The sequence below is a fragment of the Desmodus rotundus genome, chromosome X, assembly GCF_022682495.2.
Source record: "Desmodus rotundus isolate HL8 chromosome X, HLdesRot8A.1, whole genome shotgun sequence".
Taxonomy (NCBI): domain Eukaryota; kingdom Metazoa; phylum Chordata; class Mammalia; order Chiroptera; family Phyllostomidae; genus Desmodus; species Desmodus rotundus.
In genome coordinates this window covers 70,531,365-70,603,453 of record NC_071400.1, presented here as the reverse complement: position 1 = coordinate 70,603,453, position 72,089 = coordinate 70,531,365, and the positions used below count along the sequence as shown (strand labels likewise).

At 39.8% G+C, this 72,089-nt stretch overlaps 1 pseudogene; it reads left to right on the top strand.

Moving 5' to 3' along the window:
* Window positions 1-52,334: 52,334 nt before the first annotated feature.
* LOC112322517 (succinate dehydrogenase [ubiquinone] iron-sulfur subunit, mitochondrial-like) lies at window positions 52,335-53,472 on the top strand (annotated as a pseudogene).
* Window positions 53,473-72,089: the final 18,617 nt, after the last annotated feature.

Genomic DNA, 72,089 nt, shown 5'->3' with positions numbered 1-72,089 from the left:
TTCTAATTTCATACATGTTGTCAATGTCATTTCTTGAAACATTATGAAGAACAGTTCAATGAATGTTTAAAGAAGCTGAAGAGTAAATTTGTTTTTAATATATCAAGAGTTAACAATTTTGGCCACTCTTCATTTTATTACTACATTCTGTTATGCTCGATTCTTAGAACATAAAAATACAATTATTCCTTCTCATAAGATACTTTCTAAATAGGTACCCAAATCCTGCATAGAGTGTGAAATATTTCCATTTCCACATGTTCAAAACTTCATTACATTTTACTTGAATGAATTCAGTAATTTTCCTGACTTGTCCTTCTGCTACCAGTCCCCACTCCAATCCATTCTGCACAGTTCAGCCAGATTAATCTTTCTGAACAACATCTTCACTTATGCCGCACTTTTATGCAGATGGCATTTATTATTATTGTTCAAGTACAGTTCTCTCCATTCTCCCCCACCACTCCCCACACCCCACCTATGCCGACTGCCCAGACTCGATCCTAACTCCCTTTCACTTTATCCATGTGTCCTTTATACATGTTCATTGACGGCCCTTTCCCTTTTTTCTCACACTATTTCCCTACCCCCTACCCTCTGGTTACTGTTGGTTTGTTCTTAATTTCAATGTCACTGGTTGCACTTGGCTTTCTGGTTTGTTTTGTTAATTAGGTTCCACTTATAGGTGAGATCATATGCTATTTGCCTTTTACTTCCTGGCTTATTTCACTTAGCATAATGATCTCCAGATCCATCCATGCTGTCGCAAAGGGTAGGAGCTCCTTCTTTCTTTCTGCTGCATAGTATTCCATTGTGTAAATGTACTATAGTATTTTATCCACTCATTAACTGATTGGCACTTAGGTTGCTTTGAACACTTGGTTATTGTAAATTATGCTGCTATGAACATTGGGGTGCATAGGTTCTTTTGGATTGCTGTTTAAGGGTTCTTAGGATATAATCCCAGCACTGGAATTGCCAAGTCAAAAGGCAGTTCCATTTTCAGTTTTCTGAGGAAATTCTATGTGGTTTTCTACAGTGGATGCACAAGTCTGCATTCTCAACAACAATGTACTACGGTCACCTTTTCTCCTCAACCTTGCCAGCACTTGTTGCTTGTTGATTTGGTTATGATGACCATCTGACTGACGTGAAGAACTATCTCATTGGGGTTTCAATTTGCATCTCTCTGATGGCTAGTGATGCTGAGCATCCTGTCATATGTCTCTGGGTCCTCTGTATGCCCTCCTTGGAGAAGTGTCTGTTCAGGTCCTTTGTTCATTTTTAATTGGGTTGTTTGTCATCCTGGAGTGGAGTTGTATGAGTTCTTTATATATTTTGGAGATCAGACACTTGTCCAAGGTATCATTTGCAAATATATTTTCCCATACCTTTGGTTCCCTTTCCATTTTGCTGATGTTTTCTTTAGCCATGCAGAAGATTTTTATTTTGATGAAGTCCCATTTGTTTACTCTTTCCTTTATGTCCCTTGCTCTAGGGGACATATTGGTGAAAATATTGCTGTATGGAATATCTGAGATTTACCTCCCTATGTTCTCCTCTAGGATTTTTATGGTGTTGTTACTTATATTTAAGTCTTTTATCCATCTTGAGTTTATTTTTGTGTCATGGTGTAAGTTGGTGATCGAGTTTGAATTTTTGCGTGTAGCTGTCTAGATATCCCAACACCATTTGTTGAAGAGGCTATTTTTACTCCATTTTAGGTCCCTGCCCCCTTTGTCACATATTAATTGACCATAGAGACTTGGATTTATTTCTGGGCTCTCTATTCTCTTCCACTGATCTATGTGTCTGTTCTTATGCGAGTACCAGACTCTTTTGATTACCATGGCCTTGTAATACTATTGACATCAGGTATTGTCATCCCTCCTAGTTTGTTCTTCTTTCTCAAAATTCCAGCAATTCAGGGTCATTTATGGTTCCATATAAATTTTTGAAATGTTTGTTCTATATCTGTGAAATATGTCGTTGGTACTTTAATAGGGATTGTGTTGAATCTATAGATTGCTTTAGGTAGTATGGACATTTTGATGATACTAATTCTTCCAATCCATGAACACGGTACATGCTTCCATTTATTGGTGTCTTCCTTAATTTCTTTCTTCAGTGTTGTGCAGTATTCTGAGTATAGACCTTTTACGTCCTTGGTTAGGTTTATTCCTAGATGCTTTATTTTTCTTGTTGATATATCAAATGGGACTTTTCCCCTGATTTCTGTTTCTGATATTTCATTGTTGGCGTACAAAAATGTCTTCAATTTCTGGATATTGACTTTGTATCCCACTGTTTTGCCAAATTCACTTATTAGGTCAAGTAGTTTTTTGGTGGAGTCTATAGGATTTTTTACGCACACTATCATGTCATCTGCAAGCAATGACAGTTTTGCTTCCTCCTTTCTAATTTGGATGCCTTTTATTTCTTTTTCTTGTCTGGTTGCTGTGGCTAGGACTTCCAATACTATGTTGAATAGAAGTGGTGAAAGTGGACATCTTTGTCTTGTTCCTGATCTTAGTGGGAAAGCTTAGAGATATTGCCCATTGAGTATGATGTTGGCTATAGGTCTCTTGTATATGGCCTTTATTATGTTGAGGAATGCTCCCTTTATTCCCACTTTGCTTAGTGTTCTAATTATAAATGGGTGCTGTACCTTATCAAATGTTTTTCTGCATCTATTGATATGATCATGTGATTTTTGTCTTTGTTGTCATTTATGTGATGTATTATGTTATTGATTTGCAAATATTGTACCATCCTTGCATCCCTGGGATGAATCCTACTTGATCGTGGTGTATGATCTTTTTAATGTATTGCTGGATGTGGTTTGCCAATATTTTGTTGAGGATTTTGTATGCCAATAATGAACTAACAGAAAGGGAAATTAAGAAAACAATCCCATTCACAATTGCTACAAACAGAATAAACTACCTAGGAACAAACCTAACCAAGGGTGTAAAAGACTTGTACTCATAAAATTATAAGACACTGAAGAAATAAATAGAAGATACAATTAAGTGGAAGCACATTCCATGTTCATGGAAAGGAAGAAAATAATATCATTAAAATGTTCATACTACACACAGCAATCTATAGATTCAATGCAATTTTTATCAAGATTCCAATAACATACTTCACAGAACTAGAACAAATACTTCAAAAACATATGTGAAAACCACAGTAGGCTCTGCATAGCAACTATGATCCTGAGAAAGGAGAACAAAGTTGGAGGAATCACACTACCTAATATCAAACCATATTATAAGGTCATAGTAATCAAAACAGCATAACACTGGAATAAAAGCAGACACATAGCTGAATGGAATGGAATAGAGAACCCAGAAATGAACTCATACCTTTATAGTCAATTAATATTCAACGGAGGAAGCCATCACATACAATGAGCTAAAAGTACTCTATTCAATAAATGATGTTGGAAAAATTGGACCGATATGTGCAGAAAAATGAAATTAGACCACGTTCTTACACCACACACAAGAATAAATTCAAAATGGATCAAAAAAAATAAAATGTTAGGCCTGAACCCATGAAAATAATAATAGAAAATATAGGCAGCAAATTCTCAGACATTGCTTTTCACAACACTTAATCAGATATATCTCCCCAGGCAAGAACAACAAAAGAAAGAATATACAAACAGGATAATATCAAACTAAAATGTTTTTGCACAGCACAGGAAATTAACAAGATAAAAAGATGACCCACAAAATGGGAGAACATATTTACTGATTCATCTGATAAGGGGTTAATACCCAAAATTTATAATGAACTTACAAAACTCAACATCAAATATCCAAACAACCCAATTAAAATAATGAGCAAAGGACCTGAATAGATAATTTTCCAAACAGCACATACAGATGGCCGATAGATATATTAAAAGATGCTCAATATCACTAATCATCAGAGAAATGCAAATTAAAACCACAATGAGATATCATCTCACACCTGTCAGAATGGCTATCACCAATAAATCAACAAACAAGTGTGTTGAGGATGTGGAGAAAGGGGAACCCTTTTGCACTGTTAGTGGGAATCCAGATTGGTGCAGCCACTGTAGAATGCAGTATGGAGATAATTTAAAAAATTAAAAATGGATCTGCCTTTTGACCTAGCTATCCCACTTCTGGTAATGTATCCAAAGGAACCCAAAACACTAATTTGAAAGAACATAAGCACCCCTACATTCATTGCGGCATTATTTACAATCAACATTTCCATTCTTTTCTAGAAGCACTCAGCAATTGACATCAGGTAGATTTTATGGAGAAGGGAAATACATAGGTCATGAAAGGCTATTTACCATCTTGTCTCCCAGTAGAAAGCAATGTGATAGAATAAACAGAAATAAAGGTGGGAAGGTTGCAAGGATTCCTCTCAGTGCTGCAGTACAGGTCTGACAGAGATAGGGGCACAAGAGCTGTTACTGAACACTGCAGAAAAAGTATACTCAGACTCTGCAGTGAATTGCCCTTCAGAGTTGTTTTTCTTTGTAAATGGTATAGTATTTTATTTTTTGGCTAAAAATAGTATTTTGGCAGAAAATCAGAAAAATAAAGTGGATAAAGAAAGTTTGGATGCTTGCTACTAAAACTGAGGTCTGAGGACCCACAGTATCAGCATCATCTGGGAGCTGGTTATAAATGAAGAACTGGGGTGTCAGCCCAGGCAGACCGAATCAGAATATGCATATTAATCAAATCCCCAGGGGATTCAAATGAAGATAAAGATGGAGTAGTCCTAGTTAAGAGAAAAATGGTATGTTCTCATCTCAAGTATTTATTTATCGAAGGCATTTGTTATGTATGAGATCCATTGTGCCTACCTGGGTATGCCCTTATAACTTACATGTGCAACCTCCATCCCCATCTCTCAGCCAGGCAGACATTCCTAACTGATTAATCAATAGTGGACTTGTGAACTAAATCTCACTCAAAAATAAAAGGGGGAAAAAGTGATCAGATTTGGCAGCCAGGCTTAGCTTGTGGGTGTGAGTATGTGTGTGTAAAGAGAGTGGTTATCAATCTTTAGTATGCAACAGAATCACCTGAAGGACTTGCAAAAATGCATTGCTGAGCCATAGCCCCAGAGTTTCTGAATCAGTAAATCTGGAGTGGAGACTGAGAATTTACATTTCTAACTCACTATAAATGTGAATTCTTCTGGTCCAGGGAGCATACTTTGTGAACCACTGGTGTCTACCCTTCCCCTACCCTCTCTTTTATATAAAGACATTGTTTTCTATTCCCTCCCTTAGAACTTTGTTCTCTGCAAGGTTAGGTGTAGTTGTTTGATGTGGTAGCAGATATTAGCTGCTTACTCTGTTATACTTAAGAGAACAGAAGCTTTATGAATAATTTAATGGGTATTCATAAGAATATTGTCTTAAGGAGACTTCTGGCCAAGATGGAGTTATAGGTAGATACACTTTGCCACCTCACACAACCAAAAGAAAGACAACAACAAATTTTTAAAAAATTAACCAGAACTGCCAGAAAACTGAAATGTATGGAAGTCCAACAACCAAGGAGTTAAAGAAGAAACATTCATCCAGACTGGTAGGAGAGGCAGAGATGGGCAGCTGGTATGGAGAGGACACACAGCAAGGAGGCAGCTCGCAGACCAGGTGGACCCACATTTGCATGCACATAAACTGAGAGGAGCAACTGTGGAGTGAGACAGACTGTGCAACCCAGGGTTTCCAGTTCAGGAAAATAAAGCATCAAAGCCTCTGGCTGAAAAAAAACTGTGGGGGTTGAGGAGGCAGGAGAAACTCTTAGCCTCACAGGAGAGTTTGTTGGAGAGACCCACAGGGTCCTAGAACTTACACAAACCTACCCACCCAGGAATCAGCACCAGAAGGGCCCAATTTGGTTGTGGGTAGTGGGGAAGTAACTAAAAGCAGGCCAAGAGCTGAGCAAGCAGCATTGTTCCCTCTCAGACCCCTCTTCCACATACAGAGCCATAACGCAGCCATGTGGGTTGCCCTGCCCTAGTGAATAACTAAGGCTCTACCCCTTACTATGTAACAGAAAAACCCAAAGAATATGGCCCAAATGAAAGAACAGATCAAAGCTCCAGAAAAAAATACAACTAAGTGATGAAGAGATAGCCAACCTATCAGATGCAAAATTCAAAACACTGGTAATTAAGATGCTCTCAGAAATGGTTGAGTATGGTCACAAAACAGAGGAAAAAGTGAAGGCTATGAAAAGTGAAATAAAGGAAAATGTATAGGGAACCAACAGTGAGGGGAAGGAAACTGGGACTCAAATCAACAGTTTGGAGCAGAAGGAAGAAATAAACATTCAGTAAGAACAGAATGAAGGAACAAGAATTAAAAAAAATGAGAAGAGCCTTAGGAACCTCCAGGACAACTTTAAAAACTCCAATATCCGAATAATAGGGTTGCAGAAGGAGAAGTGGAAGAACAGGAAATTGAAAACTTATTTGAAAAAATAATGGGATTCCGTCGGAAGATGGTGGTGAGATAGGTGGGAGCGGAGTCCACTTCCCCTCAATGCCAGTGAAATACCTAGCTGATCTGAGGAGCAGAGCGAACAGCCAACAGTATTCCAGCATATATGAAGATCGGAGACCAAAGATAGAGGACATTGAAAGATCAGAGGGTAAGAAGAGTGCTTAAGGACAATAAGGTCCCTGGGACCCGCAGCGGGGACCAGGGCAGCTAAAGCCCCCGCCCAAGTGCAGGGGCTGCTGCAGGATTCTTGGGAGAGAGCCAGGCTGAGCTGTGAGTAGCCAGGTGCTTGTTTGGACCAGGGGGGCTTGAATAGGAAGAATTTGTCAAAAAGGAAAAGAAAATAGAGGCAGGTAGTAGCTGGTTAGAGAACTCTCCCCAGCAGCCTCTGCCTCTGGCGCCCCTCCACCCTAAGCCCCTGGACTGTGAACGCAGAAAAGCAGCCCCAGTGCTCACCTGAAGCCTAGCTGGCGTGCACTCAAATTAGCTGACTAGGGGCCCACAACTAAAACTCCGGGTGAGCGCGAGCCCTGATAAGCGGCAAAGTGCCCCAGTGGGTGCGTACCCCAAACAGTGGCCTGGGGACCACACCTGAAACCCTGGGTGGGCGGGCACCCTGATAAGCATCCGGCTGCCTTGGCGCACAGACAAAAAGCTCCTGGGTGGGCATGCAACCAGATCAGTGGCTGGCTGCCCCCGCACCCAGACCCAAAGCAGGGGATTGGCAACCAACCGAAGTCCAAAGCGGAGATACGCCACACAACCCCATCAACGGCCTGGCTGCCTGCAGGCCACCACAGCCAAAAGCACACAAGTTCTGAAAAGCTCCTACTTAGCCCCTGCACACAGAACTCTGCAGGACCTACTGGCTCTCTAGGAGGAAGGCAGAACGCCCACGAGAGGGGAGCTGCAGGGCTAGAGGAGACTGCATTCCCCAGAAAGACTCGACCCAGTAGGGGGCTGAACTACCCCATAGCAGCACCCAGAGCCCCTAGCATCTAAGACAGCAAAGAGCAAGAAGGTGGAATGTGATTTGCCCCTAATTGGTGCAACTCAAGGACAGCACAACTGGTGAACTAAAGGCCTAGTGGGGAGCAGAAGGACCCGGAGGAACTAGACTGAAGGCTGAACAACAGCAAAGAGTGTGGCTCAGGAAGGAAGAAAAGTGAAACCAATCCTTCCAACCACCCCCTCCCATTCAACAGACAGGACAACCAGCAGAACAAACCTGACCGCTTTAAAGACAGCAGAAGACCTTTTTGTTTTTCTTTTTCTTTTTTTTTCTTTCCTCCTTTCCCCCTGAATTCCTTCTTCCTTTCTGTCCTTCTTTTTTTTTATTCCTTCTTCCTTCCATCCTTTACCTTTTTTATTCCTTCTTCCCGCCTTCTTTTATTTATTCTGTTGTTTTAATTTTTGTTAAAATTCCTTCTTATATTGCCTCAGATCTTTCTTTATTCCTAATCCCTTCCTTCCTTTCCTTTGCTATTCCCTTTTCCCCTCCTTCCGTTCTTCTCTTTTTTTTTCCTTTTTTTGCCCCCATTCCTCTTTTTCCCACAGGTGAGACAACAAAACCTGGAGTGATGAAAAGACCAGAGTTAGACCCTGTTAGACCCATAAACGTCAGCTCAAGAACAGTGAGAAGAGGAGATTAAGGAGACGGCACCACTGAATCCCATTGGCATTCTACCATAGAAGTTCATACCATAAACCCAGGGAGTCAGAATAGATCAATTTAAGAAGCAGAGGCTAACAAGAAGAGTCTCACAAACAATGGGAAGACAAAGAAACAATCCCCAAATGAAAGGAAATGAGGAAGCCTCAGAAAGAATGCTAACCGAAAAAGAGGCAAGTCAACTATCAGATACTGAGTTCAAAGCAATGGTCATCAGGAAGCTCACTGAGCTCTCTGAGCTACCAGAAACAACAGGGAAACTACAATGAACTCACTGCAAACTATATCAACATGAAAAAGGAAATAGAAACTATCAACAAGGGCCAAGAAGAAATGAAGAATACAATTTCTCAAATGAAGAACACAGTAGAAGGAATAAAAAGCAGACTTGATGAAGCACAGGATTGGATCAGCGAGCTGGAGGACAAAGTAGAAAAAAACACCCAGAAAGAGCAAGAAAAGGAAAAGAGGCTCAGAAAGAATGAAGAGGCAATAAGGGCAATGCAGGAAAACATGAAACGTAACAATACCCATATAATAGGAATACCAGAAGGAGAAGGAGAAGAGCAAGGGATAGAAAACCTGTTTGAAAAAGTAATGATGGAAAATTTCCCTAATCTGAGGAGAGAAAAAGTCACCCAAATCCAGGAAACACAGAGAGTCCCAAGCAAGAGGAACCCAAAGAGACCCACTGGAACACACATCATAATTAAAATGGCAAATTTCCAAGACAAAGAGAGGATGTTAAAGGCAGCAAGAGAGAAACAGGAAGTAACATACACGGGAGCCCCAATAAGGTTAGCAACTGACTTCTCAAAGGAAACGCTCCAAGCCAGAGGAGAATGGCAAAAAATATTCCAAGTAATGAGAACCAGAGGCCTGCAACCAAGACTACTTTACCCAGCAAGGCTCTCAATCAAGAATGAAGGTTAAATAAGGAGTTTCCCAGACAAAAGAAGTCTAAAAGAATACACTTCCACCAAACCAGCTCTGCAAGAGATGCTAAAGGGACTGCTTTAAGAAGGGAAGGAAAAGAGAAAGGGAGAGGAACACAGGCAGGAAAAAATGGCAATGAATAAATACCTATTGATAATAACCTTAAAAGTAAATGGATTAAATGCTCCAATCAAAAGACAGAGAATAGCTGAATGGTTAAGAAAACATGACCCACACATATGCTGGCTACAAGAGACCCATCTCAGGACAAAAGACCTACACAGACTGAAAGTGAAGGGCTGGAAACAAATATTCCAAGCAAACGGACAGGACAAAAAAGCAGGGGTAGCAATACTCATATCAGACAAAATAGACTTCCAAAGAAGGGCCATAAAGAGAGACCCAGAAGGTCACTTCATAATACTCAAAGGAAGAATCCACCAAGAAGACATAAAATTGTAAATATATATGCACCCAACATAGGAGCACCCAAATACATAAAGAAAATCTTGGAGGACTTCAAGAAAGATATTGACAGCAACACAATTATAGTAGGGGATTTTAACACCCCACTATCAAAAATGGACAGGTCTTCCAGACAAAATATCAACAAGGACATTGTGTCACTTAACAATACCCTAGATGAAATGGACTTAACTGATATATATATAGAGCTTTTCATCCCAAAGAAGCAAAATACACATTCTTTTCAAGTGTACATGGAACTTTCGCAAAGTTAGACCACATGATAGGACACAAAGCAAACCTCAACAAAATCAAGAAAATTGAAATCATACCAAGCATTTTCTCTGACCACAAGGGACAGAAACTAGAAACCAACCCCAAAGGAAAAAACCCAAAACACTCAAAATCATGGAGACTGAATAGCATGCAATTAAACAATGAATGGGTCAAGAACAAGATTAGGGAAGAAATCAAAAACTTTCTGGAAACAAATAAAAATGAACTCACAAAAACCAAAAACCTATGGGACACAGCAAAGGCAGTCCTGAGAAGGAAGTTCATACCAATACAGGCCTACCTTAAGAAGATAGAAACAGTTCAAACAAACAACCTAAGCCTATGGCTACAAGAACTCGAGGAACAACAACAAAGACAGCCTAGAGCAAGCAGAAGGAAGGAAATAACCAAGATCAGAGCAGAGTTAAATGACATAGAGACTAAAAGCACAATTCTAAGGATCAATGAATCCAGGAGCTGGTTCTTTGAAAAGATAAACAAAATCGACAAGCCTTTAAGTAGGCTCATCAAGAAGAAAAGAGAGAGGATCCAAATAAACACAATTAAAAATGAAAGGGGAAAGATTACAACTGATACCATAGAAATACAAAGGATTGTAAGAAATTACTACGAAGAACTGTATGCTAAGAAAGTTGAAAACCTGGGAGAAATGGACACATTTCTAGAAAAATATAATCTTCCCAAACTGAATGAAGAAGAAGCAGAAAGCCTGAATAGACCACTAACAGCAGAGGAAATTGAAGCAGTCATCAGAAAACTCCCATCACACAAAAGCCCTGGACCAGATGGTTTCACAGGAGATTTCTACAAAGCATTTAAGGAAGAACTAACCCCTATCCTTCACAGACTATTTGAAAAAATCCAAACTGATGGAAGACCCCCAACCTCTTTTTATGAAGCCAGCATCATCCTAATCCCAAAACCAGATAAAGACACAACAAAGAAAGAAAACTTTAGGCCAATATCGCTGATGAACATAGACGCTAAAATTCTCACCAAAATATTGGCAAACCACATCCAGCAATACATTAAAAAGATCACACACCATGACCAAGTGGGATTCATCCCAGGGATGCAAGGATGGTACAATATTCACAAATCAATAAACATAATTCATCACATCAATAACTGCAAAGACAAAAATCACATGATCATATGAATAGATGCGGAAAAAGCATTTGATAAGTTATAGCACCCATTTCTGATAAAAACACTCAGCAAAGTGGGAATAAAGGGAGCCTTCCTCAACATAATAAAGGCCATATATGAGAGACCTACAGCCAACATCATACTCAACGGACAAAACTTAGAGCTTTCCCACTAAGATCAGGAACAAGACAAGGATGCCTTCTCTCACCACTCCTATTCAACATAGTACTGGAAGTCCTAGCCACAGCAATCAGACAAGAAAAAGCAATAAAAGATATCCAAATTGGAAAGGAAGAAATGAAACTGTCACTGTTTGCATATGACATGATAGTGCACATGGAAAATCCTATAGACTCCACCAAAAAACTACTCGACCTAATAAATGAATTTTGCAGAAAAGCTGGATACAAAGTCAATACTCAGAAATCAAAGGCATTACTGTACACCAACAATGGAACTGCAGGAATAGAAATTAGTAAAAAAATCCCATTTGATATAGCAACAAGAAAAATAAAGTACCTAGGAATCAACCTAACCAAGGAGGGAAAAGACCTGTACTCAGAAAACTACACAACACTGAAGAAAGAAATTAAGGAAGACACAAACAAATGGAAGCATGCTCATGGATTGGAAGAATGAACATCATGAAAATGGCCATACTACCCAAAGCAATTTATAGATTCAATGCAATCCCTATTAGAGTACCAATGACATACTTCACAGATATAGAACAAACACTTCAGAAATATATATGGAACCATAAACAACCCCGAATAGCTGCAGCAATTCTGAGAAAGAAGAACAAAGCAGGAGGGATCACAATACCTGATATCAAACTGTATTACAATGCCACTGTAATCAAAACAGCCTGGTACTGGCATAAAAACAGGCACATAGACCAATGGAACAGAGCAGAGAGCCCAGAAATAAACTCAAGTCCATACGCTCAATTAATATTTGACAAAGGAGGCAGAAGCATAAAATGGAGCAAAAACAGCCTCTTCAACATATGTTGTTGGGATATCTGGACAGCTAGGTGCAAAAATATGACACTCGATCACCAACTTACACCATACAGAAAAATAAACCCAAGATGGATAAAACACTTAAATTAAATTCGTAACACCATAAACGTTCTAGAGGAAAACATTGTCAGGAAATTCTCAGACATTCCACGCAGCAACAGCCTCACAGACATGTCCCCTAAAGCAAGGGACATAAAGGAAAGAATAAACAAATGGGACCTCATCAAAATAGAAAGCTTCTGCATGGCTAAAGAAAACATCACCAAATTACAAAGAGAAACAACAGTATGGGGAAGCATATTTGCTAATGATACCTCAGACAAGGGCCTGATCTCCAAAATATATAAAGAACTCACAGAACTCCCCTCTAGGAACACAAAAACCCAATTAAAAAATGGGGAAAAGACTTGAGCAGACAATTCTCCAAGGAAGACATATAGAGGGCCCAGAGACATATGAAAAGATGCTCTGCATCACTAGCCATCAGACAGATGCAAATTAAAACCACAATGAAGTACCATCTCACACCAATCAGAGTGGCCAACATAAACAAATCCACAAACAAATGTTGGAGAGGATGCGGAGAAAAGGGAACCCTAGTGCACTGTTGGTGGGAATGCAGACTGGTGAGGGCACTGTGGAAAACAGTATGGAATTTCCTCAGAAAACTGAAAATGGAACTGCCCTTTGACCCAGCAATTCCGCTGCTGAGATTATACCCTAAGAACCCTGAAACAGCAATCCAAAAGAACCTGTGCACCCCAATGTTCATAGCAGAACAATTTACAATAGCCAAGTACTGGAAACAACCTAATTGCCCATCAGCAAATGAGTGGATCAACAAATTATGGTACATTTACACAATGGAATTCTACGCAGCAGAGAGAAAGAAGGAGCTTATACCCTTTGCAACAGCACGGATGAAACTGGAGAGCATTATGCTAAGTGAAATAAGCCTGGCGGTGAGGGACAAATACCATATCATCTCACCTTTGACTGGAAAATAATCAATAGAATAAAAAAGGAAACAAAATATGACCAGAGACATTGAAGTTAAGAACAATCTAACAATACCCGGGGCGGGGGGGGACAGTGGGAAGAGGGGATTACAGGAACTACTATAAAGGACACATGGACAAAACCAAGGGGGAGGGTAGAGGTGGGGGAGGGAGGTGGGTTCAGCTCGGGTGGGGTGGAGGGATGGAGATAAAAGGCATACAACTGTAATTGAATAACAATAAAAATTTAAAAAATAAAATAACTCAAAAATAAAACAATCACACTTAACAAATAAAAAATAATAATAATGAAGGAAAACTTCCCTAATCTGACAAAAGAAATAGATCTCAAGGGCAAGATCAGGTGAATAGGGAGAGTGGGGCATGGGGGTCATGCCATTTTTAGTCAAAAACTGCTGAACACTCAGCACAGTGTGGGCAGGTGTGGTCATAAATCACCCATTATGAAATGGGTACATGCATTGAAGGAGTCTTCAAAAAAATTCACTGATGCTGAATGCAGCCTCTCACAACACCAGCTGGTACACTGATACAGATGGATTCCTAGAACATTCACCCAGTGGGGGAAGCCTGTACTACAAGGGGCTTACCCTCCAGAACATAATTCTGGGGTTTTTTGGGTCCCCCCTCACATATCCAAAGGAAACAAATTTATTCTGTCAAATAGATATTAGCACCCCATGTTCATGGCAGCATTATTTACAATATCCAAGAAATGGTAACAACCTAAGTGCCCATACAGATGAATGGATAAAGTTATGATACACACACACACACACACACCAGAATTTATTTTGCCATAAAAAAAGAAGGAAATCCTGCCATTTGTGATAACATAAATAGACATTGAGGTCATTATGCTAAATGCAAAAAGTAAGAGAAAGACAAATACTGTATGATTTTACTTAAATGTGGAATATAAAAAAAACTTAGAAAAAGAAATCAGATTTGTGGTTATCAGATGCAGGAGGTGGAGAGTTGGATGAAGGTGGTCAAAGGCTACAAACTCCTAGTTATAAGATAAATAAGTACTGGGGATGTAATGTACAGTATGATCACTAGAATTAACATTGCTGTATAGTATATTTGAAGTTGCTAAGTAAATCCTAAAAGTTGTCATAACAAGAAAAAATATTTTGTCATATCTAAATGAAATGATGGATATTAACTTATTTTGGTAATCATTTCACAATATATGTAAGTGAAGCTATCATGCCTTAAACTTATATACTGCTTTATTCAGTTATATCTTAATAAAACTGAAAAAAGAAATAATAAACACTTATCTCACAAAATATGGAGATAATTTATGTGGCAATACATACATAAAATATCACTATTCTAGTGCATGCCAACCCAACAGCTACCAACTGATGGAACTGGTAACCCCATGCCTAAAAACTTTTTCTGGCTGCTGAAACCCATTTCTCCAGTGTGTAGGGGCAGGCCAGATGTATAGAAAGTCCACATCCCCAGATGTAGCCCTCCTTCAATGACTGACAGAATTTGTTAGATAAGCATCTCAGTCTCCTTGCTCCTAAATATAGAACACCATCTTCCAGAGGTTCCCAATAGAACTGAAACCCAGCTACTCTCAGGTAAGTAACCTGCTCATTAATGTACACCTTGTTGGCTTCCAGGCCATCACCATTTTACTTTTCCACTCCCCTACCTTGACCACTGGAATCATCTCCCAAACAAATCCTTGCCTCACTGTCTGCTTCTGGAGTAAGCCAATCTAACATAGCAACAGATAATTGAGCCTCATCCTTTCTGTTAAAGAGGGGAGAAAAAAATATGTGTAGAAAGAAATTAAGGGAAATTTCCTTTTTTAAGACAATATGACTATTCTTAATCACATAATAGCTACTGGTCCAACTGTACCCCTCACCACCATAAATTCCACAGCTCATTGCTGAAGGTTAGAATGAAAAAAGAAAATAAAGATCAACGATGCAGAAGCTATGCACATTTCATCTTCAATCTGATATAGTGGAGATTTCTAGTTTGGGGGTGCTGACCTTGAAGGAAGTGGCTTTGAGTAAACCATTCTCTTGATAAAACTGCTCTAACCTCCCTCACTGTATCTGACTTGGGTAGAGATTGCTCTTAAAAAGAATTAAGAAAACACAACTCACTAGCAGTTCCATGATTCACATAAATACATCTTCCCAGCTTCACCAACAGAGAAATATGAGCCTTGATTTTTTTGCCTTGGAAAGAATGAAAGTCTGAGAAAATAAAGCTGAAACAAAGAAGCAGAGAAGGAAGGTGACGAGTGAGGGTCCTCTGGCATTTCAACCCCTGGTTCTAATTATTTCTGAATCCATTATTATCTCTGGCCTTACAGATTGCTTAAATAAGCCAATAAACTACTCTTGTGCATTATCTAATTTTTGGCTACAAGTGAAAGAAAGTCAATGTGCAAATACTTATCAAAACATCTTATTTTAATAACCCTGGAATAACCAGTCATTTCTCTTCTTGAACCACTGGCTTCCAAACTGGTATTAATCAGACTAATTGATCTTAATTTAAAGGTCAGCTTTCATCTAAAAAAGAGAAAGAGGATATGCTAAAAAATTATAGCAGGTGCTTTAAAATTTTTAAATGAAATTTAACCTTCACAATTATATTTCAATATAGATTTTTTCCATTTTGTTTATCAGGAAATCAAGGCTCAGAGAAGTTAAGAAACAACTTTTGAAAGGTTACCCAACTAGTAGTGGTGTAGCCATAGAGGATCCCAAAGCACTAGGCTTTCCCAAAGTGCCTTTTATCTCAATCCCTGACCTTAAGACTCTGTGAGGTCATAATTACCACCCTATCATTATTTTTGCATTAAGTATTTCCTGAGGTTAGGCAAAAAAAATCCATTTTGCACTCACACAAAGGTGATAATCCATGTAGGAATCATGGTGGTGCATCATTTAGATCTCCCTTTGATGCATGTCATTCATCTGTGAGAACTGCAGTTAGCTGACAGTACTTTTTTCTGAGCCAAGACCATACTTCCCAGGAAGCCCCAGCTGCTAAATGAGCATGGCAGGGGCACTAGAGCCTGGTCATTTCTATCCAATGTGAGACTCCTTTGCTATGGAGGTCCCCACTAGGTTGGCCAAGACTTTGCCATACATGCATCACTGTCTGAAACTCTTCTGCCCAGTCCTGATTCTCAGTCCCCAGAGAATCAGCTCAGCATCATGATCTGAAGTATTTGCCTACTCAATTCTGCTTCCTCTGTCTCACCTTCTATGGGCCTTTACTCCCCCAATAAACTAAAGTAAGTCCTCACTTAGCATCATCAATACAGTCTGTTACTTTAAGCTAAATAATGTACAATGAAATCAATTTTACCATAGGGTAGTTGATATAAAGTTAAGTTCCTACAGAATCTCATCAATGTTATAACGAAACAACATTGAACAAAACCATGTTATTCAGACTTGCACTTTTAACTCCATCTCAGTTGTGTCTTCTGCCTTCTGGAAGACACAACTGAAACACTAAATATTGAGGGAATAAGCAAGAGAAGTAGAAATCAAGGGAAAATCATTCTTTCCAAGACATATTTTCCTACAGGTAAGTCAGCTGTGGTAAAGCAATATAACTCTAGTTCAGTAAAGCAGATTGTGCTGAATCTGCCAAAAGACTTCTCTTAGCTAGCTAGAGGCAGTGCCACCCTGAGACCTGTCAGGCACTTGGATTTATGAGAACATTTCTGTCTTAGTGATCTAGTCCCTCTTTATGGAGATGATTGTTTTGCAGCCCTGCCATAGATATTTACCATCAGGGTTATTATAGCCCACTGAGTCATCCAGGAGAGAAATCTAAGTTGATAATTAACATCCTCAGGGAGGTAATTGTGGAACACTTAAACATGGGGCCATAACTTCTGCTTCAGTGTAAGTAAGGACGACCTGTAGGACATATCACACTTATCAAGTCAATGGCTAACTAAGATGATTATAAATAAACAAAGCATATTATTTTTATCACCATGTGAAGAAGCATCAGAATATCTCCTTTTGATCTATTTTGTGATCTCATTCCCAACTAAGTAATAATCATTCAGGAATGGATGACACAAATGATTCTTCTCATTATTAAGAAACATATGTCCACAGTAGGTTTTTTGAAATAGGAATCTTTAAAGCAGGCTCCTTTTGAAAAGGAGCTTTTCATCTTTATTCTCATGAGTTAATTTTCTGTTTTAATGATGGAAATGATTCTCCTTCTTACGTTGGGCTAGGGAAAAGTGCTGGACACCCATACAATACAGTCAACAGACAGAACAGGTATTCATAATTAATTGGATAGAGGTTGGGTTAGGTCTTTTTTTTTTCAATTTTGAAATTATTTAATTGTTGTTCAATTACAGTTGTCTGCATTTTCTCCCCACCCCTGTACCCCACCCCAGCCAAACCCACCTCCCTCCACCCCTCCACCCTCCCCCTTGATTTTGTCCCTGTGTCCTTTATAGTGATTCCTGTAATCCCCTCTCCTCACTGTCCCCTCCCCACTCCCCGCTGGCAATTGTTAAATTGTTCTTAACTTCAATGCCTCTGGTTATATTTTGTTTGCTTTTTTCTTCTATTGATTATGTTCCAGTTAAAGGTGAGATCATATGGTATTTGTCCCTCACCACCTGGCTTATTTCATTTAGCATAATGCTCTCCAATTCCATCCATGCTGTTGCAAAAGGTATAAGTTCCTTCTTTCTCTCTGCTGGTAGAATTCCATTGTGTCAATGTACCATTGTTTTTTGATCCACTCATTTGCCAATGGGCATTTAGGTTGCTTCCAGTACTTGGCTATTGTAAATTGTGCTGCTATGAACATTGGGGTGCACAGGTTCTTTTGGATTGGTGTTTCAGGGCTCTTAGGGTATAATCCCAGCAGCAAAATTGCTGGGTCAAAGGGCAGTTCCATTTTCAGTTTTCTGAGGAAATTCCATACTGTTTTCCACAGTGCCCTCACCAGTCTGCATTCCCACCAACAGTGCACTAGGGTTCCCTTTTCTCCGCATCCTCTCCAACATTTGTTTGTGGATTTGTTTATGTTGGCCACTCTGACTGGTGTGAGATGGTACCTCATTGTGGTTTTAACTTGCATCTCTCTGATGGCTAGTGATGCTGAGCATCTTTTCATATGTCTCTGGGCCCTCTGTATGTCTTCCTTGGAGAAGTGTCTGTTCAAGTCCTTTGCCCATTTTTTAATTGGGTTGTTTCTCTTCCTGGAGTGGAGTCCTGTGAGTTCTTTATATATTTTGGAGATCAGGCCCTTGTCTGAGGTATCATTAGCAAATATGTTTTCCCATACTGTTGGTTCTATTTGTAATTTGGTGATGTTTCCTTTAGCCATGCAGAAGATTTTTATTTTGATGAGGTCACATTTGTTTATTCTTTCCTTTATGTCCCTTGCTTTAGGGGAATGTGTCGGTAAGGATATTGTTATGTGGAATGTCTGAGATTTTCCTGCCAATGTTTTCCTCTAGGACTTTTATGGTTTACAACTTATATTTAATTCTTTTATCCACCATGAATTTATTTTTGTGTATGGTGTAAGTTAGTGATTGAGTTTCATTTTTTTGTGTGTAGCTGTCCAGATCTCCCAAAACCACTTATTGAAGAGGCTATTTTTGCTCCATTTTATGCTCCAGCTTCCTTTGTCAAATATTAATTGAGGGTGGAGACTTCGATTTACTTCTGGGCTCTCTGTTCTGTTCCATTGGTCTATGTGCCTGTTTTTATGCCAGTACCAGGCTGTTTTGATTACAGTGGCCTTGTAATACAGTTTGATATCAGGTATTGTGACCACTCCTGCTTTGTTCTTTCTCAAAATTGCTGCAGCTATTTGGGGTCGTTTATGGTTCTATGTAAATTTCTGAAATGTTTGTTCTATATCTGTGAAATATGTCATTGGTAGTTTAATAGGGATTGCATTAAATCTATAAATCACTTTGGGTAGTATGGCCATTTTCATGATGTTCATTCTTTCAATCCATGAGCATGGTACATGCTTCCATTTGTTTGTGTCTTCCTTAATTTCTTTCTTCAGTGTTGTGTAGTTTTCTGAGTACAGGTCTTTTACCTCCTTGGTTAGGTTTATTCCTAGGTACTTTATTTTTCTTGTTGCTATATCAAATGGGATTTTTTTACTAATTTCTATTCCTGCAGTTTCATTCTTGCTATACAGGAATGCCTTTGATTTCTAAGTATTGACTTTGTATCCGGCTATTTTGCCAAATTCATTTATTAGGTCGAGTAGTTTTTTGGTGGAGTCTATAGGATTTTCCATGTACACTATCATGTCAGCTGCAGATGGTGACAGTTTCATTTCCTTCTTTCCAATTTGGATGCCTTTTATTGCTTTTTCTTGTCTGATTGCTGTGGCTAGGACTTCCAATACTATGTTGAATAGGAGTGGTGAGAGAGGGCATCCTTGTCTTGTTCCTGATCTTAATGGGAAAGCTCTAATTTTTTGTCCATTTAGTATGATGTTGGCTGTAGGTCTCTCATATATGGCCTTTTTATGTTGAGGAATGCTCCCTTTATTCCCACTTTGATGAGTGTTTTTATCATAAATGGGTGCTCTACCTTATCAAATGCTTTTTCTGCATCTCTTGATATGATCATGTGATTTTTCTCTTTGCTGTTGTTGATGTGATGTATTATGTTTATTCATTTTTAAATATTGTACCATCCTTGAATCCCTGGGATGAATCCCACTTGGTCACGGTGTGTGATCTTTTTAATGTATTGCTGGATGCGGTTTGCCAATATTTTGGTGAGAATTTTAGCGTCTATGTTCATCAGCGATATTCGCCTGAAGTTTTCATTCTTTGTTGTGTCTTTATCTGGTTTTGGGATTAGGATGATGCTGGCTTCATAAAAAGAGTTTGGGAGTCATCCATCAGTTTGGATTTTTTCGAATAGTCTGTGAAGGATAGGGGTTAGCTCTTCCTTAAATGCTTTGTAGAATTCTCCTGTGAAACCATCTGCTCCAGGGCTTTTGTGTGTTGGGAGTTTTCTGATGAGTGCTTCAATTTCCTCTGCTGTTAGTGGTCTATTCAGGCTTTCTGCTTCTTCCTCATTCAGTTTTGGAAGATTATATTTTTCTAGAAATGTGTCCATTTCATCTAGGTTTTCAAATTTCTTAGCATACAGCTCTTCATAGTAATTTCTTACAATCCTTTGTATTTCTATGGTATCAGTTGTAATCTGTCCTCTTTCATTTCTAATTGTGTTTATTTGAATCCTCTCTCTTTTCTTCTTGATGAACCTACTTAAAGGCTTGTTGATTTTGTTTATCTTTTCAAAGAACCAGCTCCTGGATTCATTGATCCTTAGAATTGTGCTTTTAGTCTCTATGTCATTTAACTCTGCTCTGATCTTGGTTATTTCCTTCCTTCTGCTTGCTCTGGGCTCTCTTTTTTGTTGTTCCTCTAGTTCTTGTAGCCGTAGGGTTAGGTTGTTTGTTTTAAATGTTTTTATCTTTTTAAGGTAGGCCTGTATTGCTATGAACTTCCCCCTGAGGACTGCCTTTGCTGTGTCCCATAGGTTTTTTGGGTTTTGTGAGTGCATTTTCATTTGTTTCCACAAAATTTTTGATTTCTTCCACAATCTCATTCTTGACCCATTCACTGTTTACTAGCATGCTATTCAGTCTCCATGATTTTGAGTGTTTGGGTTTTTTTCCATTGGGGTTGGTTTCTAACTTCAGTCCCTTGTGGTCAGAGAAAATGCTTGGTATGATTTCAATTTTCTTGAACTTGTTGAGGTTTGCTTTGTGTCCTATCATGTGGTCTATCTTTGAAAAAGTTCCATGTACACTTGAAAAGAATGTGTATTTTGCTTCTTTGGGATGAAAAGCTCTATATATATCAGTTAAGTCCATGTCCTCTAGGGTATTGTTAAGTGACACAATATCCTTGTTGATATTTTGTTTGGAAGACCTCTCCCTTTTTGACAGTGGGGTGTTAAAGTCCCCTAGTATAATTGTGTTGCTGTCAATATCTTTCTTGAAGTCCTCCAAGATTTTCTTTATTTATTTGGGTGCCCCTATGTCGGGTGCATATATATTTCCAATGTTTATGTCTTCTTGGTGGATTCTTCCTTTGAGTATTATGAAGTGACCTTCTGGGTCTCTCTTTATGGCCCTTCTTTGGAAGTCTATTTTGTCTGATATGAGTATTGCTACCCCTGCTTTTTTTCCTGTGTTTTTGCATGGAAAATTTGTTTCCAGCCCTTCACTTTCAGTCTGTGTAAGTCCTTTGTCCTGAGATGGGTCTCTTGTAGCCAGCATATGTGTGGGTCATGCTTTCTTATCCATTCAGCTATTCTATGTCTTTTGATTGGAGTATTTAATCCACTTATGTTTAAGGTTATTATCAATAGGTATTTATTCATTGCCATTTTTTCCTGCCTGTGTTCCTCTCTCTTTCTCTTTTCCTTCCTTTCCTTAAAGCAGTCCCTTTAGCATCTCTTGCAGAGCTCGTTTGGTGGAAGTGTATTCTTTTAGGCTTCTTTGTCTGGGAAACTCTTTATTTGGCCTTCTATCTTGATTGAGAGCCTTGCTGGGTAAAGTAGTCTTGGTTGCAGGCCTCTGGTTCTCATTACTTGGAATATTTTTTGCCATTCTCCTCTGGCTTGGAGCATTTCCATTGAGAAGTCAGTTGCTAACCTTTTTGGGGCTCCCTTGTATGTTACTTCCTTTTTCTGCCTTGCTGTCTTTAAGATCCTCTCTTTGTCTTGGAATTTTGCTATTTTAATTATGATGTGTCTTGCAGTGGGCCTCTTTGGGTTCCTCTTGATTGGGACTCTCTGTGATTCCTGGATTTGGGTAACTTTTTCTCTCATCAGATTAGGGAAGTTTTCCATCATTTCTTTTTCAAACAGGTTTTCTATGCCTTGCTCTTCCTCTTCTCCTTCTGATATACCTATTATACAGATATTATTGTGTTTCATGTTTTCCTGCATTTCCCTTAACCCCTCTTCATTCTTTCTGAGCCTCTTTTCCTTTTCTTGCTCATTGTGTGTGTTTTTTTCTACTTTGTCCTCCAGGTTGCTGGTCTGATCCTCTCCTTCATCTAGCCTGCTTTTCCTTCCTTCTACTGTGTTTTCAATTTAGAAATTGTATTCTTCATTTCCTCTTGGCCCTTGTTGATAGTTTCTATTTCCTTTTTCATGTTAATATAGTTTGCAGTGAGTGCATTGTAGTTTCCCTGTAGTTTCTGGTAGTTCTCTGGTAGCTCAGAGAGCTCAGTGAACTTCCTGATAACCATTGCTTTGAAGTCAGTATCTGATAGTTGACTTGCCTCTTTTTCAGTTAGCATTCTTTCTGATGCTTCCTCCTTTCCTTTCATTTGGGGATTGTTTCTTTGTCTTCCCATTGTTTGTGAGACTCTTCGTATTAGCCTCTGCTTCTTTAATTGATCTATTTTGACTCCCTGGGTTTATGGTATGAACTTCTATGGCAGAATGCCAATGGGATTCAGTGGTGCTGTCTCCTTAATCTCCTGTGCTCACTGGTCTTGAGCTGACGTTTGTGGGTGTAACACGGTCTAACTCTGGTCTTTTCATCACTCCAGGTTTTGTTGTCTCACCTGTGGGAAAAAGAGAAAGGGGGGTGAATGAAAAAAAAAAAGAAGGGAAGGAGGGAAAAAGGGAATAGAAAAGGAAAGGAAGGAAGGAGGAAGGAATAAAGAAAGATCTGAGGCAAGATAAGATGGAATTTTAACAAAAATAAAGCAACAGAATAAATAAAAGAAGGCGGGAAGAAGGAATAAAAAAGGTAAAGGATGGAAGGAAGAAGGAATAAAAAAAAAGAAAGAAGGACAGAAAAGAAGAAGGAATTCAGGGTGAAAGGAGGAAAGGAAAAAAAAACAGTCTTCTTCTGTCTTTAAAGCGGTCAGGTTAGTTCTGCTGGTCTTCCTGTCTGTGGAATGGGAGGGGGTGGTTGGAAGGATTGGTTTCACTTTTCTCCCTTCCTGAGCCACACTCTTTGCTGTTGTTCAGCCTGCAGTCCAGTTCCTCAGGGTCCTTCTGCTCCCCACTAGGCCTTTAGTTCACCAGTTGTGCTGTCCTGGAGTTGTACCAATTAGGGGCAACTCACACTCCCCCTTCTTGCTCTTTGCTGTCTTAGATGCTAGGGGCTCTGGGTGCTGCTATGGGGTAGTTCAGCCCCCTACTGGGTCGAGTCTTTCTGGAGAATGCAGTCTCCCCTAGCCCTGCAGCTCCCCTCTGCGGGGTGTTCTGCCTTCCTCCTAGAGAGCCAGTAGGCCCTGCAGGGCTCTGTGTGCAGGGGCTAGGTAGGAGTTGTTCAGAATGGGTGCTTTTAGGTGTGGTCCCTGGCAGGCAGTCAGGCCATTGATCAGCGGATCTGTTGCTTTGGACCTGGTTCTCGCGTGGCCGGCTGGTTAGCCACCCTGGGCCTGAGTCGAGTGGCCAGCCCATCCGCCACTCTGGGCCTGACCGTTTCGCCGCTTTGGGACTGAGTATCACCGCCGGTCTGCCTGTCTTGGGCCTTTGTGTGGGGCAGCTAGCCTCTGCTCCTATTGCGCACCCACCCGAGGTTTCAGGTGTGGGCGGCCATCCGGGATTTCAGGTGTGGGCCCCCAGTCTGCTAATCTGAGTGCGTGCAACCTGGCTTCAGATGAGCGCTGGGGCTGCTTATCCCGCGTTTACAGTCCAGGGGCTGAGGGGGGGAGGGGTGCCAGAGGCCACAGCTGCTGCAGAGAGTTCTCTAACTAGCTGCTGAGTGCCTGTATTTTCTTTTTCTTTTTGAGAAATTCTTCTTATTCAAGCCCCCTGGTCCAAACAAGCACCTGGCTGCTCCCACAGCCCAGCCAGGCTCTCTCCCCAAAATCCTGAAGCTGCCCTTGCGCCCAGGCTTGGGCTTCAGCCGCCCTGGTCCCCGTGCAGGTCCCAGGGACGTTATTGTCCTTAAGCACTCTTCTTACTGTCTGATCTTTTGATGTCCTCTATCTTTGGTCTCCAATCTTCATATATGCTGGAATACTGTTGGCTGTTCGCTCTGCTCCTCAGATCAGCTAGGTGTTTCACTGTTGTTGAGGGCAAGTGGACTTCGCTCCCACCTATCTCGCTGCCATCTTCCCGACCAAACCAGAAAGCATGGATTTAAATCTGCACAACATCCTTACCCTTGTTTTACTGTGCTTTTCCTGGTCATATCCCTAGAACTGGCCTCTCCTCCACACCCTTCTTTCCTGTCTTTAGTGAAAGATGGTATTGAAACCTATATTCTAAGCCACCTTAAGGAGTTACTCATTTTTCCTGGGCATCTCCCATTTATGCCTGAGGTGTACATGTTAATAAACTTCTGTTTCCTTTTTTCTTATTAACTTGTCTTTTATTACAGAGGTCTTAGCCAAGAACTCAAACGGGTAGAGGGAATATTACTTTTCTCCCCTTACACTGCAGGACAAAATTTCTAAAGGAACCCCAGTCACTAGTGAAAATCATCAAAGATGATTGTAAGCTGAGCACCCACGTCCAGTGAAAGTGTTACAGAACAGATGGGGGGGGGTGTTCATAATATACTATTACAGAAAGGATCCCCCCTTTCTTTCTCTGGGGGTCCCCCCCCAAACACACATCTACTAGATTCTCAATGCCCACCACCAGAGGAAAGACATCAATGCCAGAGACTGGTGAAAAGGAAAAATATTATTTATTTAAAAGTTACACAGACTTAGAGTAACGACTTAATGTCTTCATTAAAATACTAAAGTCCTCTAGAATACCCACAGATGGACAGTCCTTCCCTCTCCCTCTGCCCAGTCGGGGGTACCGTATTTCAGGAAAAGAAGTAGAAGTCCGTGATTCAGGCTCCCGGCACCATTAGCTATGTGGCTGCTGCAATCTCCAGTTAATCCAAAGCCATGTGGCACCTTCTCGTGGCCCACCAGCAAGAGTCCTTTCTCCCCTTTTCTTCCCGGCAGTTTTTCCTGCTGCCTAAGCCACATGGCAAAAAAGGAGCACCCCAAAACCATGTGGTCCTCTCTCTTCTCCCCCAAAACTGCATGGTCCTCTCCTATTCACTCTGCCAAAGCTGCATGATCCTCTCCCTTCTCCTCCAAAACCACATGGTCCTCCTTCCTCTCCTTCAAAACCGCGTGATCGTCTCTCCCTATGGCTGCCACACCTAGGTTTAAATTCCAGCACCTGTCTTCCTCTGCAGTCCCATTTCCGACTCCTCCTATAATCAGTTACACCTGCCAGCATTCCCTATTCTTCCAGCTTTACTGGGCTGCCATAGTAAATCTGGGCATGTGTGGCCCCATGACATGGAGCCAATCTTCTCCAAGCTCTCACACAGGCGCTGAAACCAGGGGGAATTGCTTCCCAGTTACATCTTGGGTGGAAGTCACTCCCATCCCCATGGCTCAAAGCATGGCCACAGCTATTTAACATATCTATGAAACCAGTTAAAGGTTATAGACATGTGAAATGATCACACCAAGGGTTAGCTGCAAAGCTGTTGCCATACAAGATAGCTCTGAATGGCCCTACTCCATGTGTCCCTTCCCTCAGCTCAGGCTTGTGGGGGCAAGGGCATCCTACATATATTTTTCTAATATTTCTTGGATACCTTGAGTTCTGGACCCCATTACAAATCCCTATTTGGGGCCCTCCTCTTGGCTGCACCCTGTTTCAAAAGAACAGAAATGAAGACTTAGAGTCTTTTGGGAATTAGAGGCGAAGAGTTACTGAAAACTACACCAACACATGCAGCATTAGCAAACAAGTGTTTTCATTCTTGGATGTTGTAAAGTTTATAGAAAGTTTGCAAAAAGGCAGAGTGAAAGAAATTTGGGTTATTTTTTTTTCAGAAACTGATTTTGAAAGAAGGATTTTTTAAAGGCTTGTTACTAGAAGATACAGCTGACCTTAGAAATAAACAAATGTGTCTCTACCACAAGGAGACAGTTTTAGAACAGATTCCCCCTTGTTAACTCAAGTTTATTCTTATCCCGAAACACAAAGTGCCTGGGGATTTGGACATGGGTTGTTTGCAGAATTGCATATATAGAGATCCAGAGTAGCAAAATAGTAGAGAATACAAAATCTGGAACCAGTCTGCTCATTTTGAAAGACATGGCTGTGACATTTAACTAGCTGTGTACTAGCAAGCAATTTATTTAACCCCTTACACAACTGTGGTAAGAATTACATGGCAACATGTGACAAGTTCTCAGAATACTTTCTTGTACATAGTCACTCAAAAGATGTTTGCTTGTAATAGTTTATTATCAAATTTTAAGATTGGTGCAGTAGAAAACAAGTCTAATATTTACTTGGATATTTAGACTCAGCTTAAGTTGCTTTGGAATTTTGTTCTAAAGATAATAACATTTGCTTAAGTATATTTGATTTTTATACATTGTTTACATAAATGTCCAGAAATCCATAGTTATATTGTGATCAAACCCACCATCTTGAATCTTAAGTAAAATAAGTTCCAGCCAAAGCAGGTGTTTAAGACTGTGGTACAGTACTGGCATCTGGTGGCAGCAAGCCATGAAACACAGAATCATAGTGCTCTTCTTTAATGCTGCCGAAGTGAATAGGTCAACACCCACCACAAGCTTTCAGAGGTCAGCTATGTTTTAGAACCCTTTGATCTTCTAAAATATAAACCAGTTCTAGGAGTTTTTATAGAAAAGATACTCCAAATGATCAGTAAACATAGGAAAAGATGTTTATCTTCCCTAGAAATCATAGAAATGAAAACAATGAGGTAATATTTAATACCAAACAGATTGTCAAATATTAAAAAGTCTGACACCAGTTGGGGCAAGAGTGTGGAAAAATGGGAACTTTCAAACACTGTTCAAATCTGAAATGATATTTTGCTATACTAATAGCAATTTAGCAATATTTAGTAAATGTGATGATAAAAAGTTCATGGTCTGCAGCTCAGTGTAGGGACAATGGAATCAGTCAGGCTCCCTCATCTGGAGATCTAGGCAACTATGACTCAGCAGTGTTCATATATAACCTTGAGCAAGGGCCCACATGCACAGAATTAATCTCTGTTATATAACCACATTGTCATATGTTGGCACCCTGCCTGCTTTGTGTTAACTTAGTATATAAGGGAGTTGGGACTTTCCACTGGTGCATGCGGATCACCCCACCCTGGAATAAAGGCATGTCAGACATCCCCATGGCTCCGCATATTTTCTTCTGGCTGCCTGAATCCCACATTATCCTGTCTGGCCTTGAAACACTTGCAGGACACTCAGCAATTCTAATCCAGGGTGTATATACTAGACATGAAGAAATGTCTATGTTCAAGAAAACATGTTCCAAGGATGCTCATGGCAGCATTATTTGTAACAGCAACAAAAAAGTGCAAACATCTTAAATGTTCAGCAATAACAGGATTGTTAGTTTTTCATATGCATATGCTTAAATAGCATAAAGCAGTAAAACTAAATGAACAAGAGCTATATGCACTCACATGGAGGAATCTTGAAAAAAATGGAGTGAAAGAAGTAAACTTCAGAGTGACACATACAGTATACTATTTATCTGAACATAAAAGCACAATACTATATTATGTTTCTGGAAAACTAAGTATGTAATAAAATATAAAAATATAGAAGGTCTGTCCGGAAAAAAAAAACAACCATTGTTACTATAACGAGAATGGTTTGTGTCACATCGATGGAACCTGGCAGCCAAGGTGAATGGACTGGATGCACATGTGTGAACAATGATGACTTCACTGTTTTGGTCAGTGGGAGTGGTAGACACTGTTGAGTGAGCATGTGTACTGTGTGACCTTCACATTCAAAATGACTGAGCAAGTAGAGCAATGAATCTGCAACAAATTTTGCTTTAAGCATGAACGTTCCTCCATGGAAACTATCTCGAGGATTTAGAAGGTCTTAGCTATGGGCAACTAGTGACTAGCAGCTCCATCATGACAATGCACCTGGTCATGCATTACCTCTCAGGCAGAGTTTTTTGGTGAAACATCAATCACCCAGATGACTCAGGCCTGCCTACAGCCCAGATGTGGCACCCTCGACTTCTGGCTTTTCCCAAAACTAAAATCACCTTTGAAAGGGAACAGGTTTCAGACCATCACTGAGATTCAGGAAAATATGATGGGGCAGCTGATGGCGACTGGGTGAACTGTGTGAATTCCCAAGGTGCCTACTTTGAAGGGGACTGAGGAATCATTGTGGTATGTATAATACTTCTTGTATCTTGTATCTTCTTCAATAAATGTCTCTATTTTTCATATTACATGGCTGGATACTTTCTGGATATACCTTGTACAATGGAAGAAAATCCACCAAATTGAGCGCAGTGGTTGTCTTTGGGAAAGAAGAAAAGCGAGTGGGATTGGGGAGGGAAATAAAGGGAATTTAATTATATCTGTAGTGTTTCTTCCTAATATTGACAATTTTCTTGACATTTTTATATAAATAAAAATAATTTATTATGTTCTCTATTTTCTATACATTTATAAGCATGCAGTGGAATATTATCCAGCCACTAGAAGGAATAAGATTCTGACATGTGCTACCACATGCATGAAACTTGAGAGGTCAGAGCTAAGGGAAGGCTGCCCCAATGTGCTCCACAAAGGCATATTATTTTTAACTAAAATCACCAGAAGCAGCAAGAGCAGGAAGAATTCTCTGACTCTTTTCTGTTCCTCTAAAAGCAGAAGATAATTCTCCATGATAGGTGCCCTCCCCACTCCTGAAAGACAGACAACCTTCTTACAGGAGTTATAAAATCCAGAGTCAAAAACTATGTATAAACAAACCTCATAATACCTTTACTAATTTACAAACCAAGCCCACATTTTGCTTAGATACCTCAGTAATAAGTACCCAAACCTGCTTAGATTCCTTTCTAATAAGCAATAACTTTCTTTGTCCTGTCAACTTCTCACTAATTTGTTTCTTGGTGTAAAAAGGATTAAAAGGTGCCTAGTTCCATCACTTCTTAGAGCCTCTTTTATGATCTGAGCATCATGTTGTGATTCTTTTGTGCACACATATTAAATTGGTTTCTTCTCCTGTAAATATAGTCTTGTATCAACTTTTTAAAAGTAGTCTAGCCATAAGAACTAAAGGAGGGTAGAGTGGAGAATTCTTTCCTGCTCCCCAACAAGGACATTATGCTAAGTGAAATAAGGGAGACACAAAAGGATAAATATTGTATGATTCCACTTATGTGAGGTCTCTACAGTGGTCAGACTCATAGAGACAAAAGGTAGAATGGTGAGTGCTAGGGGCAGGGGGGAGGAGGGAATGAGCAATTGGTGTTTAATGGGAACAGAGTTTCTGTTTGGGAAGATAAAAAAGTTCTGTAGATGGAGTGATAGTTGCACAACAATGTTAATGTACTTAATGCCACTGAATCATACACTTAAAAAATGGTTAAGAAGGTATATTTTGTTGTGAATATTTTGCCACAATAAAAAAATAAAGAAACCCATAAGCTGTTCTTGCCCTTTGGGCAACCACTCAAGCATGGCAGAGAAGTACGGTGTATCTGTACTTGCAATCACAGAACAGTAAGGTGAAGAAATGGCTATAGCTAGCAGTTTAGTGTTTTATTAAAGCAACAGTAGCGGAGACACCTCCCCACTCCAGCCCCACCCAGCAGTGGCCAGTGCAACTACATTCAATTTCTTGATGACTCTTGCTTGTGGTGACAGGATACCAGAAGATGGCAGCAAAAGACCATCTAGTCCTTCTGCCAGATGCCCATAGAAGAAGGCATAAGTTAGCTTGTTTAAATTTGTTTAAAAGAAACATTTATTTAGTGTTTTTTCTCTATGCCTATTAAAGCCTTAGACATCAAGGACTTTTTCTGAACATGACTTCACCTTTCATATTGTTTATTTCCCTTAAGAAGAATAGCTAGCATTTTTTGAAAGCATTCTGTATGCTAAGTACCATGTTCTGTGCTTAGCATTAATTTTTTCAAATATTATATTGAGGTATAATTGACATATATAATATTAGTCTCAGGTATACAACATAATGATTCAATATTTGTATACAATGTAAAATGATTGCCACAGTAACTCTAGTTACTGTCACTATACAAAATCACAAATTTTGTTATTATGATGAGAACTTTTAAGATTTACTCTCTTAGCAACATTTAAATATGCAATACAATATTATTGACTGTACTCACCATGCTGTGCATTACATTCCCATCAGGCATAAGTTAGCTTTGATTGCTAGGCCTTCGCCTCAATTCAGGACTGAGCTTAGTGTTCTGTCACTGTACAGTAGCACCAAAACTGTGGCCAATGGAGAGACACCAGGCAGAAGGTCCTCAAGATTCAATCATTCAAAAAAGGGCACTTCCAAAGTGAAGGAAAGAATAGGAAAATATAAAAGTAAACCTGGTCAGTTAAATTCATTGAAAACTTCTAGTTTCTAGGTTTGGTGCATCTAAACCTGGGTAAAACAATTTATTCCTTTGAAACATTCAGTCTAGTAAAAGATATAAACTAGATATGCATGTATATATGAGGAAAAACAAAAGGCAGACCAATGCCCCAGATTTTTGGAATGACACCTGTGCATATCCATTTTCTACCGTTTTTTCTTACTGCTGTCTTCCCCAAGACTGTAATCTGTACATATTGGGAGCCAGAGGACACAGGAACCAGTAAATGCAGTGGAAAGATTAGAAGGAAAAAGATGAGCGCTACCAAGTTTTTATTCCCATGATCCTCTTGCCTTGGGCTTGCCATGTTGTAGGAATCTTAAGGGGTCTGTTCTACAAGACTCTCATTCTACTTTCCAGTTATAACTCCATTCCTTCATCTTTTCTGATACAGGGTTAGTAACAATAGCTTCTAGTCCTGGGTTTCTGTGCTATCTCAATTCTCTTTAGTCTGCCTATATTTTTTATGCAAAACGGAGACATTTATTGAAGCAAATACAAGAAACATTGTATATAGGACAATGACGCCTCAGTCCCCTTCAAAGTAGGCACCTTGGGACCTCACAAGTCTGCCTACCCTGCCTGATTCAACACCTGGCTGTATCATATTCCTCCTCTAAGACTGAACTCAGGTAAAAAAAAAAAAAAAAAAAAAGATAAAGAGTAACAGAAGTGGTTTACATGAAGGCTGTTCACACGTTTTTGTGGAGGACCATGAGGAATTTAGTACCACAAGAAAATAAATTGTGAGGCCAGACATGACAGTTCAGTTAAAGCTGAAGGGTAGTTAATATCACATATGAGGCTCTCTTGATCTGGCACTCAGTGTCTTCTCACTGGCACCTAGTATCAGAGAGAGTGTCTGAGACAGAAAGGCAATGCTTAAAGGGTGTTGATTAATGGTTTTAGAATTTTGAATATATTTTCCACCCAACAAAGGAAGTGGAGAGACTGGTGAGGCAGAAACTTGGTAATATGGGAACCAGTTAGGGAGACTCACCACAATCCAGGCAAGAGATGACGGTTTGAACCAGGTTAATGATATTTAGGATGTGTTTGATAACTATTTAGTAGGTAAAAAATTAATAGATGTAAAAAATCAAATATTAGGGATGCTAAAGAATTAAATAAAACCCACTGAAGGTTAAAAAACTACAAAGTTGAGGACCTTTTAACTTTTCAAGCAAAGAAACACATGCCAATGGAGGAGAAATACACTGATTGGTTCACTGAAGAAAAAAATATACAGGGATTTTTAGGTGCCAGAAAGGGGGTTATATTAACTGAGGATTAAAAACTAGCACTCTGGATAAAACAAAATAAATGCATATGTCTGACAAAGTTGGTTACTCAAGTCTTATCATTCACTGGTCAGCACCATTAATTGGTTCCATCCAGTTCTTGGCTTATCAGAGTCACTCAAAAAGCATTACCCTTTGACCATACATTTTAGTTTTAATATTACCTATGCAAGTGCTGCTGTAAGTGGAACATTTCCTTTGGTGGGGGAGGGGAAGCAGGGGAGTTGCCAAACAGTAGAAGATCCTCTCAGGTTACTGGCTTGCACGATTAGTTGGATAGAGGTACAATTAACTACGATTCTGCATACAAGAAAAGGTTGGGAGGGGAGGGCAGGCAAGGGGAAATACAGTTAGATCTGGGTCATGGCGAATTTGAAGTACCAGTGGGAGGGACAGGTCTGCAATAGAGAGCTCTGGGGCAATGCACATAAGATAGTTCTGGGTGTCAACTGGAGGTAGTTTAGAAGAATCATAACTCAAGAAGCTCATGAAGAACAATGGGCAAAGAGATATTGTAATAGTTAATTTTATTCATCAACTTGGCAGGGCCACACAGCCCAGTTAGTCAAACATTATTCTGGATGTTTTGGATGATATTAACATTTAAATCGATGGACTTGAGTTAAGCAGGATGATTTCCATAATATAGGTAGGCCTCATCCAGTCAGTTGAAGACCTGAATAGAAATATATATATTTGACAGCCCTAACACAGATATCAATCCCTTAGACCTTTTACTATTTACATTGAGGTGGGAAGTTATGCTTATCCTTATTCAAGGTAGAATAAAAACATCTTTCCTGCAAAGAACAAAGATCCTCTTCACAGGAGGAGATAGATATAAGTCAAGCCTAAGCAATCCACCCCTATCATATCATCCTGTCCTCCATCCAGGAAATGGAAAGCCGATTTTCTGTGGCTAACAATTCCACCAAACAATGACTTTGGTAATAGGACTGACCATTAATTAAGGTTCCTCCTGATTTCTCTGGTGAGTCCTGGTAGCCAGAGAAAAGACTATCACCCTAAAAGAATTGACAGAAGAAAACAGGGCCAGCTTCTTCATATCTGGTGCCTGAAAAGGTGAGGCATAGTTGAGGAAAGGTTTTACCATCTCTGGACTCCATCTCATAAGGCTGAAGTTGACAAAGAACCCTGAGAAGCCTCCTACTTGGAGACCACTGATTTAGGACACCTTTTCCTAAACCTTCACATGCATATGAATCATCTGGGGACCTTGTTAGAAAACAGATTCTGACTATGTAGGTCCAAGGTGGGGCCAGAGAATATACATTTCTAGCAACTTCTCAGGTAATACTGATGCTGTTTGTCAATAGGCCTCAGTTTAGTAGCAAGATCCTAAAGGGAAAAAGGTTACTAATGCCTAATCAAGTTGTATACAAAAAGATCAGTGCAGCCTTGTGAAGTTAGCAACTGGATTTTTGTGCTCCAGTGAAAGCCTCTGACCAATAATTGTTTTGTTTTGTTTTGTTTTGTGGGAGCTTTTTTTCTGTGCACACCTTTACCTAGGGGGTTCTTGGAAGTAAGAGTAGCTGGTTAAGGACTCTGGTTGATCAGGAGGGAGAAGGTGAAATGATAGGGTTATGTGAGGGGACACAAAGAAAAAAACAGAATTATCTTCTGGAAGTCAGGCCCCTTGTAGCACAGGATTTCCCTGTTAATTGAGTGTTCTAGGAACCCATCTGTACCAGTGTACCAGATGGTGTTGTTGTAAGAGGCTGCATTCAGTTTCAGTGATTTTTTTTAAGGTTCTTTTAATGTGTTTGCCCATCTCATGATGGGTGATTTACAAGCACACCTGCCCACACTGTGCTGAGTGTTCAGCAGCTTTTGACCAAAAACTGCATTATCCCCATGCCCCACCCTCCCTATTTACCCAGTCTCATCCCGAGTGACTTTTTTGTTTGTTTTTTTCCCCAGTAAAAAAAAGTCCTCAAAGGGAAACATTTTGCCAATGTGGAAGAAGTAAAACAAAAATCAGCAGAAGCACTAAAAGGTATCAAAATTGATGAGTTCAAAACCTGTTCAGAGCAGTGGGAAAATGTCTCAATTAGGTGTATTGCTTCAAATGGAGAGTTCTTTGAAGGTGACTGAAGTTTAAACATGTAAGAATACATAATTTTTTATAAATAAATTCTGAAAAAGCAACTCCCTATGTGTCTTGTCTTTCTAAAGTAATTTTTATAGCTTTAAACATATGTACACAGGGGCTTAACCATCATGTGCTTGACTTCAACGACTTTTTACACTAGAGGATTGCTCTCAATCAGGGAGGCTATAGGTCTGAAGCAAACTTATTGTGGAAATTTGCAGGTAATGGGTACCATTGTGGCTCAATATTTCAATGTGAAGATACCTCTATAATTATCCATCAATAGTATAGCTGCAAGTTATAGAAGTATCCCCACACCCATTATCTAATTACATTTGTTTTCTTGCTGATCAGTTTTGCAGTAGCAGCAACCCATCTGCCTAGGCCCCAACCTGTATCCCCACTCCCATGAATACCAGACACACAGCTTCCATTATGTGTCAAGTTGCCCTTCCTGGTTATGACCCTGCTTGCTGCCTTTGAGATGATGAGACCTTGTAAGACTGAGTGTGTTCAAATCAGGTTCAGAGAAATGTTCTTTCTGGCTGGAGATGATTAGGTACATCATGGAATGTGCCCCAGGAAAGGGACCCCTTCCTTGACATTCCACATTTTTATAAAGAATTTAGGAAGAGATAGGGCATGCCCAACTGGTCTTGTAAATGGCACTGAAAAGTCCCTGAGCTCACATAGAGAAACACCCTTCTGGCAAGAAGAGCAGCCCACACTCAAACATGAAGCATACAGGGGAGTTTACACACCTGTGCTGGAATCAGCTAGGGATTTTGCAGCATTTTCTGCTGAGCCAGCTTATTGTTTGTTTACCTAAGGTAGGGAGGTACTGGGGCTGAACAGTAGACAAATGGGCTTATATGTCCTCTGAAAATGATTTTAAGAGGTCTAGAGATTAGGTCCAACTTCTGTGGAATTGTATAATTAATCTATAAATAGTTAAAAAAACAAACAAACATGCACCTAGGAAAAGTAGCATCTTCTTGTACCAAAACATAAAAAACATATAATGACAAAAAAGAGAATTAAAAGGAAAAAGAAAAAACCCAATGAGAAAAGCCAATACCTGTCACATCCTGGCTTTAGGAATCACACAAAAGCAAGAGAAGAGTCTCATTTCTGTCCATTCAAAACCTATTCAGCAGCCATGTAAGGCTTTAGAGGTAGCACAAAGACACCTAGAAAGAATCAGAATCTGACAGAACATAGATCAAACTCAGGAAAACAGGGAAACTATTAAAGTCCAGGTTACTCTTATCTGAAAAAGAATAAACAGACTCTAGACTGGAAAGAATGCAGCACCTAGCCCTTCCCTACCCTGGGAGATGATAAGCTAATTAGTTTTGTTTGAAACCATAGGAGTAAATATTTGATAAATTTAGAGGAAAACAAAAATAAGCACTAAAAGAAAATTTAAATAACCCATAACCCCTCAACTCAAAGATATATGAATTAGATCCACTCTGGTACTTTCTTAGGTACATTATTTTTTTAATTAGGATGATATACAACAGTGTCATGCAGTACAATTTGAATTCTAAAATTCCATTTTATGTAAATATTACATGATTAAAACTTAACATAGGCTTCAAGACTTGTGAAAATAAATAGGTTTCTATATTTCCAAATTTTAATATTTCATAAGTTGAGTTATAATAAAGATAAGGATTTAGCACTATTATATAATGCCAGCCTTCATCCTCTCTAATATTATACCAATTTCTGTTTAAATCAGTATTTAATATTTACCTTATTTTGATTCACTGCTAAGCTAAGTGGTAAATATGATTATGATTCTCTTTTGGTATTCTTATACCGAATTTCTGGATTTCAGTTTCCTTGTTTTTAATTTTTGTCAGTTAAATATTTATTTGCAAAGATTCAAAGAAAATAATTTGGAAATCCAGCATGTCATATAAGACTTACCATTTAGTTATCAGTCATTAGTGGACAAAACACTTTTCAAACTAAAAGATACTACCATTATATTTTAGTTTTGTGTGTTGAAACACACTGCTATACGTTCTTGGTTTTTCACATAATTGTTCAGTTCTAAAAAGGATTCTTTTTTGATGTTTCACAGACTACAAAGTAATATTTTTTTCCTTATGCTAAATACTTAAAATCACACACATTTTCAGGGGATATTTATGGTGTGCTCTTTAGCAGTAAGAAAGAAGAGCAGGAAGTATGGCAGGAAAGGACAGCAAGACCTTTTTCGTTGTTGCTTGGCATTTATTATTTTCAACATTTCTCCTTTACCTCCTGACAGATTTGTTATATTCACTTTCCCATCAAGACTTTCATGGACATTCTTAGCAATAGTCCTATCACCTCAGTGGAAATGTCAGTTCTCTGGCTCTCCAAATCTGAAAGTCTTCCATTACTCCTCATTACTGAGCATAAGGTCAGTGTCACTTTCTTGGATGTGTCAGTGTTTCCTGGATTTTCATTGTTAACAGACTCAGAATTCAAGTACCAAAATTCTAAGGAAATCTGAAGTCATTTGGAATATCCTTTTGAGCATTTACCTAAGGCAGACCTTCAACTTCTGAACCACCCTAGCAATTGCTGACCCACTCTGCTTTACTTCCAGCACAATCATTTCTCATTTGTGATCTTTTTTTCCACTTTTCATCTTCGCATTTGCAAATTCCTGGATATCCCCTTCTTCAAGCCATACGATGGCACCAATACTACTCCTTTGTTCTTCTGCCTCTTTTTTAATTTTAATTTTTTATTGTTATTCAGTTGCAGTTGTGTGCCTTTAATCCCAATCCCTCCACCCCACACCAGCCCAACCACCCTCCTTCCCCCACCTACACCCTCTCCCTTGATTATTGTCCATGTGTCCTTTATAGTAGTTCCTGTAATCCTCTCTCCTCACTGTCCCTTCCCCACTTGCCCCTGCCCATTGTTAGATTGTTCTTAACTTCAATGTCTCTGGTTATATTTTGTTTCTTTTTTTCTTCTACTTACTATGTTCCAGTTAAAGGTGAGATCATATGGTATTTGTCTCTCACTGCCTGGCTTATTTCACTTAGAATAATGCTCTCCAGTACCATCCATGCTGTTAGAAAGGGTATAAGCTCCTTCTTTCTCTCTGCTGCATAGAATTCCATTGTGTAAATATACCATAGTTTTTGGATCCACTCGTTTGCTGATGGGCACTTAGGTTGCTTCCAGTACTTGGCTATTGTAAATTGGGCTGCTATGAACATTGGGGTGCACAGGTACCTTTGGACTGGTGTTTCAGGGTTCTTGGGGTATAATCCCAGCAGCTGAATTGCTAGGTCAAAGGGCAGTTCCATTTTTAGATTTCTGAGGAAATTCCATGCTGTTTTCCACAGTGGACTCACCAGTCTGCATTCCCACAAACAGTGCACTAGGGTTCCCTTTTCTACGCATCCTCTCCAACATTTGTTTGTGGATTTATTTATATTGGCCACTCTGACTGGTGTGAGATGGTACCTCATTGTGGTTTTAATTTGAATACTTCTGATGGCTAGTGATGCTGAGCATCTTTTCATATGTCTTTGGGCCCTCTGTATGTCTTCCTCAGAGAAGTGTCTGTTCAAGTCCATTGCCCATTTTTTAATTGGGTTGTTTGTCTTCCTGGAGTGGAGTCGTGTGAGTTCTTTATATATTTTGGAGATCAGGCCCTTGTTTGAGGTATCATTAGCAAATATGTTTTCAGATACTGTTGGTTCTCTTTGTAATTTGGTGACGTTTCCTCTAGCCATGCAGAAGTTTTTATTTTGATGAGGTCCCATTTGTTTATTCTTTCCTTTATGTCCCTTGCTTTATCGGATGTGTCTGTGAGGCTGTTGCTGTGTGGAATGTCTGAGATTTTCCTGCCAATGTTTTCCTCTAGGACTTTTATGGTGTTATGACTTATATTTAAGTCTTTTATCCACCTTGAGTTTAGTTTTGTGTATGGTGTAAGTTGGTGATCGAGTTTCATTTTTTTGCACCTAGCTGTCCAGATCTCCCAACAACATATGTTGAAGAGGCTGTTTTTGCTCCATTTCATGCTCCTGCCTCCTTTGTCAAATATTAATTGACCATAAAGGTTTGAGTTTATTTCTGGGCTCTCTGCTCTGTTCCATTGGTCTATGTGCCTGTTTTTATGCCAGTACCAGGCTGTTTTGATGACAGTGGCCTTGTAATACAGTCTGACATCAGGTATTGTGATCCCTCCTGCTTTGTTCTTCTTTCTCAAAATTGCTGCAGCTAGTCGGGGTTGTTTATGGTTCTATATAAATTTCTGAAATGTTTGTTCTATATCTGTGAAATATGTCATGGGTACTCTAATAGGGATTGCATTGAATCTATAAATTGCTTTGGGTAGTATGGCCATTTTCATGATGTTCATTCTTCCAATCCATGAGCATGTTACATGCTTCCATTTGTTTGTGTCTTCTTTAATTTCTTTCTTCAGTGTTGTGTAGTTTTCTGAGTACAGGTCTTTTACCTCCTTGCTTAGGTTAATTCGTAGGTACTTTATTTTTCTTGTTGCTATATCAAATGGGATTTTGTTCCGGATTTCTGTTTTTGCAGTTTCGTTGTTGGTGTACAGGAATGCCTTTGATTTCTGAATATTGACTTTGTATCCAGCAGTTTTGCCAAACTCATTTATTAGGTTGAGTAGTTTTTTGGTGTAGTCTATAGGATTTTCCATGTACACTCTCATGTCATCTGCAAACAGTGACAGTTTCATTTCCTCCTTTCCAATTTGGATGCATTTTATTGCTTTTTCTTGTCTGATTGCTGTGGCTAGGACTTCCAATACTATGATGAATAGGAGTGGTGAGAGAGGGCATCCTTGTCTTGTTGCTGATCTTAGTTGGAAAGCTCTAAGTTTTTGTCCATTTAGTATGATGTTGGCTGTAGGTCTCTCATATATGGCCTTTATTATGTTGAGGAATGCTCTCTTTATTCCCACTGTGCTGAGTGTTTTTATCAGAAATGGGTGCTGTATCTTATGAAATGTTTTTTCCGCATCTATTGATATGATCCTCAAAGATAGCAACATAGCAATAGCAATAGCAATTTTCTTTGCTGTTGTTGATGTGATGTATTATGTTTATTGATTTGCGAATATTGTACCATCCTTGCATCCCTGGGATTATCGCACTTGGTCATGGTGGATGATCTTTTTAATGTATTGCTGGATGTGGTTTGCCAATATTTTGGTGAGAATTTTAGCGTCTATGTTCATCAGCAATGTTGGCCTGAAGTTTTCTTTCTTCCTTGTGTCTTTATCTGGTTTTGGGATTAAGATGATGCTGGCTTCATAAAAAGAGTTTGGGAGTCTTCCATCACTTTGGATTTTTTTGAATAGTCTGTGAAGGATAGGTGTTAGCTCTTCCTTAAATGCTTTGTAGAATTCTCTTGTGAATCCATCTGGTCGGGGGTTTTTGTGTGTTCGGAGTTTTTTGATGACTGCTTCAATTTCCTCTGCTGTTAGTGGTCTGTTCAGGTTTTCTGCTTCTTCTTCATTCAGTTTTGGAAGATTATATTTTTCTAGAAATGTGTCCATTTCACCTAGGTTTTCAAATTTCTTGGCATACTGTTCTTCATAGTAATTTCTTACAATCCTTTGTATTTCTATGGTATCAGTTGTAATCTCTCCTCTTTCATTTCTAATTGTGTTAATTTGAATTGTCTCTCTTTTCTTCGTGATTAGCCTACTTAAAGGCTTGTTGATTTTGTTTATCCTTTTAAAGAACCAGCTCCCGGATTCATTGATCCTTAGAATTGTGCCTTTAGTCTCTATGTCATTTAACTCTGCTCTGATCTTGGTTATTTCCTTCCTTCTGCTTGCTCTGGGCTGTCTTGTCGTTCCTCCAGTTCTTGTAGGCGTAGGGCTAGGTTGTTTGTTTGAAATGTTTCTATCTTTTTAAGGTAGACCTGTATTTCTAAGAACTTCCCTCTCAGTACTGCCTTTGCTGTGTCCCATAGGTTTTGGGTTGTTGTGAGTTCATTTTCATTTGTTTCCAGGAAGTTTTTGATTTCTTCCCTAATCTCATTCTTGACCCATTCATTCTTTAATAGCATGCTATTCAGTCTCCATGATTTTGAGTGTTTTGGGTTTTTTCCTTTGGGGTTGGTTTCTAGTTTCTGTCCCTTGTGGTCAGAGAAAATGCTTGGTATGGTTTCAATTTTCTTGAATTTCTTGAGGCTTGCTTTATATCCTATCATGTGGTCTATCTTTGAAAACGTTCCATTTACACTTGAAAAGAATGTGTATTTTGCTTCTTTGGGATGAAAAGCTCTATATATATCAGTTAAGTCCATTTCATCTAGGGTATTGTTAAGTGGCACAATATGCTTCTTGATATTTTGTTTGGAAGACCTGTCTGTTTTTGACAGTGGGGTGTTAATGTCCCCTACTGTAATTGTGTTGCTGTCAATATCTTTCTTGAAGTCCTCCAGGATTTTCTTAATGTATTTGGGTGCTCCTATGTTGGGTGCATATATATTTCCAATGTTTATGTCTTCTTGGTGGATTCTTCCTTTGAGTATTATGAAGTGACCTTCTGGGTCTCTCTTTATGGCCCTTCTGTGGAAGTCTATTTTGTCTGACATGAGTATTGCTACCCCTGCTTTTTTTTTTTCCTGTCCGTTTGCTTGGAAAATTTCTTTCCAGCCCTTCACTTTCAGTGTATGTCTTTTGTCCTAAGAGGGATCTCTTGTAGGCTGCATATGTGTGGGTCATGTTTTCTTATCCATTCAGCTATTCTTTGTCTTTTGATTGGAGCATTTAATCCATTTACATGTAAGGTTATTATTGATAGGTAGTTATTCATTGCCATTTTTTCCTGCCTGTGTTCCTCTCCCTTTCTCTTTTCCTTCCCTTCTTAAAGCAGTCCCTTTAGCATCTCTTGCAGAGCTGGTTTGGTGGAAGTGTATTCTTTTAGACTTCTTTTGTCTGGGAAGCTCTTTATTTGGCCTTCTATCTTGATTGAGAGCCTTGCTGGGTAAAGTAGTCTTGGTTGCAGGCCTCTGGTTGTCATTATTTGGAATATTTTTTGCCATTCTCCTCTGGCTTGGAGCATTTCCATTGAGAAGTCAGTTGCTAACCTTATTGGGGCCCCCTTGTATGTTACTTCCTGTTTCTCCCTTGCTGCCTTTAAGGTCCTCTCCTTGTCTTGGAAATTTGCCATTTTAACTATGATGTGTCTTGCAGTGGGCCTCTTTGGGTTCTTCTTGCTTGGGACTCTCTGTGTTTCTTGGATTTGGGTGACTTTTTCTCTCCTCAGATTAGGGAAATTTTCCATCATTACTTTTTCAGACTGGTTTTCTATCCCTTGCTCTTCTTCTTCTCCTTCTGGTATTCCTATTTTACGGATATTATTACGTTTCATGTTGTCCTGCATTTCCCTTAACCCCTCTTCATTCTCTCTGAGCCTCTTTTCCTTTTCTTGCTCTTTCTGGGTGTTTTTTTCTACTTGTCCTCCAGCTCACTGATCCGATCCTCTGCTTCATCAAGTCTGCTTTTCATTCCTTCTACTGTGTTCTTCAATTCAGAAATTGTATTCTTCATTTCCTCTTGGCCCCTGTTGATAGTTTCTATTTCCCTTTTCATGTTAATATAGTTTGCAGTGAGTGCATTGTAGTTTTCCTGTGGTTTCTGGTAGTTCTCTTTGAGCTCAGAGAGCTTAGTGAGCTTCCTGATAACCATTGCTTTGAAGTCAGTATCTGATAGTTGACTTGCCTCTTTTTCAGTTAGCATTCTTTCTGAGGCTTCCTCCTTTACTTTCATTTGGGGATTGTTTCTTTGTCTTCCCATTGTTTGTGAGACTCTTCTTGTTAGCCTCTGCTTCTTAAATTGATCTATTCTGACTCCCTGGGTTTATGGTATGAACTTCTATGGTAGAATGCCAATGGGATTCAGTGGTGATGTCGCCTTAATCTCCTGTGCTCACTGGTCTTTAGCTGACATTGTGGGTGTAACACGGTCTAACTCTGGTCTTTTCATCACTCCAGGTTTTCTTGTCTCACCTGTGGGAAAAAGGATAAAGGGGGGGGGGAATGAAAAAAAAAGAAGGGAAGGAGGGAAAAAGGGAATAGAAAAGGAAAGGAAGGAAGGATGAAGAAATAAAGAAAGATCGGAGGCAAGATAAGAAGGAATTTTAACAAAAATTAAAACAAAAGAATAAATAAAAGAGGGCAGGAAGAAGGAATAAAAAAGGTAAAGGATGGAAGGAAGAAGGAATAAAAAAAAAGAAAGAAGGACCAAAAAGAAGAAGGAGTTCAGTCGGAAAGGAGGAAAGAAAAAAAAAAATCTTCTGGTGTCTTTAAAGTAGTCAGGTTAGTTCTGCTTATCTTCATGTCTGTGGAACAGGAGGGGGTGGAAGGAAGGATTGGTTTCACTTTTCTCCCTTCCTGAGCCACACTCTTCACTGTTGTTCAGCCTGCAGTCCAGTTCCTCAGGATCCTTCTGCTCCCCACTAGGCCTTTAGTTCACCAGTTGTGCTGTCCTTGAGTTGCACCAATTATGGGCAACTCACACTCTACCTTCTTGCTCTTTGCTGTCTTAGATGCTAGGGGCTCTGGGTGCTGCTATGGGGTAGTTCAGCCCCCTACTGGGTCGAGTCTTTCTGGGCCATGCAGTCTCCCCTAGTCCTGCAGCTCCACTCTGGTGGGTGTTCTGCCTTAGTCCTAGAGAGCCAGTGGGCCCTGCAGGGCTCTGTTCGCAGGGGTTATGTAGGAGTTGTAGGTTTGGTCCCTTGCAGGCAGCCAGGGTGTTGATCAGCCGATCTGCTGCTTTGGGCCTGGGTCGAGCGTGGCTGGCTGGTCCCCAGCTCTGTGCCTGAGTAGCGGGATGGGCAGATCCAGCAGCTTTGGGTCTGAGTCTCGCAGGGCCTGCGGGCCACTTCGGGTCTGAGTTGCGTGTGGCTGGCTGGTCTAGCCGCTTTGGGCCTGAGTCATGAGTCCCTCGGGTCAGCTGCTTTGTGCCTGTGGGTGGGGCAGCTAGCCTGTGCTCCTGGTGTGCACCCACCCGAAGTTTCAGATTTGGGCGCCTGGCCAGGGTTTCAGGTGTGGGCCCCCAGTCCGCTAATCTGGTTGCGGGCAACCGGGCCTCAGGTGAGCACCAGGGCTGCTTATCTTGCGTTCATGGTCCAGGGACTGTGGGGGGAGGGGTGCCAGAGGCCACGGCTGCTGCAGAGAGTTCTCTAACTATCTGCTGAGTGCCTCTATTTTCTTTTTCTTTTCGAGAAATTCTTCCTATTCAAGCCCCCCTGGTCCAAACAAGCACCTGGCTGCTCCCACAGCCCAGCCAGGCTCTCTCGCCCCCAAAATCCTGAAGCTGCCCTTGTGCCTAGGCTTGGGCTTCAGCCGCCCTGGTCCCCGTGCAGGTCCCAGGGACCTTATTGTCCTTAAGCACTCTTCTTACCGTCACATCTTTCAATGTCCTCTGTCTTTGGTCTCCGAGATCTTCATATATGCTGCAATACCATTGGCTGTTCACTCTGCTCCTCAGATCAGCTAGGTGTTTCACTGGTGTTGAGGGGAAGTGGACTTCGCTCCCACCTATCTCGCTGCCATCTTCCCCCCCCCATACATCTGTTCTTCTGCCTTTTAAGATTGGCTTGAGTTGTGTATGATTTTCCTTCTTCCCTCCATTTTTCACTCTTCTAACTTGATCTTCATCTACAGAATCATGAATAATTTTATCTTTTTACATATACTAAAGGGACAATTAACCGCAGGATATTTTACATATTCAGATATATATATTATATTTGTGTTGACTTCTGAAGCCATGAACACAAGTATCACAAAACAGTAAAATATGCATCTATTTTTATCTGTTTTTACAGGGAGATTAAAATCATTGAAATTTTTATCACATTTTTATTAAAATATGAGTTTCCAATATTATAGCATTGCGGACAGTCTCTTGAAACTTTTTCTCAGTGGTAGAATGTGCTACAAGCCTCCAGATGAAAATGAAAGTCCTAGGAAAGTTGTGAAACAAGGACAGCTCTAGATGCTGAAAGAAACAATGCCTCAAGAAGAGACTGGGCATCAAAAAGGCACTAAACCTCTGAGAAATGCTCCAATTGGATAGAAGTGGTAAGGATGGAGGCAGCAGAAACATTGCTCAGAGCATCTAGTTGTCCAACAGGGACAGTGTTGTGCAAAGGCTCCGACATGGGAGTCAGACACAGTGTTGGGGGAAGAAACACCCCATAGAAGCCTTGCAACCTCTAGCTGCTTCAGCCATGGGGCTTATCAGCTTGAGAAACTCACCCACAAATGTCTTTTTGCCTTGCTTTTTATTTTCTTAGTTTCCCATTTCCCTATCACTGGTTCTTTAGGTTCTACAATTGAACCATAAAATGCCTATGAATACAATCATCCCCTTTTTCCACAAGGGATACCTTTCAAGACTCCCAGTAGATGCCTGAAACTGCAAATAGCATTGAACCCTACATATACTACACTATATTTTTCCTATACACACATACACTTTACAGGTTCTTTTTGACATATCCAAATTGCCAGTATCACTACTCTTGCACTTTGAGGCCATTATTAACTAAAATAAGGGTTACACAATCACTGCAATACTGATAACCAAGAAGGCTGCTAAGTGACTATGACCAGGTAGCAGATACAGTGTGAATATGCTGGACAAAGGGATGATTCACAACCCAGGTAGAATGGAACAAGATGACACGAGATTTCATCGTGCTACTCAGCATGGCACACAATTTAAAACATTAATTATTTATTTCTGGAATTTTCTACTTAATATTCTGAGACCACAGTTGATTGTGGATAATTGAAACTGTGGAAGGTGAAACTACAGATAAGGGAGACCACTGTACAAATTTTTGTATGGATGTATATTTTAAGTTGTATCAGATATTTATCTAGGAGTGGAATTGCTAGATCGTGTGGTAATTTTATATTTAACATTTTTAAGAAACTAACAAACTTTTTTCCACAAATGGTACCAGTTTACATTCCCAGCAGTAATATATGAGGGTCCAATTTTCTACATCCATTCAATACTTGTTATTGTCTGTTTTTATTTTAGCCATCCTAACAGGTGTAAAGTGGTATTGTATTGTGGTTTTGATTTGTATGTATTTAATGACTAATATGCTTATTTGTATATCTTCTTAGGAGAAGTGTCTACTCAAATAATTTGCCTATTTTTTTAAATTGAGCTATTTCTCTATTGTTGAATTATAAAATAGCCTATTGACTTTACTACAAATATGTTAATACAATTAGAATTCAAAAACACTTGGAAAATAAGTGTTTTTGACCTCAAATGTGAATTAGGGAAATTTTAATTCCTTTTGAAACAATATATTTGTGATTTTTCAACTCTTGTATCCATTAAGCAAACAAAATCAGAACTGATTGCATGTCTGACATGGCATGTATATTGTCTTGCCCAAAGACCACCTCAATTTAATATTCTGATTCAAGCTAAACAGTCTTTATTTTAAATTTTACTTATTTATTTTTAGAGAGAGGGGAAGGGAGAAAGAGAGGGAGAGAAAAATCAACGTGTGTTTGCCTCTCACATGCCCCCTACTAGGGACCTGGCCCACAACCCAGGAATGTGCCCTGACTGGGAATCAAACTGGCAACCCTTTGGTTCGCAGGCTGGTGCTCAATCCACTGAGTTACACCAGCCAGAGCCAAGCTAAGCAGTCTTTACACTGAAGCTATAAACTTTAACTTGTCTGTACTTAAAATGTATTTTCTTGTTATGTAATGCATTAAGGTACATCTTTGTATCAAAAGTGTATTTTAAAATAGATACCTTTCAAATTCTCTTCTTGGAACTCTCCTGTGTTTTTTTCAATTTTTATTGTATTTTTTTCCATTACCACTTAGTCCCCTTACAGTGTCACCCCCACAATCACCCCACTGTTGTCCATGCCCATGAGTCCTTTTTCCTTTTTTTTCCAATCCCTCCACCCCCAACCTTCTCCCCAGCTTTGCTGTCATCCTGCTCTCCATCATTAAGTCTGTTTCTATTTTGCTTGTTAGTTCAGTTTGTTGATTAGATCCCATATATAAGTGAAATCATATGGTATTTGTCTTTCTCTGACTGGCTGGCTTATTTCACTTAGCATAACGTTCTCCATGTCCATCCATGCTGTTGCAAAGGGTAAAGCTTTCTGCTTTTTTATAGCCAAGTAGTAGTCCATTGTGTAAATGTCCCACAGTTGTTTTATCCACTCTTATACTCATGGACACTTGGGCTGCTTCCATATCCTGGTGATTATAAATAACACTGCGATGAACCAAGGGGTGCTTATGTTCTTTTGAATTAGTGTTTTGGGTTCCTTAAGATATATTCCCAGAAGTAGAATACTGGGTAGATCCATTTTTAATTTTTTGTGGTATCTCCATACTGCTTTCCAATATGGCTGCACCAGTCTGCATTCCCACCAACAGAGCACTAGGGTTCCACTTTATCCACATCCTGGCCAGCACTTGTTTGTGGATTTTCCTTTAGGCAAGGGAAGCAAAATAAAAAATAAACAAATGGGACTACATCAAACTAAAATGGTTTTGCACAGCAAAGGAAAATATCAACAAAATAAAAAGACAACCCACAGAATGGAAGAATATCTTTGCTGATATGTCTGATAAGGGGTTAACATCCAAAATTTATAAAGTACTCATGAAACTCAACACCATAAAAACAAACAATCCAATTAAAAATGGGTAAGGACCTGAGTAGACACTTCTCCAAAGAGAACATACAGATGGCCAATGGATATATGAAAAGATGCTCAACATCACTAATCATTAGAGAAATGCAAATTAATACCACAATGAAATATCACCTCACACCTGTCAGAATGTCTGTCACCAATAAATCATGTTTTATTTTAGAGTTTTATACACATTTCAGACTGCCCAAGTGATCCATGTCAAAAAACAAAAACAAATGCAGAGTCCCTGCCTGAAACCACATAGAGGATACACCTTCCAGATGGCAGAAAATATCATAGCAGCATTTTTTAAAATTCTATACTGTAATATAGCTAGTGACAATGAGATTCTGGCTTTTTCCTACATCAATTTAATGTTGCATAATAAAATGATCAATATTGCCAATGTACTTGGGAGCAAAGGGAAAGATGAAGCCTTTGGCTTGTCTATATGAAAAGCATTTCACCCTTAAATATACAAATAGATATTTGAAAGATAGCTTGTTTGTAATTATTATATGCAAATTTGTAAGGCAGATTTTTATACCAGCCCCAAATGGCCATGTCTATAGAGCTATATTTAATTTTCCAGAAAAATCCCTCAACTTTATTTAGCATAATTACTGTGGGTAGCAGAGTTGAGATGCTAGTTGGGAAATCTTCACCACTATTTTATGGATGTAAAGAAAATGAGTTTTTCTACCCAGATCAGACAATAGAAATATAAGCTGAAGTCCCTGGAATCAAAGGCATCCAACTGAATATTCCTGCCCTAATGAAAAACCTTACAGAGCAAAAAAGGACAACTGTGGAGTCATTTGCTCTGTGCTTAGGACAGCTGGGAGTTATAGGCAGGTTCTTTGGGGAAGCCCCAGAACCTGGACTCCCACACACAGAATATATATAGATAGTGCAAAGAAGAGAAGGCTCCATGTTTTAACCAATGAGATTCCCCATTCCATGGTCTCAGAAACAAGGAGAACCAGTAGTGAATAAAAGTTTATATAATAAAAAACCCAGATAATCTCACTATGGTAGAATGTAAATTTCTTGGGAATTAGTACTCAACTCAGGTGCTGGGAATAAAGTAGTATGCCATGTTTATTGGCTGCCTGACTCAGTGATGGCCACTTCTGGCTGTTCTTTTTGGTAGCTAAAGCTGCCTATACATATGGCTGATTTCTGATTTTAACATTTGCTTATTATGTGTATTACATAAATCCAACTACCTCCCTCGCTCAGCTTGAGACATCTTCCTCTTCATTTTCTTACTTACTCCCTTGCCCCCTACATCTCCTCTTCCTATAATCATACATAAGCAGACATTTACCTGGTGCTTCCCATACAAATGGGCATCTCCTTGTCAGTGCAAGTCCTGCCTACTTGTCCTAGAGGCAGATTCCACCAATAGTAACCTCAAATTTAATAGGGTACCCTTGAAGCTCCCAAGGTTATTATTATGGAACACTACTATAAAGAGCTGAAAGTCTATAAAGCAAAGGTTATCCTCCCTTGTCTCATCAGGGAAATGATTATATAGGTGATATGACGAATGCATTAGGAGGTCTTTCATATATGAGAGACTCCAAAAAGAAATCTAACAGACCTCTGGGAGACCTGGCCAAATAAGAACAAAACTAGTTGGCCCCAGTTTGAAAAGAAAGAGATTTGTTTTGCAGGATAGACACTGGTTTCATGTCAATCAAGTGCAGAATTTAAGAGGTAGCCAACCATTGGTCCATCAAACCCAAGGTCTGGTACATGCCCAAGCTGATTATACTAACTAGATCATTTCCTAGGCTCCGGGTCTGAGCAGGATGTCAAAACTCCTTTTTCTAAGATAGCTCCAATCCTACAAGCTTCCCTTGGTAGGTGAGCAAATTAAAGTTGAAGGAAGGGTGCAGCTTTAGGAACTAGAGTTATCTCTCCCATTACAGGGCCCATTCATTTATCCATTTGGTCAGAATTAACCAACCTGTCAGATTCCAGGGCTCCAATGAAGACAGTACAGCTTTGTAACTCAACTGTCTCTGAAAAGACTAGGACTGCAGAGAATCCACCAGATCAGAAATAATAAAAATGTATTAGTAAGAATAATTTTGTACTTTTGCTTAAAATAATAATTACATTCTCAAAAAACAAACAAATGGAATACCACGCCTGTTATCTCAAGTAGTAACTGGGCTGATGCTGTAGTACTCACCTTGCTACCATGCCAGACTATTTCCTGTCAAGTACATCTATTTGTCCAACTGTTCTGTTCAGTTATAACTAAGTATAGAAATATAGAATTCAAAATTTGTAAGGGACAGAACAGCAACATTCGTCAGGTCCCAGCTTACCAAGGAGGGGGTAACATGAAGCAGATCCACAGTTCAGTCACAAAATCTGGTAATTCATAGAGAAGCCATGGACTTTTTTGTCATAAGACATGTGCTCCATGAACACATATGTGTTATGGGAGAAACTCCAAGAAACTTGGTTCTCAGTGTTGCAGTAAAGAATTACAGACTAGTGAGCCTACTAGGGTGCAAGCAAAGTTTTTTAATGCTAAGTTCTGATAGGAAAGCAAAGCAAGTGTGGCTAGAGCGGGGGTGGCAAAAGTATGGCAGCCAGGGGCCAGGTGGCTAGAGGCCAGGGAGCCAAAAGGGGTGGCCATGGCTCCCTGCCCCGGGCCAGAGGCCAACTGGTCAGGGGTCCCCCATGTGTCAAGAGAGCCACAAGGCCAAGGGAGGAGGCTAAGAGAGAGTCTTTTGTTCAGAGGACATATATAGTTGGTGGGGTGGAGGTAAAGAAGTTAAATTTTTTAAAAGATTTTATTTATTTCTAGAGAGAGGGGAAGGGATGGAGAAGGAGAGGGAGAGAAACATCAATGTGTGGTTGCCTCTCACACACCCCCTACTGGGGATCTGGCCCATAACCCAGGCATGTGCCCTGACTGGGTTTTGAACCAGCAACTCCTTGCTTTGCAGGCCAATACTTAATCCACTGAGACACACCAGCAAGGCCAAGAAGTTACATTTTTAAAATATATATATATTTTTAATTTATTTTTAGAGAGGGGAAGCGAGGGAGAGAAACTTCAGTATGTGGTTGCTTCTTGAGCACTCCCTACTGTGGGCATGGCCTGCAACCCAGGCATGTGGCCTAACTGGGAATTGAACCAGTGACCCTTTGGTTCACAGGCCAGCACTCAATCCACTGAGCCATACCAGCCAGGGCAGAAGTTACATTTTGATTGGCAGGTAAAGGTGGTGCCAGCTTTCTGGGGGAGACATGACTGCCTAAACATAGGTATGGCTAGGGGTCTGTTAGCCTGAATCCTTATCTTGCTCCAGACTTTATTTGTTCATTTGCATATGTGATGGGAGACAGGCAGTTAACCAAAGTTGTTTTATGGGTTTTTTTTCATTGGGCACAGTGGACCCCCTACCCTCCTCCCTCCCAGGACTTGGGATAAATACACAGTCTCAAGGTTGTCCTTCTCCCAGCTAGTGGAGATGATACACACAGACTTTCAAGGGCTCCTCCCACCTAGACTCTCATAGTTTCACTTGTTGTTCAGGATGCCTGGCAGCTTTATCGGATGAGGTTCAAGATTATTGGGTCAACGTGTGAACTTTTGCTTTTAGCCTCCTATATTAAGTTCTTTGTTAGATTGTAATGGTGCAGGCCCTGCCTTTATTTCCCCTCTGGCTGCTCATTCCACTCTAACACATGCATAAGCAATGACATTTGGCCAATTATTAAGCCCAAGAAAAGGTGCATTAAGGTGTGGGATGCAGTAACCAAACCCCATGGGCTGCCCAGCATCTAAATATGCAGATTTGAGAATGGTTGGAGGTCAGCTACATTCACCTCCCTACACATATTTCCCGCTTACTTCCACAGAACAGAAAATGGGATCCTGCAGCCAGCCATGATGACACTAGCACCCACAGAGGGGATACACCCTACAGGTAGGCTGCCATACTGTGGTGCCTCAGGCTCAGAAAGCTTTTGCCCCTGTTGCTAGGAAGCACCCTAGCCCAGTAGTAGACATTGACCAGTAGGACCCTACATTATATTTCCCATTCCCTTGCTTATTTGTTCCCTCTCAGCAGTGTGACTGAATAAACATGTGTCTAGTCCTATGTGATGGTCTATTAAAGAGAATTAGCAAATAAAATGTAAGCCATCTGTTGATGAAGAGACCCTGCTAGGAATGGGCAATATCTCACAAGACCACCTCTGTGAAACAGTTCTCTTTTACCTTACTGACTTTACTGCTCCTGTGGCATTGAGGTTCTTTGAGCTATTGACCTCATCAGTATTACCACAAGATACGGCAGTTATTTTCTCAGCTGTGTCATCAGACATTTCCACGTGTCCCTCAGTGCCATGCTCCTCATATTCACTTTATTAGTGCTCTATCTCTACAAATATTTCAAACACAGAGACAATCAAGTGCAGAATTCAAAAGGGAGTCGCTTCTAAGTCTTACATACCTGGATAACTGGCCTAATTCCCAGGACTAGCCCATAGCAAAAGTAGACTTCCTTTTGAAAGCCAGATAGACTGTCTGCTGACACTAATTTACAGCAGGGTTTGTTCCAAGACTTAACTAATGGTAAGTTCAACCTCTGCCATGTCACCAAGATCAGAGTGTTGTCACCCATTTTTAAATTGCTCTTGATCCTTCACATGTGAAGGTCACAGGTCTTCATTAAACTATACCTCAGGGGTATTCCTAGCCTTGCCAGACTTCAGGAAGGGCTTCCAGGTGCTACTGAAGCTGGAGAAAACAATCTGGCTTGGATAATGAATGGATGGCTACCCACAACAAGGACAAAATACAAGGATATGGATGCATTAGGGAAATTTACCTGGGCATTGTCTCCTTGGGATCCTGCTTTAGACAGAATCAATAGCTTTAAGAGGCATGTACTCACATCTTCCTCCTAACACACCTGGAATATACAGATCCCTGGTGATTATACCTGATATAACAGATAACCTTTGAGAAACTCTTTGTTACACCTGAATTCAGCTTAGAACAAGATATAGAAACTTGAAGAACTTTCACTCTTGCAAGTTCAGAGCATCTCTGGGCTTTGTATGAATTTTCCCATGGCTGCTGTGGTACTGCCCTCATGGACATCTTCAAAGAAATGGTGTATTTCAGACTTAACACAGGTAACACATTTACTCCAGCACTACCACCTTGCTTAGTAAAACTTTATAACTTGTGGACTAAGCCACTTTATTTCTAGCCCAAGCCATATTTTGAGGATGTACTCAAGATTCTTCAACTCTGCATGAGCATCCCTCCCCACCCCCATGCCACTACTCTCAGGCATCTAAGGTAGTTTAGTGGGGTTTGAGAAATACCCATGTCATTTTATTTCCCATAAATAACATGAATTTTGTACCTTCTATACTTTAGTGGGCAACTACTCACACCAAAAACAGTTCCACACCAGGGAACCTCAGCAACTGCACGTACTCATGTGGGCTTTCTCTGCCTTCCCTCCTCTCATCCTGGAAACCAGAATCTACCTCCCACTCAGTGGTTTCTATGCAGATAGCACATGATGGGTCAATGTTGGCTCTGTGTTGCAATGTTCTGCAGAATGCTGGAAGAGAGCAACCTGGGAGTTAAGGGGTGGGGCTGGGTGTAGGAGCCAAGATGGTGGCAGTGGCCAGAGTCTCCCTGAGGAGTGGGTTCCCAGCCACAGCCCTTGGCAGAGCCTGCCCAGGGGCCCAGACAGCTAGCTGCAGCCACAGCTTCCCACAGCCACAGATCAAGAAATCTGCCATCTACCGGTGGGACTCAGACAGTTCTGGAGATAAACCTCATATGTAAACTTAGGAAATTGATTTGAATAAATGTGGTCCTATGGTGTTTGATGCTTTACTCAAGATTAAGAATGAAATTGATTCTACCTTGACCTTCTGAAAATCATACAGAGAAGGTATCTGTGACTCTTGTGCAATGAACATCAATGGAATCAACTCTTGCTTGGATTGACACAGACCTCAAAAAACTGTTAAAACAAATACCATATGATCTTACCTATAGGAGGAATCTAATGAATAAAATAAATTAATGAATAAAATGGAACTAGAGGCATGAAAACATGGAACAGATTGACAGAAAATAGAGGAGAGGGGGAGGGGGATGATGGTGGAAAGAAGGGGGGGGACTAGTCAAAGAACATGTATGAATGACCAATGGACATGGACAACAGTGTGGAAATTGACTGTGGGAGCAGGGAGGGTGGGATGGGCAGAGGAGGGCAAAGGGGGGGGGAATTGGGACAGCTGTAAAAGAATAACAATAAAAACTGATTAAAAAATAAAAAATAAACATACTCTCTTTTGAAAATATTATAAAGGATCTTGCTCCTGATTTAAGAAATTTCTATGTTCAGTACAAATCCATTGAGACCTATTTGAAGAAGGATGAGTACCAGGAAGGCAAGCAGTATCTGCAGGTCATAGAAGATCGGGAGAAACTGGATGGGCTGTATGAGTACATTCTCTGTGCCCGCTGGAGCACAGTAGCTGCCACAGCTACTGGTGGAATAGAGACATATATTTGGGACCTGCAGTTCTTATGCAGGCCCATCGCTGGATGATCGACTCCAGAGACAACTTCACGGAAGGGTGCCTGGCCAAACTGCAGGACCCCATCTCTTTGTATTGCTGCCACACTATCATGAACTACACAAGAACCTGTCCCAAGGGACTGAATCCAGGAAAAAGCTATTGCTGAAATCAAGAAAACAATGGCAACCTACAAGGGGTAGAAATCTTCAGCTTAACTGTTTTCATGCAGAATGTGACTTGTAACGAGCTCAGTGGACATAATTTATATCTAATTTGAGCTCCTTCAAAGTTATTTTCCATGAATACAGTATGTATAATAAAAATTAAGAAATAAATAAATGTTATTCTACTTTATTAACAACAGCAACAACAACAAAACACTTCCATACCATTTAGAGCTTCTATCCCTCTAGCATATATCAATATCGTAAGACCTAGAAATCCCCAGCTGCCACCATACATTTAGCTTTCTCATATCAACATACTCTGTTGCTCAGGATTTCCTGGGTTTTTTTTCTTTTGACTACTTACCCTTGTGAACAGAGTGGATTATCCTCCATCTTATTTGGCAACTTTGTTTTTACTGGCTACTTGTCTGTAAGATTTCTTACATCTAAGTCTGACACAGCATGAACACCGCTGCTTACTAATCCAAGCCTCACTCTATTCCAACAGCATCTGGCTCTCTTGTGGAGCCACTTTGGCCTACCAGTCACCCTCAGCTTCATATACAACCAGCTTTCCCACACCCTCACTGTTATCCTGCCAACAGGTCTCTTCTATTCCTAAGGGTCCCCGACTGGTTTTTAGGCCCCAAGGGCTATCACAACATAGCTACGGCTGAGCTGAGCCCTTGTTCTGAGTTAAAACTATTGATAGTTAATGTCACCTGTAGGTGCCTGAAAGAGTAGTCTTACATAATGCCCACAGACATTCAAATGGAGCTACAGCCACATGGCACCCTAATATGGTAATAAGTACTCATACAGCTGGAAACACTTTGCTAAGCAATGCCTGTCTCAGGACCTTTCAGAGGTCCTCCCCAGGGGACCTCTGAAAACCAAATAGGAAATTTCAAAAAATTCCAGAACCCAACAAAACTTATGCACACAGAAGGAAATAATTTACCCTTTCACAGACTGGGAAACTGAGCCAGAAACAGACATGCACAAGGTAACAGAAATTTAGAGGCCAAGTCAAGGTCCTTGCAGACCAAGTCAAGCCCCTAATACCTTAAAGGATATGACTTAATGATTTTAGATTCAATTTTTCTCCACAGCTAGTTGCTTAGGTATTTTAGAATAGCACTGAGGAATTTCCGAGATAGAAGAAGTCACTTGTGAGATTAAAGTCTAGTCTGAATCAGAGTCTTTTAGAGAGGCTTAATGAAGAAAAACATAGTTAAATTTTCTATTTTGTTTCTGGGACTTGCAGACCTAAGATGACAAATAAGTCAGAAAAGAGATAGAAAACTAAAAAGACTGCCAGCTGTGAACTTTAGCTTTTCAATATTCACAGGCACAGGGTGTGTGGCCAAGGAAAGACTACTTGGTCTAAAATTAGTCCAGGCTGATTTTCCTAAGTGCTCTATGTCAGAAGTGAAGTTGCCTCTCCAAAGATTAACTCTTTATTACTGAAGATTCTGATCAGGTTGTAGCAAAGACTGAGCAGTTTGTTGAAGAATGACATTTTCCAAGAAAAACCTATATCTAGGAGCCAGCATAAAGGTATTTGAATTTCTTCCTTATTCTCCAGTGGAAGATTGAGTTGGTTGTGCATGCGCAATGGGGAGGAACTCCTTGCAAATGACTGTGAGGCCCTGGTAAACTACATTTCAGCCAAAATCTTGCCCATAGGCAATTTAGAAAACAACCCCAAAGAGCCAACAACTGACAAACTCAGTTGGTTTTCCTTCAGAAATAGTCTTGAACTGGTGTTTTTAAAGAGAAGAGTTTTTTTTTCCTAGCAAACCAACCAACCCCTTGGTCATCTACTTTAGTTCAATCAGCCTCAAACCACCAGGAAAAAAATCTATAGTCTGACAGAGTCAGGTTTGTGAACTCATTGCAGTAAGTGAGAGTGGGCAACAGAGGGGGCATCTCTCACCAAAGGAAAAGGTAGTTATTGTAGAATTTGGGGTTAAGGTGGAGTTTAGTTAAATGATTGGATCAAAGCAAAGCAAGGCAAGTATAAAGACATCAACACCAGGTCTCCATTGTGAAGTAGTCTCAAGCTCCTGTATCCTTGAGGATAACAAAGTTAAGGTAGATGTGGGATTTTGTGTCCTAAAACCCCTTCTCTGCTTCTCTCTGTCATAGAGACTCAGATACTGCAGGCAAAAGCAACGGGTTTCGTCTTATTGATCTACTTTCAGTTACATGTCTACAGTCTATGATTGTAGAGAACAGTTTCTCAATGAGTAAAAAAGAAGTAGTGACCTGAAGTTCTGGCTCTATTTTATCAAATGGCTTTTAATAAATATTGTTATAATCACATGATTTTCCCCCATAAATGTGCTTCCTTAATGAATTAGGTTGATAGATTTCCTGATCTTAAACCACACTATCCCCTTTCTCATACCATACCTTTCTTTTGATATATTTCTGGAACCTATTTTCAATTAAGTGATATTGTTCTATTGTTGGGGACCACTTTGTGCGTTATTGGGAATTGTAGCCCCTCGTAAGCCAGGACTTGAATAAAGGCCTGTAACACTTGACTAGAACACTGGGAATGCTGGGAGGCAGGCATGACGTGATACTAGGACCAAGGGTTCCCATGGGAAATCAGGCCTAAAGAATGCATTATATCCCTTGAGGCTTGCTTTACTTTGTACAGCCCTGTTGCCAGGAATATGTTATCTAAATCCAAAGCAGAAGGAGTGAACTCTTAATTTCATAAACCACACCTCAATGACTCTCTGGCATCAGCATATCTAACAGATCCTGACCTGAGGCAGATCTCTGTGTTTCCTCAATTGTTATCTGTAGATAATACCTGTTTTCTGTAACTATGACCTTTAGAGATTGATTGATGAGCTTTGCATGCATGCTGTATACCCCTGCACAAATCGTTCTCAATAAAAACCTCAGGAGAAAGGACCTCAGGGGTCTTCTCCTCAAGAGAGATTAGCCAGCCTTTTCTCCCCAAGCACATCTTGCGTTGGTAGCCTCAGTTTATCTATGACTCTGGGGGACACTGCGGGACTGGGTCCCCCACATTCTATAGCACTATTTCTCCCTCCTGCCTTCCTCCTTCTTTTCCTTCTTTCCTTCCTTCTTTTTATATTATCAATGTCAAGTCTTCATATTAATGTTAGCATCAGAAAATAAACTGGAGAAGTTTTCATGTTTTGCTTTAAGAAGGTTTTTATGATAATTTATAGCTGTGATGACCTGACGAGAAGTGTTGTTTCCTAATAATTTGCAGCTGGCTTTACCTGTATCTGTTATCAAGACTTGATGAATGGCAAGACAGATTTTTGCTTTGTCATTCTAGGCTAATTTTTACTATACATCTAAGCAGGGCCTATTCATTACTCATGGTTTGTCTGCCAAGTGTTTTCACGAAATTAAGTCTGTCTAAATCTGATTAAGTCTTAAGAGTTCTAAAAAACTAAGAACAGACGTGGGGTGGGGGTGAACGATATACTACTACCAAAAAGACCTCCCCTTTTTCTCCGGGGGTTCCCCCCCCACCTACTAGGTTTGCTTTGCCCACCGCCAGAGGAAAGACGTCTCTCAATGCCAGAGACTGTTGAAAAGGAAAGGAATTATTTATTTAAAAGCTATACAGACTTAGAGTAATCACTTAATGTCTTCATTAAAATACTAAAGTTCTTTAGAATACCCACAAATGCACAGTCCTTCCTTCTCCCCATTGCCCAGTCTGGGGTACCATATCTCAGGAGAAGAGTAGAAGTCCATGGTTCAGGCAGCCCCTCAGTTCCGGCACCATCCGCTGTGTCGCTGTCACGATCTCCAGTTAATCCAGAGCCATATGGCACCCTCTCGTGGCCCACCAGAAAGAGTCCCTTCTCCCCTTTTCTTCCAGGCAAAGTCTCTCCTGTTGCCTAAGCCACATGGCAAAAGGGAGCACCCCAAAGCTGCATGATCCTCTCTGGTATGGCTGCCATGCCTAGGTTTAAATCCCCTGGCCAATCTTCCTCTGCAGCCCCATTTCTGACTCCTCCTACAATCAGTTACACCTGCCAGCATTCCTGTATTCTTCCAGCTTTACTGGGCTGCCATAGTAAGTCCTGGCAGGTGTGGCCTGATGCAGATCCCAGCCCGCAGGATCCGGATTTTATGGCTGCAATATACCAACACACACGGACTACAGAAATTCTGTGGAGAAAAAGGGATGGCATGGCCACTCTCTAAGTGAGAGAGGGCGAGAGGGCTAGAGAGAACCCAAGAGAGAGAGCTGATCCCTGCCTGGACAGGCTTTTATTGTTTTTCTGGGCACATTACATGGAGGATGGTCCTCATTTACTATGCACAGGTTCACCACAGGTGATTACCTTTTAAGAACAAAAAAGGACAGAATATGGCTAATTACTTAAAAGAGAAGGATGTTACAGCTCAAGGGGGAAACTGGTCACTCTCCATACTTGGGTGGTTTAGCACAGACTTTAGGAAGTTAAAGATACTCAGTAAACATTTGCTGCCTCAATTCAGGGTGAGGGAGTTTTAGCAAGAGCAAGTCTCATAGCAGCCTATGTACCATGCAGGCCTGATTTCCCACGGGAGAACCTATTCATGGACATGGGTCCTGCCCACCAACCTCACTCCCCACCGGCTTTTCTGAGTGGGGGGCTGAGCCACATTTCCCACGCTTGGAACAGTTCCCCACAGTGGCCCTTGGCGTGGAGACAATCATCTCCAAGCTCTCACACAGGCCCTGTAACCAGAGGGAGTTGCTTCCCAGTTACATCCTGGGTTGAAGTCACTCCCATCTCTCTGGCTCACAGCATAGCCACAGCTATTTAACATATCTGTGAAACCAGTTAAAGGTTATAGATATGTTAAATGACCATGCCAGAGGTTAGCTGCACAGCTGTTGCTGTACAAAACAGCTCTCAATGGCCCTGCTCCATGTGTCCCATTCCCCAGCTCAGACGGGTGGGGATGAGGACATCCTATATATTTTTTTTCTCTAATATTTCCTGAACACCCTGAGTTCTGGACTCCATTACAAATCCCTATTTGGGGGGGCCCCCTTGGATGCACTCTGTTATACAAGTACAGATCTCACTGAGCTGCCTATAGGTGAAATGAGAAAAAAAGTGGAAAAACTTTCTAAGCTACAGTGCACTGAAAAGTGTAGTTACAATTGCTGATGGGCCAAGACTCCGAATGCTTTCAGGCAAGTCTTAATGCCCAAAAGAAAACGAGGTAGTTAGTACCAATTTCGAGATAAGTCCTACCATGACAGGGATAATCTATAAGCAGTAATAAATCATTTTTAGAAGTTGTTACAGTGTTTCCTGAGAAATCCTTTTGATTAAACTCACAGCTCCAGAACTGAAAGGTTAATTGTATTCAGAAGAGAAACGACATGTGAGGGAACTAAAAAGAGAGATGGACAAGAATGTAAAGAATGTCTCAAATTACTGATCTATGGTTGTCCCATGCAGTGTAGTTCTCTAGAAAACAAGTTACCTTAAATCAAATATTTATGTCTGATTTCCTATCTGTCCCAAGTAGTTAAATATCAGCCAGAGCTTTCAGGTTAGAACTGAATGGTAGAAACCAGATTTAAGTGTAAGACTTAATCTCATTTAAAAATAAGATAGTTTCAAGTAGAAAAAATCAAAGAGCTTGGATTAAATGTTTCCTCTGTTAAGTCACTTTACTAGTACTTACTTCCAATTATTTGCTACAGTTTCCATTCATTGACTACACTTCAAAACTTACTGGGTTTGCAAAAAAGTCCATTATGTTTTTTTTTCATACGAAGGCTCTAGTAATGCTCAGTTGTCTTTAACTTCATTCAAAACTTTGTTAGATTCATTCAAATTTTGTTAGATTGTACTGTGACAGCTGTAATATCAGCATGCATTAAAAAACTTATCAAAATTAGTGAATTTTATACAGCCATTTTAATATTGAAGATGGAAAAATATGCAACATTTTCAGCTTATTGTGCATTATTATTTCAAGAAAGGTAAAAATGCAACTGAAATACAAAAAAAGATTTGTGCAGTGTATGAGGAAGGTGCTGTGATTGATCAAGCATGTCAAAAGTGTTTTGTGAAGTTTCTTGGTACTATTAACATTTTTGCCAAATGATTATTTGCTGTGGGGCTGTCTTATGCATTGGAAGATGTTTAGCAGCACTCCTGGCATCTACCCACTAGAATCCAATAGAGGGAGGTAGCCAACATACTCAAATTAACCAAGTCAATAAAGTTATTGGTGAAAATGAAAAATGTGTCTTTTATTTTATTGAAGAAATGTAACAGACTTTTTTGTCAACCCAACATATTTCACGTTAATGTAGGATAAAGCAAAATTGGCCCTCTGCTCTAATTCATGGTTAACAAACCATGGTTAATATGGACCACTAATTCCTAAAGACCAAGGGTTGACAGGAGAAGAAAACAGCAAATAGAAGAAAGTTAACTAAAGAAAAAGCTACAGTGCCTAAATATAGATCAATGCTATTAAGAAGAAAAAAGTACCTACCTTGACAACATTCAGAAAACATAAATGATGCTTGTTTACTCTCTTTGTTTTGTATAGACTGGTTTGCAGAACTGATGGTTGAATACTGAAACCTGGGATTCATTTTTGACCTTATCAAACAGTTACTTTCTTTTTAATTTTGGCTCGATAGTATTCCTATTAGAAAACCATAGCCATCAATAGCCTACTGTGGAAAACACTGATGAAACCTTAATAAAGTCTGTAGTTTAGTTAATAGTATTATATCCATGTTAATTTCTTAGTTTTGATAAATGTACATGGTTATGTAAGATAGTAACATTAGAAGTAGATAGGTAAAGAGTATATGGGAACTCTCTGCATTATCTTCCCAACTCTTCTGTAAATATAAAGTTATTTCAAAAATGTTTTAAATGTATTAACCCAAAAAAGCCTACTGTTTGCAGTCTACTGTGCTCCACAAGATGATGGTTGGCCTCCAGCAGCTGGATATGTCTTTGCTGTCACCTGCACAGCCTCTATAGTCAATTCAGAAATATAAGGCAGCATCCAACCCGGAATACACTTATGCTCTGGAAAATGGCTTCTTTGATGATGAGGAGAAATATTTCTAGGAGCATAGCTCTGTCCATGAGGGAAGGGGACCACAGAGCTCTGAGGGACTTGTCACTGCCTGTCTCACCTTCAATACCCTCTGAGCATCAGCTAGATTCTGGAGTATACCTAGAGGGCCTCAGGAGGAATGTTGGAGAAACTATTAATACTGGACAGACTTAGCACTACTTTTTTGCAAATCCCCCTTTCAAGAAAGCTCACCTGCTACTTCAATGACATATGTGACAAATGCTGCCAGTTTTATTTGTAGGAAATTCTCTTTTGACATATGTTGGCACTCTGTTTTAATGGTTGGAGTTTCTGCTTAGCAGACCTAGTGGTGCTTAGCAACATCTTTAATACCCATGTATTAAAGTGTTCCTACTGAGGATCCATAATGATAATCTAAGGAGAAGATCCCTGTAAAAGACCTTTGTGAGTATTTTACTAGGTGGGGGTATTTTGTGCTAGGTGACTTTAGGCTAATTACTTTCTTAAGATGATAGATTATTTATCTTCTCTTTGTTTCAGGGGTTTTGCCTCAATCTTGGGATGTATTAAAGCTAACACTTTCCCCTCCCCTTCCTCAATATAGTTTGTACATTTTCTTCATTTTCGAAAGAGCTTTAAAGCCTCTTGGTTAAGCTTTATTTATTTGCAAGCTCTGTTAGTTACTAAGCTGTCCAGGTGACTCAGTGAAAGCTTTTTATTGAAAAGGTAAATATCCCATACTAAATCAAACAACTGTTTTCAATCTATCAAAAATTGTTTATCAATCTTTATCCATCAAATATAGGGGTGGGCAATAGTAGGTTTACAGTTGTGAGTACATGAAACATAGAGCTTATTCTTGTATTATTATCTGTTAATTGATTATTTCCATACAAACAATTGTAAGCCTACTTTGCACACCCACCCCTGTATAGATGGGAAAAAATGATATGAAGATCTGTTGAATAAGAAAAATGAGGCAAGCTAATGTTTTGTATCATTTATTGTAAGATGGAAGGATCACAGAAAATAACGAGGAATGTGATAAGCTCTTTCCTTCCTGAAGCTTACTTTTTTGCAGGAGAGATAAAAATAAATTAAATGTGGACATCAATAATATAATTGTAACTTGTCATAGATGTAACTTGCTAATAAATGGCTGAGAGGGAGAGAGACTAAGGTAGGAGAAAGTAGAAATCTACCTTGGAATGGGTTACCAGGGGAAGCTCCTCTGGGGATATGACATTTGAGCCAAGACCTAAAGAAAGAAGGAAACAGCACCTCAGAGATTGGAGGGAAAGAGCACTGCAGCAGCTTATGTAAATGGGTGGGAAAGCTGGACACGCTGAAGCATTGAAAACAAGAGGAGCTGCAGACCACCGAGCTAGAGGAAGTGGTCCACGATGTGGTTGGAGAGATGAGAGGGGACAAGTGATATAGGGCCTTGTAGGTCATGGGATGGTGACTGGTTTTTAATCTAGGTACAGAAAGAAGCCAACGAAAAGCCTTAGGCTAGGGAGTGACATATCTGTTTTAGACTTTAAGAAGACTCCTTTTGCTGCTACTTGCAATGATGAACTGAAGCCAATCAAAGATGGACCAGAAAAGCCAGTTACAGGCTGTTGCAGTGGTCCATACCTGATGTAGGATGATGGCAAAGGTGACTGATAAAAGAGTGCATATTCAGAGCATATCTTAGAGAAAGAAAGTACTAGACTTGCCTGTGAATTAGATATATGGGCTGAGGGAAGGAAGGACATTAATTCCCAGTTTTGAATTAAATAATGGAGTCAATCAAGTTATCACTACAAAGTAAAGTTTTTAAAAACTGGATTTTAATTTTTTCAGAGGTCATAATCACAACTCTTCAAAAAGGTTTGTGTCCTTGCATTTCAAATTTTGATGTGCCTTAGGATCCCTTGTGGGCTTCTTTCTTTGCTCCATCTCTACTGAATCCAAATGGGAGGACAAAGGGTCCAGGCATAAACTGGACCCTTTTATAACAAGCTTTTATAACAAATCTGCTTTTATAACAAGCCCTGCAGGGCTCTCATGTACAAGGTTGAGTCCCACTTGTTTAAGGAGAAAAGCATAAGCTGCACAAGAACAGCAATTTTTTAAGGAATGGATAATGAATCAGATTTACCTCAAGGTCATTAAAGCCACTCTATTTCCAGTTAACATAAAAATGGTATTCAGATAACAATGATAAAGAACTCATGAATATTTTAACAAAATATGTTTCTAAAATATAAATTGGATGACTTGGGAGAGGAAAGGCAAGTACCAGCTTCTAAATGAAAATTATCTACTTCCATGACTCTCTGAACTATTTTATGTAATGGGAATGTATCAGATAATATAATTATACAAACACACCCAAATACACACAGTAATTTGGTTAGTCAATAACAGGTATTTCTAAAAAAAACAAAACAAAACAAAACCACAGATATTTCTGATACTGCCAGAGTTTATAGGAGTTGAAAGTATTATTGACCTTCCTAATATAATAATAATAATAAATTCAATAAATATTCACTGAGAAACACTACAGTAGGCACTGTGATATGTTATGGAGTCTGTTTGGGTGGAAGGCATTGGTAATGGTTTACAATAAAGGTGGAAAAGGGAAGATTGCCTACCGTGTGATAGTTTCTTAGCATACATTATTTCACTGAGCCCTTACAAGACTACCACGACACTAAAATCATTACGTTCATTTTAGTGATGAGGAAAATCAAAGCTTACGGGCATAATGTACCACACCTGAGTCATGCTGCTAGTAAGTAGTAGAACCAGAACTGAAGATCATGTGTCCAGTTCTAATGGTTCTTTGTGCTTTCTTCTTTGCTCCACAGAGTCCACATTAAATTTACAAACTATTGAGAGTATTAGAACCTTAGCAAAAAAATATATATATATATATTTCTATTTATGCCACAAAGTTTTACAAGGACTATAAAATACATAAATAAAGTTCTAAAACATTCCAAATTGTGTACATGCATTGACAGAGAAAATCAATGCATACATTCACCCCTCAAAATTTTCAGCTAATCCTTGACAGAAAAGTAAAACTGCAAGAGTTGCTAAAAGCCCAAATATTTCTTCCTCCCAAAATTTAGATCTATTATCAAGACCCCCAAGTAAAAAATGTGACTTTGGCATTACCACAAGATAGACAAGCCGTGGTAACAAGAAGTGCATATAATACTGGATTTTGTTGTAAAGTAAAACTGCTGCAGAACTACGAATCAATTTTGCTGCAAGTATTGAATCTTTGAGGTTCCCTGAAGCTTAACTAAAAGCTACTATTAAATTCACTAAACATATTTTTCCCTTGGGAAAGATGGGGTAGTTTGGGTTTTGATTTGTTAGGTACATTTTAGGTGAAGCACATATTTGAGGAGCAATGATAAGGCGTTTAATCTGTGAGGATTTTGCTGATGATAAGGCATTGACTCCCTTGGTGATATCATTCATCATTCAAACACAGAAAGAGTAAAGCAAATTATTTCAAGTTTTAATATCATAAAAGTTAAACAGATTCATGAAAATTAAATAATTTGGAATGCAGAATTTCCTGTAATTCTTTTTACAAAACCTAGAAATGTTGATTCTTCATTCTCTATGAATTGTTTCTTTGCTCTCTGTGGTCACAAGATAAAGTCAGACTTTTAGAAAAAATAAAGAACCCCATTTTCATGAATATTAATATGTAAGAACTCCTCACCCTCAACTACCCATCATAATGGATTAATGTATTAGATAACTATAGCTGAGTAACAACTTACCCTAAAACTTTGTGGCCTAAAACAACAAATATTTATCTAATGCTTTCTGTGGGTCAACAATTTAAGAGTGATTTAGTGCGTGGTTCTGCTTCAAGGTCTGCTGTGAGGTTGTAATCAAGATGTGGGCCGGGGCTGAAGTCACCCTATGCTCAAAGAGAAGAAAAGTCTGGGTCTGGAGGGTTCAACCCCAAGATTATTCACACGGCTATTTGCCAGAGACCTCAGTTCTTCACCAGATAGGTCATACCATAGGGCTGCTTCACGGTGGCCATTGTCACTATCAGGCAAGCTATCCCACAATCCAAGAAGGTACAAAACAGAAAAGTTCACAGACCACAGTTGATGAAAATAATAAACACACAGTTTATTAAATCAATTTAAAACAGTGAGAAGCAAGAGGGAAAAGATGCAATAGCTTAATACACTTATAGGGTGCAAGCAGGGTATCTGAATCCTTAGAATGTTTTTCTCTTCTCTCTCTCTCTCTCTCTCTCTCTCTCTCTCTCTCACTCTGTCACATCAACCACCTTCCATTGATGGTGCAGTGATAAAACTACTTATTGTGGGCTCTCAGTCCACAAATGGAAAGTTCCAAAGATCAATGGCATACAATTATCCTGTTGGAGAGATGCAGGGACAAACACACTTCGACACAGATGTAGTTCATCAATAAGCCTGCTGAACAGCTATGAAATTCATTTATTTTTCTTGGGAATAGTACATGTGAAGCTATAATTGTACCTTACAGGATGTCATCTTTGGCTGGCCAATTTAGAGGTGACATAACCGGAGGTGACATAACCATGAACATAGCACGATCATGATTTGGTCTTGGTCTTTCTATCACTTTCTACCCACAATAACACTCTTGTCTGTTCTATTATATATATTCCATTTATTCTATCTGTCTTATAACATATCTTTTTGGTTATTACCTTACTATATAAATGTAAAACTTCTTATATATTCTACCTGTTTCACAAGCTACATGCATACTTATTATTTATACTTAACACATTCTATTAATTTTGCCTTTATCTTAATGAGCTTCTAGCTTACTATTTATTTTTAACACTTCTTATAACTTCCGTTTATCACATTTAATTTTCTTTTCTCTATAAGTATTGGATTATAGCAGAAATATAAATTATAGCAGTTGTATTATTCTCAAACAATACCCCAAATCTCATTTTTACACTGTCCCTAAAAGCAAAGACAGCCTTTTATTAATTTGGGGGAATATCTTTTTCAATATGTACTTGGATTATATGATCTATAAAAGCAATTAATGTTAGCATTTAAAAGAGGTGATTAGGTCACTGAGTAATAGAGCTGCATGGCTGGCAGCTCTCTTAGGCAATAGTATATCATACACACACCCATCCCCACTACTGCCTGCTGAACAACAGTGACAAGCATCAAAGTCTACCCAGAAAAAATTCAGGAGAGTTAGTGGTGACTTCAGGAACCAGACAGGGTACAGAGAGCCTGTTGCAGGTTAACTTCTCCGAAAGCAGATGCTATGATAGAGTCTGAGGTACAAGATGCTTATCAGAGATCAAAATGTTTGAAAGGAAGGAGGAACAGAGGAAGAAGCTGAACTAAACTGCAAATCCAATACAGCCTAGTTCAAGCCAATGGGGATCTCTGAAGATAGAATTAGCTACCAGAGTTGTTTCCCATCAGACCAAAATAGCAGGGTCTTTATACCTGTGCCTCCCTCAGTCATTGGAGTTGAGCTTCCCTGGAAGGGTGTGACCTCCATCAAGGCTGGTCTCTTCAGATGAGGCAGACCCTGAAAGGGCTGACAGCTGGGGGTTCCTGCTGACTGCACTCTTCACAGCTGGGTATCAAATCCTTCCTTGAAGGAGGATCCAGGTTATGGATCCCTGTGATGAACACGGAGTTGGATAGATCTTTTCCTGCGGGAAAGAATGTGGTTTTTCTCACAGAGAGGATAGTATTCAGACTGAGAGATTTGAAAGAAAGTATTCTTGGGAAGGAGAGGTCAAACCTAAGGGTAGGAAAATCTGTTAGTGAAAGTTGGCGAAGGGTAGCCTTCTCAAAGGCAAGACCTATTGCTACTGAATGGAACCCACTGTTGCTGAAACAAGCCCTACCTCCCCGGGGATCTTTCTGTACTAGATCTGTCTTGCCCGCCACTGTCATACAAACTGTGGCTCTCAATGCCAGAGTTGGGTAAAAAGAAAAAAACTATTTATTCAAAAGTTATACAGGTTTAGTGTAATGGCGGAATGTCGCCATTAAATCTCAGTCCCTTTAATACACCCACAAACACACACAGTCCTGCCTTCACCCCTTTGCCCATCCAGGCCAGTCAGGAGTACCATATCTCAGGAAAAAGAAATAGAAGTCCATAGCTCAGCTAGACTCCTGGTTCCTGCCAGTAATCCGTGCTCGGCTGGGCAGGTCTCCCCCGGTCCTCAGCACCATCAGCTGTCTCACTGCGATCTCCAGTTCTTAATCCAAATCCACGTGGCACCTCCTCATGGCCCACCAGCGAGAGTCCTTTCACCCCTTTCCTTCCCACATGGACTCACCTTGTCCTCTCATTGTCCCCCATATTCTCTTCTAGTCTTACATTGTCTCTCTTCTGGCAACCTACTTTAAATATTAGCCTGGAACCTCTTTCATAACCCCATTTCTGACTCCTCCCACAATCGGCTACACCTACCAGCACTCCCGTATTTTCAGCCTTTCTTGGCTGCCATAGTTAGTCTAGGCAAGCATGGCCCCAGGGTGTGGAGCAAACCACCTCCAAGCTCTCAAGCAGGTGCTGTAAGGGGAGCTGCCTCCCAGTTACATCAAGGGTCAAAGTCACATCCATCTCCCTAGCTAACCTGACGTTGATATGCAAAATAACTGTTTTTGCATATAGATATGAAAACTAGTCTGCTGTTATTGATAGGCAAAATAACACTTAATGGCCCTGCTCTGTGTGTCCCATCTCCCAGCCACACTCGTGGGGATGGGGATATCCTATATTCCCGGACACCCCAAGTTCTGGACCCCATTACAAATCCCCCCTTTGGGGGACCCTGGGGCCTCCCAGCCTACACTATGTCTCTGGGTGCATTTCTCAGGGACGGAAAGTGAAATGAAGCAAGAACTTTAATTTCTATCTCCACTCTCTGTTCTTATTTCTAAAAATGTTTTATCCGTTTGGGGGCAGGATAGCCAGAGATATCCCCATCTCTCTGAGAGAGAACACAGTGCTGATTTCTGGCCTTGGAAAGCTTTCTAGAGGCTGTAGGAAGCACCAAGCCTCTAATAAAAATGTTCTGAAGAGAACATTTTCATGCAGAAAATAACAAAGCTTTTGGCCATGTTTATAAATTAGCAAATTATATAGCTTAAGAAGGAAAGTAAGGACCCCAGCAACCCCTGATTTACTCACAAACTTGCCACATTGTTGATTAAAGTGGTTTTTTTCTGAAATGTTTGCTTAGGAACCAGAATATAAATCTAACCTAAATTCTGAATTTTTCAGTTCAGTCATAGGTTTCTATTAGTGGTGAGTGGATAAGTCAGGAAACAGTAACAAATACACCCTAAAATAATGGATTAACACAACAAAAGATTAGTTCTTACTCATATAATGAGATAAATACAGTCAATGGGAGATTGTGCTACACATCCAGTTAGCCAAGGAATACAAATTCCACCATCTTGAAGCTATATCATTCAGAAAACATGTCTTTAACCAACTTCTGTATGCAACCCACTATCCAGAATCCAGTCATATGGCTGCAACCTAAATGCAATGGAGTTTGAGGATTGTAATCTTCCTATGCATCTAGACAGTGGAAAATAAAATAGGATTTGGTGAGCACATAACATCAACTCTGACATACTGAGGAACAACTGCATGTCTGGTTCTGCAGAAAGGCCTGGTGAACCTTAAAACCCACTTTAAGTTACCTTTACTTTTATCTGGGTTAAATAATTCCAGATTTGGAGCAACATGCTGGCAATACCACACAACTGCTCTTGGGAATTAAATTATATTTTTGAGACAAATTGGAATCCAGGGACTATTTCCTTCACTTCTCTATAAACCTTGAGACTGTTGTGGTATAGAAATGATGAGTACAACTAAAAAATATATTAATATGTTCAGGTTCAAATAATATTTTATAAATAGTCACAATTTTAAGAATCAATAGAGGAATAGTGTTCTGTAAAAAACAGAAAGGAACAAAATAAGCATTCTTGTATGTTCTTGCTCAAAAGGTAAAATAAGGCAGTTTCTGTGAATTATTTCTTTTAAAAATATGAAGAAACAAAATGTTTCCAGAATATTCATATCATCTAAACTCAGATAAGTAGGGCATGTGAATATATTTTATTCATTCGATCTCTTTCTCAGTTCAATAAAGCCATGATAGACAGGTACCACAGGTTTCCTCTTGAAGTGAGATGACTTGCTTTCACTCTATAAATATTTATTGAACATATATATATGAGGCAGTCTTGTCTGCAGATATGACAGTGATCATACAGAAAAATTCCCTGCCTATTTAAAGGTTACATTCTAATTGGTAAAGACAAATAATTCAGTAAAATAAATAGTGTGTTAAAGTATGGTGAGTACTGTAGAGAAAAACAGAGTAAGGAAGACAAATGGGAGTTGAGATAGGAGTAGTCACTGCTCAAGGAACTAATTGGGAATTAGGCTTTGTGGGAATAAAAAAGAAGGGATGGGCTACAGATCACTGTGAGATTATTCCTGGTGCTCCCAAGGTAAACAGATAGTGATGATAAGGCTGTAACAAGGGAATAGGGGTTGGAGATGTAGGTTTTGCCAGAAATACACAGAGCCCTGGTCTCCTTTTCATCCTGCCAATGGTGATGTGGGTACTGAAGAACAGGTGATTATAACTAGAGAACATAGAGCTCTAAAGCTCTCTCTGGACTCTTGATCTCCATTGATTTGTCTGTTTTTCCCATGGAGCTGTGAAGTCCTTGAAGGTAGGGACTGTATCTAGTACATATTGAGATTTAATAAATTTTGGTTGAATAAATCTCTGTAGGATTCATTTTTAAATGCTGTAGCTAACAATCTATAGAAGTGGTTTGGTAATTGAGGTGGCTTTATAATGTGTCAACTTGGCTATGCTGAACTACATTTTCCAGAATTCCCTTTCTTGTGTGTTTTCAATTAGGGTTAGCCACAAGGGAGATTCTTGGGAAATCTGGAGCCCAAAGGGAAGCAGTGGTCATTCTGTAGCTTATAGATGTTGCAGTGTTCTGACTCATTGGTGTGAGGCAGTTAGTGGCTGCACCTGCAACTGTTCTACATTTTCCTGGATCCTCCTTCAGTTTCTCCAATTCATGAGGCAGTTTATGTGTGTTTAACTACATGATGAAGTAGAACACCTACACCACTGTCAGGGACAACAAAAACTGTCATGAATTCCAGCCTGAGTTTTCTCTTCCTCACTTTACAGTCATGTTTCCTTTCTGACTACCTGTCCTGAGGACTTCAAATTCTAGCATCAGATACAAAGATTTAAACACACACACACACACACACACACACATCCATCCTTGTGGTGCTGCATCTCTAACTAAACCACAATGCATACAAATAGTTTAATATTTTAACTATTAATGTCCTCATGGAGTTAAGAGAAAATAATGCATCCATAAAAAAGCCTGAGGAAGTATAACAGAAGGAACATTCCGAAAACAACAACCAACAGAAGTTACTAGGACTCAAAAACAATATAACAAAAATTTTAAAACTCAATACAAAGTTTGGAAATATGGATGAGGAATTCTCCCAGAAATCAGAGCAAAAATATTGTGACTTTCATCTTGCTCACACTTTCCGACTCTTCTTTCTTGCTTGCTTTGATGAAGCCACCTGCCATATTGTGAGCTGTTCTATGGAGAAGCCCATGTGACAGAAAACTGAGAATGGCCTCCGGTTCACAGCCAGGGAGGAACTAAGGCCCACAGTCCAACAGCACACAAGGAACTGAATCCTGCCAACAACCACATGAGTGAGCTGGGAAGCTGGTCCTTCTCCAGTTGAGCCTTGAAATGACTGTGGCCCCAGTTGATACTTTAATTGCAGTTGTATAAAAGACCCTGAGCAAGAGGATGCAGCTAAACTTCACCAAGACTCCTGACCCTATTTAACTGGGAAATATACTAATGGTAGATGATTATTAATCAATTGATCATTATTCAGAAGTTATAAATAAAGCATAATCACTTATTACAGACATATTTAATATATTTATTGATTATGCTATTACAGTTGTCCCATTTCACCCCCCTCACTCCACTCCATCCTACCCACCCCCTCCCTCCCACATTTCCCCCCTATAGTTCATGTCCATGGGTCATACTTACAAGATTTTTGGCTTCTACATTTCCTACACTATTCTTACCCTCCCCCTGTCTATTTTCCACCTATCATTTATGCTACTTATTCTCTGTACCTTTCCCCCCTCTCTCCCCCTCCCACTCCCCTATTGATAATCCTCCATGTGATCTCCATTTCTGTGGTTCTGTTCCTGTTCTAGTTGTTTGCTTAGTTTGCTTTTGTTTTAGGTGTGGTTGTTAATAACTTTGAGTTTGCTGTCATTTTTACTGTTCATATTTTTGATCTTCTTTTTCTTAGATAAATCCCTTTAACATTTCATATAATAAGGGCTTGGTGATGATGAACTCCTTCAACTTGACCTTATCTGAGAAGCACTTTATCTGCCCTTCCATTCTAAATGATAGCTTTGCTGGATAGAGCAATCTTGGATGTAGGCCCTTGCCTTTCATGACTTCGAATACTTCTTGCCAGCCTCTTCTTGCCTGTAAGGTCTCTTTGGAGAAATCAGCTGACAGTCTTATGGGAACTCCTTTGTAGGTAACTGTGTCCTTTTCTCTTGCTGCTTCTAAGATTCTCTCCTTCTCTTTAATCTTGGGTAATGTAATTATGATGTGCCTTGGTGTGTTCCTCCTTGGGTCCAGCTTCTTTGGGACTCTCTGTGCTTCCTGGACTTCCTGGAAGTCTATTTCCTTTGCCAAATTAGGGAAGTTGTCCTTCATTATTTGTTCAAATAAGTTTTCAATTTTTCATTCTTCCTCTACTCCTTCTGGCACCCCTATAATTCGGATGTTGGGTGTTGTTAAGCCTCTCCTCATTTTTCTGAATTCTTGTTTCTTCATTCTGTTCTGGTTGAATGTTGATTTCTTTCTTTTGTTCCAAATCATTGATTTGAGTCCCAGTTTCCTTCCCTTCACTGCTGGTTCCCTGTATATTTTCCTTTACTTCACTTTTCATAGCCTTCACTTTTTCCTCTATTTTGAGACCATACCCAACCAATTCTATGAACATCCTGATTACCAGTGTTTTGAACTCTGCATCTGACAGGTTGGCTATCTCTTCATCACTTAGTTTTATTTGGGGGGGGGGGAGCTTTAGTCTGTTCTTTCATTTGGGCCATATGGGGGGGAGGCATGTCTGTTACATAGTACAGACATGGAGACTTAGATATTCACCAGGGTGGGGTAACCCACTTAGTTGCGTTATGGGGCTGTGTGTGGGGTAGGAGTCTGAGAGGGAACAATGCCACTTGCTCAGCTCTCAGCCAGCTTTCAGCTACTTTCTGTACTACCCACAAGCAAATCAGGCCCTTGTGGTGCTGATTTCTTGGTGGGTGGTTTGGTGTAAGATTTAGGACCCTGCGTGTCTCTCCAATGAGCTCTCCTGTGAGGCTGGGAGTTTCTCCCATGGACTCTACTCCCACAGTT